Consider the following 72,089-nt stretch of genomic DNA (forward strand, 5'->3'; position numbering starts at 1 on the left):
ATCCGACAGGTACACTTCAGAATGGCATCACGTACCGCAATAAACGGTTAGGCACAACCGCGGGTGATAAACAGCATAAATCAAAGCTGACAAGCAGCAGAATAGCAGGATGACTGGATACAAGTGCTCTCACCACTCTCTTCAACACGGAGTTCAGACCGACGCCAGGCCACGCCCCTACGCGTTTCGTCACGAGGACTTCGTCAGAGGGCTGACGAAGTCCTCGTGACGAAACGCGTAGGGGCGTGGCCTGGCGTCGGTCTGAACTCCGTGTTGAAGAGAGTGGTGAGAGCACTTGTATCCAGTCATCCTGCTATTCTGCTGCTTGTCAGCTTTGATTTATGCTGTTTATCACCCGCGGTTGTGCCTAACCGTTTATTGCGGTACGTGATGCCATTCTGAAGTGTACCTGTCGGATATTTTATTGTGCTGAAAAATAATAAAAAAAAGATAGAGCACTATTTGGAGCGCTCCTCTTTTCTTCTCTTAGAAAATATATATATATATATATATATATATATATATATATATATATATATATATTATAACAGTTGCACGGCCCGGCACTCAGCTTACTTGCTTACTTGGTCAGTGTTGAATTGCTCATGGTGCCCTCATATGACAGATAGTCCAAGATACCAACAAATGGTATCTTGTCGGAATAAAGACATACTACTTGAAATTGAACAGCCTCGTGAGTGCCGCTTCCATTTGTTGGTATATATATATATATATATATATATATATTATATAAATATACACACACATGCATACATATATTTACAAAGCAGTGGCATAACTATTGGGTGGCAGATCCTGCGGCGGCTTGGGAGATCCAGCGCTGGTGGGGTCTGTGGCGGGTGCACAGTGCGCACTGAAAGGGCCCCCTACCAGTCACCATGAAAAGTTCCATGCTAGCAGCTGTGGCACTTCTTCCCACTGAGGCAGCTGTTGCAGCCACCGGTGTACAGTGAGTCTCACTGTGAGTTTGAAGCTGCAGGTGATGTGCAGGCTGCAGAATGAGACTGGGTCCTGGCCGTTAGAACGGGGCTTCACCTCCCTCATGTGCCCGCCCCACTGCCCGTTGGTGCCTGCCACTCACCGGCTATCTGTTGCCTGCTGAATCTCCCACCAGCTGCCTGCTGCTAGAGGTTAGAAAAGACTGAGACAGCACATTTTGATTGTATTTCTTATGATCTATATGTATTTTCTTATTTGAGTAAGATACAATGGTGCGTGGGGGGGGGCAGGGGGGGGGGTGAGGGCACCAAGAGGTGCAGGGGGGACATTGAATTGCAGGATGGACAGGGATGGGGAAGGAAAGGTGCAGAGGGGATAGGTGGATGGAGAGTTGTAAAGGGAATGAATATGTGCAGGCGGGATGGGGATGGAGAGATTCAGGGAAGGAGGAAGAGAGAGGTGCAGGGGGGATGGAGAGATGAAGTGAAGTGAGAGATGCGTGGTGACAGGGGGACGGAGAGGTGGAAATAAGGGGGAAGTGAGAGGTGCAGGGGTGACAGGGGATGGAAAGGTGGAGGCAGTGGTGTAACTATGGTGCTACAGACCCCATGGCGGTTTGGCAGAGCTAGCGCTGGCGTGGTCTGCAGCTGACGCACTGCAAATACAAAGGATGATGAGCTGCAACAGCAGGGAGAGACAGGCATCGTGTGACATGCCTAGCGGCAGCACTTAGCATAATATGGCGCTGCGCTGGCTCCCATTCGTAAAGCTATACACAGATTCTATTGGTTGCTGTGTATATTGTATTGGATGCAGCCACATAGACAACTTGCCTGTTTGCCTTCCTCAAAGAGATGGAATTCCCATAATGCAGATGGTGAATAAAGGCAGCATTTCAGGACTTGAGTTTTTTCATCCATACTCAAGTCCTGAAGTAGTGCCTTTATTTACTGTCTGTCTGTCTGTCTGTATGTATTATATATACATATATATATATATATATATATATATATATATATATATATATATAATATTTTCGGAAAAGTACGCACTCATATATTGCATCACAAGCAAGGGGGGGGTGCTCCTACAGATGACTGAACATCAAGGTATATCGGAGGTGAAAAAGGGCACTCACCATTTGTTAAAAGCAATTTTAGTATTTTATTTCATCACAATGAAAAAAGCTGACGTACCATCGACGTGACGTGACGTTTCGGTCTTGTGACAGACCATCATCAGGATTCCATGCAGCTTACAAACAGCAACTGTCAGACATGCAACCTGGCATCCATCCCTGGGGAGGATACGCACACACACACACATACACACATATATACACATACACACACGCATACATACATCTCGGTATATATATATATATATATATATATATATATATATAATCCACAGAGGTGTCGCACTCCAGCCCGTTTCAAAAAAGCTTCTTTATTGCAAACAACGATGACACAGCTGTGTCATCGTTGTTTGCAATAAAGAAGCTTTTTTGAAACGGGCTGGAGTGCGACACCTCTGTGGATTCTAATTAGCGTGCTTGCTGTGTGGGCACCCGCCGGAGCTGAACTTATAAGTGGTTGTGCCGGATCTTCTGTCGATTATATATGTATACGGATGCTTTTCACGGGTTTTCAGATTTATCGAGGTGATCACATCACCTGGATAAAGCTGAGAAACAGCAAAATGCGTCGGGCCTATACAAATGGATATATGCACACCTTCTTTTTATTATGTTTACTGTTATGACAATTTGTCTATTTTTATTATAATAAATAACCCTTTTCTAATTTAAACACTTCACACTGTTCATTTAGCGCAGCAATACCCATTCCATACTTGCCTACTTTTGAAAACTAGGTTCAGGGAGATTATAGTTGGTAGTAGAATTTTGCACAGCGCCCCATTGAGGGGGCGTGTCATGCTCCACACAAAGGGCAAGTCTAATTTTATATATGGAGAGATTGTGAAAAGAGATTGTGAATGTGGCACCTAGAAGCGTGGGTGTGCACTGCTACATCTGAGAGGAATATTTTAAAATGACTTATATCCAAATGTAGGTGATCCCCAAAGCAGTTAGTAAGAGATACTATACTTGATAAAGTGCTAGGAAATGGCGATGACGATTCATTGTAAATGTTTCTGTCTCTCATTCCTTTATTCTCCACAAAAATGTAACAGTGGCCCTTATTCTGGTCTGTGCTGCCGGAGCCGCATACGTTGCTCCGGCCGCACAAACCAATCCCCGCCTACAATACGGATCGCCACGGCCGTCCGTACGCGGACGGCTGGCGATCCGCATGAAAATGGTGGGGCGTACGCCTCCACCATGGTGGGAGCTGCCCCCTGCATTCGATGGTCGACGACCATCGAAGGCAGGGCCGCACGCTCCCCCCGCTCACGCAAGCTTAGAGCACACGGACAATCGTCCGTGTGAAAGCTTGTATGGGGGCTGAGAGCTGACATCCGGCGATGTCAGCTTTCCGCCCCCATCACTGGCATCATAGCCTCATTACCATGCATACGCCCCGCGTTTGCATGGGAACGCCCATGAAACGCTGGGCGTATACATAGGTAAATGAGGCTATCAAGCCCCTCACGCCCCTATACGCCCCCTTTGCGGCGTATAATTTTTGTGTGCGGCGATTTCGCCTGCACATGCGCAGAGTGACCTCTGCGCATGTGCAGAGTGAAAACATCGGCGGTACGGCCGCACGCGGGCCGTACCGCACAGATTAGAATAAGGGCCAGTGTAATGTGGGCTAGGTGAAATGAGGGAGATTGCTAGACTAATGAGGGAGAGGGAGTGTTACGATGCCCGCCTGGGCGCAGGGAGAAACTGCTGGAGACAGGAGTCTGGAGTTCAGGCGTGAGCCCGTAGCCGGGACCGCCGGTTAGGACGGCCACAGCGAACCCTACTCTGACTCTATTGAGTCCTCCGGGCAGATGGCAAACCCCTGCAGAGCTAGGCTTCACCTGTGGCAGCCACGTTCGAAGGAGCAAGTTATGCCTGCTCCAACCCCGATGCAGCTAGGTCTTAGGTATGGACAAGGGGTGAGCAATCGCCAAGGGGTAGCTCAAGAGGATAGTCTAACTAATGGGCCTAGCTGGGAAATAACCCCTGACTGCCGGCACCAGGCCAAAGACGGGATTGCGACACAGTCACAGACACAAGAGACGGATCTCCAAACAGTGGTACAACACAAGACAGTGACTCCCCAAAGCAGGGTCCAGAATGGAAGAGGGAATCCCTGCCTAGATGGAACTAGGGAGACAGGCTGAGGGGAGATCCGAAGGGAACTGGAGGGAAATAACACGAAAGGGAGGAACAACAGGCCCACGGAGGGGCGGAGCCCCAAAACCCCCCCTGAAACAGACTTACAGTAAAAAGCCCCAGAAAGCAAAGCCACGGCGGGCTACGGAGCAAAAGTAAGAATCACCGGGCTCCACTGGAGCACTTACGTGACCCACGGGGAAGATGGAGAGTGTGGATCAGCCGCAGGAACAGGCACGTGGAGGAAGGAAACACCAACAGAAGGCTGAGAGACCCCGGGACCAGACTGGAAGAAAGATCCAAGACACAGAACTTCTGAACTCTGGCACAGGGGACCAGGTATATTAGCAAGAAGCTATAACAGGCTATTTATTTAAAACTGGCGCCGCCTGCATGACGTCAGGCGCGCGTGTCTCTGGCTGCCGGGCGGAAGATCAGGGACATTGCCTAGCAACGCCCCGACGCCCGGCCTCAGAGCGAGGCTTGGGACGCTGCCTGGCTACGTCCCCAGCCCCACCGCTCTGCCTAACATCCGCCGTCTGTCCGGGTGCTGGGGATCCCAGATGGCGGCATGCAACAGGGAGATTTATGTTATTTCAGGGAGTCTCCTGCAGTATGCAGGAGGGTAGGCAACTATGACCCATTCTTGTAATGTTTTTGTATATGTGGGGACAGGGGGCAGATTTTTTAATCCAGAGTTTTAGCTATAAAAAAATATTAGAATAATACAGTACAAAGAAGATTTTTTATAAAATATTATTGGCATTTTTCATATCATTGTATAGTGAAATCTCTGGAGTAAAAAAATTTGTGACAGGTGAAGCACTGAAGTATATGCCCGATTCAGACCTGACTGCACAGCTGATTATTTTCGGGGGCCTTCGATCAGATATACACCACCCCACCAGAGTGAAATCCCACCCTGTGCAAGCCTGTGAATGGCTTAGCATGGCTTGGGAAAAGTAGCTGGGTCTGTGCTTCGTCTGCAAATTCATTCACGATTCAATGATTTTACCGGTGTGTGCAGTCTGTGCATAGCCCAGGACTTACTCAGCAGTTGCGACAGAATCAGGATCATCACATGCTTTCCCTTCAAATACCTGGACACACCTACATTTTTCCTGACACGACTACAAAATGTCCGATTCCAACATACAATCTCCTTGCAAAAAGCAGGCTTTCATCAGGCCATACGCATGTGCAGTCTATTGATAATCATGCGGCCCTATAACAGGAAAGAACCTGCCTCACCTGACCGCACATCACAGATGGCAGGTCTGCTTCGTTTGGTGCCAAGTTGTAGCAATATTTCCATTTTTCTCCCAGTAGACCAGGGGTAGCCAAACCGGTCCTCGAGATCTACCAACGGGCCACGTTTTCCAGGTGACCTAGCTGTTGCACAGCTGTAGTCATTACTAACTGTCACATTTTAAAACATGCTGCATTCATTCCTACTATAGAATCACAGGTTGCCTGGAAAACATGCACCGATGGTAGATCTTGAGGACAGGTTTGTCCACCCCCTGCAGTAGACAAATAAGCCCATTGGCAGTTATGGCAGCAGCTATAACATATATTGCATATATAGGTTTATGAAAACAAACATGCAACACAAAAAGTACAAAATGTGTTTTATTAGCAAGTGAAATGATGAATTTTACATATAAAATGTGCAGATATTTACAGATCAGTAAAAAACAAACATGCAAAAATACTTAAAGCAAACAATAAGAAAAAATACAGTTCAAAATTGTCTGTTAAAAGTACAGACAGTGGCAACACATACATAATGTCAGATACACCGGTAAGGCAGAAGCAATGTATTTAGTGGTACCTTTTTTTAAGACTATGCAGTACGTTGTTGAATCAACATCACTTTAAAAACTTGTTCCCCAAGATCAGAATTCTAACTAAAAAAGTATTGTAACTTTAATGAGATGTTCGCCATAAGCTGCATTTACTGCTAGGTAAGCAAATACTTTAAATAGGGGTCATTGAACAAACTGCTGAGAATACACATTGAGCACACATAGTTATGTCCCTTTGTCATGTATCCATACTGTCAGCGTTCTATGCGTCAGCACTGTTTCATATGGTTCAGTGAAATTACCGTGGCACAGGGAGAGCACCTCTTCTTACACTGTGACTCATACCTCACCCTCACATGACATGTGGCCCAGAATTACACATTGTGAATCCCTCAAATACTTAATGCAGAATTAAAAAGCTGTAAATACTGTAGGCGTATCCTATGGCCAAGGAGAGGGCAGCGGCAGTGCACCCTAAGCTGCAATAGGATTGTTCCTTTTGCAGAAATTTTGGGTGGAGAGGTACAGCGACGGTCAGCATCCCAAAACAGTGGGTGCCCCATTTCCTTGGCACGTAGCTGCATCTTGGGGTGATCCGATGCTGGTCTTCACAGCACTGGATCAGATAATCTGGCAGGAAGTGTCTATTTTCACAAGATGCCTTTTATGCTTCTGTGTCCATCTCTGTATCTGATCCATTGTTAGGAATGCACCTGATGGTGAAGGCAGAATATTCAATATTTTGCACCCCCACAGACGAAGGCACTGAATATGCGTTAGTATGTAGGTTGCACAACACCCTGTATTTTAGGGTGCATACACACTGTACAATTTTTTTGACCAATTTGGTTGAAAGACATTTCCATTGAACCCAGTGTCCTGGACTAAAGATGTTGACGAAAAATATTGACGACAGACGAAAGAAGAAAGATCTAGCTACAGTTTATAGGCTCTTTTTGCAAGATATTCAAATTGAGCTGCATGCACAGTTGATGAACAATCTTGATGAACAACTGGTGGGTATGCGCATCATCATTCATCGTTTGTTTGTTGACAATATCTTTTGTCAACATCTTTCGTCCAGGACACTGGGTTCAATGGAAATTCAACCAAATTGGTCAAAAAAATTGTACAGTGTGTATGCACCTTAACATAAGCTATTATGAATGTTCTATTTTAGTTGTGTCTAAGTATAAAGATACCAGCCAACCAGCCTGTAACATGGCAGTTAGGAGCTAACATTAAGTTGAAAGACATAATGTACCATCAACTCTCCAAGGTTTAGTAAATATACTCCACATAAGATATTATTACCATGAAAATAATACTGAATGATTGGATTTAGGGGTGATTCAGGTTGGTTTGCAATAGCAAACGACTTCTTTAATGGACAAAACCATGTGCACTGCAGGCGGGGCAGATGTAACATGTGCAGAGAGAGTGACATCAAGGTGTGTTGTGTTCAAAATGAAATCTAAATTGCAGTGTAAAAATAAAGCAGCCAGTATTTACTCTGCACAGAAACAAAAAAACTCACCCAAATGTAACTCTCTGCACATGTTACATCTGCCCCGCCTGCAGTGCACATGGTTTTGTCCATTAAAGAAGTTTACTCGGTACTTATGTAGTAACTGGGCTGCCGATTTTGAAATCGGGTCCATCGCATCGCATCGCACCCGACCAAATCGCATGCGATGCGATGCGATGCGATGCGATGGACCCGATTTTTCCATAGGATTCAATGTTAAAATGGACCGAGTCCATTTTAACATGGAATTCAATGGGAAAAAGGGGTCCTTTTCATACCCCTACTATCCAAGTGGGCATGGAGTTGGATATAAACCTGTGGCGAGCGTAGCGAGCCACCGAGCCCGAAGCGTGGCGAGCGTAGCGAGCCCCGCGAGGGGACACAGAATACCGTCCCCTCGCGGGGCTCGCTTCGCTCGCCTCGCTACGCTCGCCACAGGTTTATATCCAACTCCATGCCCACTTGGATAGTAGGGGTATGAAAAGGACCCCTTTTTCCCATTGAATTTCATGTTAAAATGGACTCAGTCCATTTTAACATTGAATCCTATGGAAAAATCGGGTCATCGCATCGCATCGCATCGCATCTGATTGTATGCCTTAACTTAAGGCATACAATCAAAAAATCGGCAGCCCAGATACTACATAAGTACCGTTTACTTTTGCAAACCAACCTGATATATCCCATACATGACGATGCGATAAACCTAACTATACAGGAACTCTTACAACAAATGTTTATGATTGGCAAAACATAAGATGCCAGCAAATTGTCAGTATTGCTTTAAGTCCACATGGAGGCAATGGACATTTAGGGTGAGGAATATGCAATTCTAGTGAGATATTAATATAGGCACTTTAAAAAGGATTTTTTGTAAACAGTTTTGCCTGTAAAACCATTTGGATTATTTTAAGCAGCCGGTGCTGTATGTAGTTTATCTGCCGATGGACGAAACACCAATTGACACAATGCCCACAACTAAATGCAGATGGTCAACATACTGACAGGTTCAGAACACAACAATCAAAATATGGACAACAAAATACTGACAATCAAAAAACCGACATGTACAAGACACAGAAGAACCACAAAACCAACAGCCAAAATATTGTCAAATAATACCGAATACAGTTTTTGATGATTTTTTCATACTTTACCATCCCAGTGGGCATAGCAGGAGAATATAATAGTGTGCCCGAAGCATGGGGAACGCTCTCAGTACACTAATACGGTGTGCATGTTGACATTACAACTGCATCAGCATTTTAACATGTCTGGGATTATGATTGTCAGAATATTGCGCGTTGGCATTTCAATTGTCGGCATTATGTACCCGTCAGGATATTGACTATAGGTATTTACACCCTGACGGTTCAACAGTGTCGGCCAAGTGATTGTCGGTATTTCAATTGTCGGTAAATCGTACTGAACCCAAGCAGCAGGATCACATTCAGATAAGCAGTGGGTGGGTTAGGAAGGCGAGTCACTAAGGACATTTATAGCCCTTTCACATCGCAAAAGTCAGATCAGTCCCGGGATTGGGTCTGGTGCTTTCACACTAAACATGGGTCGCCCATTATACAGAGGGTCGAATTGTCGGGTTGCTCTAACCAGGTTATATGGTTTGGTGCTTTCACACCGCACCTTAACCCAGGTCTTTAAGGCAGCATCCCAGGTCCGACCTGGGATATTTTGGCGATGTGAAAGGAGTATTGTTTTTGCACATCATTTCTAAATAAGTCCTAAACAACCAATTGTCTCTGTCCTCTTCAGTTTTTGGTCCCTTCTTTAGAACCCCTAAATTTCTGTTTCAGTCTCTGAAACGTTTAAGTGCACTAACAGTCAACTGCACCCCAAGCAGCAATAAAACCAACCCCTCCTGTCATCCTGCAAATGTAAGATATGAAAGTCCTCTGCTAAGATTTGTAAACAAAGTAAGGTCTCAGCATACAGTATGTATTACTGCATGGCACATGCAAGCATTGTGTACATTCAATATTAACATCAAAGGAACCTACGATCATAAAGCCTATCGTCCTCCATTAATTCTCCCTTTTAAGAGAAGTGTCATTTATAAGGACATTATGCTGAAACAAATACTTACTGAAAATAAAATAAATCAGATGCAATACTGAATGTAAGCAGGTTTTTTTTTTTTATAGCTCAAAGCTTCAGAAGTTCCAAGTGTAAAGGCTAAACTTGTACTACAGTCCTCAAAGCCTGAGTTTCTCGCTTCAACGCACATAAAGATGAGCCTCCCATATCCAAAACATTCCAAAATACTTCATTGTGGCAGAGATAGTGACACCTTTAGTTTCTGATGGCATAATGTACGACAACTGCTTCGTACACAAAATTATTATATAAAATTGTGCGTATACAGAGCATGTTAAGACTTGGGTCCTACCCCAAAGATATGTCATTATGGTAAGTAATATTTAAAAATATATGGAAAGTGTATGAAAATGTAAAATACAAAATACTTCTGTTCCAAAGATTTTCAGATATAGGAGATTCAACTCACACACTGCTATGTAGCCAACAATTAAAAGGTATTTTCATATTTAGAACCTCCCTTCCTCCAAATAGAATATTCAAAAAAATCCAAATGTTTTATCAAGAAACTAGAGCTCAAATTGATAGAAAATATACCAGTAAGGTCAGCGCCGATGGCTGTGGGCGGTGTGATTTTGCCTTACGATGTTGACTAGATAACCAAAATGACAAAATGTTATCCCAGCATGTGATACCGATGCATTGGCCCATGAGGTCGGTATCGCAAGTAGAGATAGACTATGTAGAAAAGTATTTTGACTGTATCTACAGTGTATTTGTCCATAAGCCAAATATCACAGTCAAGAGTGAAGATCGTCAGAATTGTAAGTGAAGATAGTCGAAAATGTCTAGACAAAATCGTCCATGAGCCAGAATCCCACCATGCATACACACCGTAACACTTGAATAGCTCTGTTGGGTGCCATCTACTGTGCGCTGTCACGCAAAGCACTTGAAATCCCCCCCAAAGAGGTAAGGAGCAGCGTTAGCCATCAAAGTGGTTAAATCATACAAGTACTTGCTGTAAAATATTTTATATGGTTAAATAGTCATGTAGATCTTTGATCTCTGTAATAGGATTTATGATGTACACTCAAAAAGTCCCAAGGGATTCTGACAGTACCATTTAAGCATAGGCCAGCACGATCAATTGAAATGTAGCGTTAGGTCAATGCACTTTTCTGTAAAAAAGACATTTCCAAAAGATATTTTAACAGTAACGTAACCAATAAGTATAAAAAAATAAATATTTGTAAACAAAAGATCTAGCGCTAGGATAACAATATACATAAGTTGTATAAAAACCAGCAAACTTTAATAACACAAAATGTGTGCGCTTAAAATGAAAAAGCAACACCTAGCACCCAAACCAATTCCTTTTCCTATGCAGAAGTAGCGTAATGGATAATAATGTCAAAATATGAGCTTCTCAATACTACTGGTATACAGTACAACACATTGTGGAGTGGCAAATGGAAGCAACCCTCACGCTGGGTATCAATGTATCACTACCATAGATTACACTACGTTCATTTCTAGTGTCTGATAAAAGATGGCACCTGTAACAAAAGCATGTTTTATTTCCCTTTGCAATGAATAAATGGAATCACTTTGTATTTACTGTATCTTCTTCTATCTTGGGAGTTGCTTCCAGCGGCAGCATGGTTATAGTACAAAAGCCACATCACATGGTCCCTTCGTCAATGCTTTGCAGTACAATCCTTTGTTTCTGGATCACGTGATTCCTGCTGCCGCGGCTAATACCAGAACCCCCTGGCATGGCTTGCACAGCAGAGGACATTACTTCTTCTCCAAACAAGCTGATTTTTGCATCTGTCTCAATTGCTTTGGCCAAGCTGAATGCGTAGGATTCCAAGGACGTGCTGCATGGCTTTTCAACAGCAGATGTTTTGTTAGAATCTGTAGGAAAAAGTATATTGATCTCAAGAAGCAAAGCTTTGCACAATCTTGTTTGGTAACAGAAGACAAAGGGTAGTCAGACTATTCTAGTGTTCTTTTCAGATGGGGGACTATTTATATTCTGTTTACAAGACATATACAATTAGCATTCCAGTAATTTAAAACAAAAGACATTGAATAGAACTCATCAGTTTCCATACACAATATATTTTGCTAAAATGAATGAGGCATGTCATGGCTTCATTTGCATTTGTGTTAGAACATACAGCAGGTCCATACAACAGAATTACATATTTAAAGAGGATTCTTAATATCCACCCAGCATAGCTCATTAGCGGCTTTCCACTCCCTTTTTTTAAAAGTACAAACCAAGCAGTGACTCATATATATATATATATATATATATATATATATCCATATCTATAAGTGCTAATTCGAACATTTATATAAACTGGACTGTTTATATAAGAATATCACTTTTTCTAAAAAAACGCCTTTCTGCTTTGACCGAATGATGTACACCATAACACTGCTAAAAAGGATGCTGTATTGACATACCACAACAAAATATGTGTATATTGTGCATGCATATTTGTGCTGTGAGGCAGTAATGCTAACCATTACACCTTCTGTACTGTCTGACAATCGAATAGCCCAAGGAGAACGGGGTCAATTAACTGTGGTAAATTAGCACAGCTAATTGAACATCCCCCATAGACCGTTTAAGGAGCGTATGGCCCATGCATCACTTGGCCATTCATGTAGCCCTTGAATGAAAATATATTGAATAATCTGTCCAGACTTAAAAAGATGATTATTGATCACCTTTCAAGGAAAGAGGCAGTATGAATTATTTGTCTAGATCACGGACGGTGTAATGGTTAGCATTACTTCCTTACAGCACTGAAGCCATAGGTTAAATTTCCTCCATGGCCCTAACTGTGTGGAGTTTGTATGTTCTCCCCATGCTTGCATGTTTTTCCTTCTTCAATCCCAAAATTTACTGACAGGTTAATTTTCTCCCAACAAAATGAACACCAGTATGAATGTCTGTACGTGTGGTGGGGATATAAATTGTAAGCTCCGCTGGGGCAGGGACGGATGAATATTCAGTCCCGCTATAAAGCGCTGCAGAATGTGTGAGCTATATAAATAACTGGTAATAACTCTTTGGGGACCCTGGTGTCTATTTATTAATAATTGTACACTCAATGCAATCTGGGCATAGTATTAGCCTAAAATCACATTATATGATTCTTTCACCCACATGTATCACTACACCCACAGGAACACAGAACCCTTCCCTGCGGTAGTAGTGTGACTCCTGTGCATGCTTGGTCTGCTGGCCATGAATGCACAGAGGCAAATGCTGGGGAGGGTTCTGGAGGAACTCGATGTCAGCTGATTTTGTGAACTGTACCCCGTATGCTACAAATGTCTAACCCCAAGCTTGGAAAATCCAACAGCATTGTATCCCTCACAGAGTAATATGGGACTGCAGCTGTTTGCCGCTAATATTTAATGTAAAATGGGACCCTCAATTAGAATTTTTTAATTTATGCTAGTACTATACCGGTTAATTATAATGGTAGGTGCATGACAAACTGTATAATCCACTGTTTATATTAATTATAAACTGTTTTTCAAGAAAGAAATACGTAAGAGTTGGTGCTCCTGTAAATGTATAGGGGGGTATTCAATCCCAGGTCACAACTGTTGGTACAACCAGACAGCCGTGACCCTGGCCCGTTTTCACTTTGCTCAACCGCAAATCGCCAGGCGGGATTCAATGTCCCACCTGCCGATCGCCAAAAAGGAGGCGTGTCTGCATAAATGGCCATGGATTGTCGAGATCCGGCCGTGATTGCAACAATTCACGGCCGTTCTCACCAAAACAGGCCTGACAGCTTTTAAAGTCGGGCCTGTTCTGTTGTTCTGCCTCTTGAATACTGTCGGTCAAGACTGCATTGAATAGGTGCCCGCTGCTATTTTCCCCGTCGGAAAAAGTGGCGGGGATTGAATATCCCCCATAGTCTTTTTACGTTACAAAAAAATGTGCAAATATGCATCACACATGACTATTATACGGAATAACCAATGTTATGTTGTGGGCAGATTTAACAGATTCTGGTAGTTTGGTCCAGAGAAGTCTTGTGTGCAAATCAAGGGAGGAGACCAGTGATGTCTGCTGTAGGATTTTGGAGTGTGGATACGTAGGATTTTGGAGTTTGGATACATATCTGAGTAATTACATAGTAGGTAAGGCTGAAAAAAGAGTTGCGTCCATCTAGTTCAACCTGGTATAGATATCCATTGCTGATTTGGTAGGTTCTGGTATTTTACAGACAAATTACATTTCTTATTTGTACCCATGGATGTTTTTCTCCAGTAAATGTTTGTCCAACTTTACTTGGACGCGATTACATGCGTTCCATAAGCCGGAAGTAGAGAAGTGGCGTGCGTTCCAGACGGCCGCTCGCTATGTAAAATGCCTCCTTACTTAAGATCATCACAGGTACCAACACTAACCCTTGCTTTTTATCCTTATTAGGTCTGCCTCCTATATATCTATATGCAAAATAACATACTATGCTGTATATGTATTATTTTAAATTTCATATGCGTTCTAAGGATCAAATGGATAATTGAATAATGGGTACTTCTGTAGTTTCACGGCGCCGGAAGTAACAGTAACTTGGCAGCCTGCCAGAGGCTCTCGTGCCGCTCTAGCTACAGTGTTATTAACAGAAACTTGGCAGCCTGCCAGAGGCTCGCGTGCCGCTCTAGCTACAGTGTTATAGTGTAACGTGATTAATGAAGTGTAAAAAGGAGACAAAATGGGGTAAACGGGGCTTATAAATCGCACACCCCGGCACACCGCTACCACAGGGGGTGTCCCCAATGTAGACGCTAACTTATTTTGGGCTTTTAGCGTGTCAATTCTCACTCCCGCTACTTCAGGCATGGACGCGCGCTACGCTGTTTACGTAGTCAGTCAGTCAGCTGTAGCCCTGTACGAGACGCTGAGGTGAATAATGGCAGTGGCAAGTCTGACATTATTTAACCTGCCACAGACGGAGGAGGAGGCTGTGGCTTTCTTGCAGGCCCGCCAGTTCCTGCCACAGACCATGACCTGCCCCAATGGCCACCCCATGAAGCTCAGCATAAAGGAGCGCATGTGGCGCTGCCACATTAGGAGCTGCAGAAAAAAAGTCAGCGTCAGGTCAGCTCAATGGTTCAGGGGATCTCACCTCACCTTCGTGACCCTGATCAGATTTGTATATTGCTGGGCAGAAGAGCTGACCAGCATGAAATTTTGTGACAAGCAGCTCAACATCTGCCAAAAAACTGCTGTCCTATACAGCAATCTAATGAGGGAGGCCTGCACGCTGGACCTGCTAGCACAGCCTCAGCGGCGAATCGGAGGCCCGGGGCAGATCGTCGAGGTCGACGAAAGCCTGTATGTAAAAAGAAAGAGCAACGTCGGACGGCTCCTGCCCCAGCAGTGGGTATTCGGGGGAATATCTAGGGAGTCCGGCCAGTGCTTTATCACTGCGGTGGAGCGGCGGGATACGGCCACCCTGATGGCTGCCATCGAGGCCCATGTGGAACCGGGCACTACTGTCTTCACAGACTGCTGGAGGGCGTACAATACCCAGCAACTCCAGCAGGCCGGTTATGTTCACGGAAAGGTGAACCACAAATACCACTTCGTCGACCCGGACACTGGGGTGCACACCCAGAATGTGGAGCGACTCTGGGGCAGCTGCAAGTGGCGTAATAAACGCCAGAGGGGTACCGCACGCCATTACCTGGATTCATACCTTCAGGAATTTATGTGGAGGCAGAGTTTAGGCGCCCAGGACCCCTTCCATCGTATTTGGCACGCTCTGACCCTGCTCCCCCTGGTCGAGAAAGAGAATGCTGGCAGTGATGTTGACACAGTAGGTCCTTCCGGCGATGATGTCGACACAGCAGGTCCGTCAACTGAAAATGCTGGCGGTGACGTAGACGCCGAAGTTCCTTCCTGCTCTACTGATTAAATCATGACTTTTAAATTATTGTTGGACTTTTTATTGTTTATGATTATTGAATCATTTATATTCTACAGTTATGTTGAATTTCAACAAAAAAAAGTTAAATTTCACTTGAATTTCAACTAAAAAAAAAGTGAACAGTTGCCGAAAATGTCGTCTTCACTGTCTCAGGTGTGTGAGTGTGCAGGTGTGAATGTGTTCCTGAATCATCCCCACTATCCACGCCCACCCGAAGCGTGGCGAGCGCAGCGAGCCCCGCGAGGGGCGGCGGTACGCGTCCTACGACCTTTTCATACCCCCACTATCCACGTCGGCGTGGAGTTGAGAATAGAATAGTGTGGCGAGCGCAGCGAGCCACCGAGCCCGAAGCGTGGCGAGGGGACGTGGATACCTTCACAGGTAAACGCATCCCCTCACGGGCTTCACAGGTGTCCGTGGCGACGCGGACACCTGTGAAGCCCGCGAGGGGATGCGTTTACCTGTGAAGGTATCCGCGGCCCCTCGCGGGGCTCGCTGCGCTCGCCACGCTTCGGGCTCGGTGGCTCGCTGCGCTCGCCACGCTTCGGGCTCGGTGGCTCGCTGCGCTCGCCACACTATTCTATTCTCAACTCCACGCCGACGTGGATAGTGGGGGTATGAAAAGGTCGTAGGACGCGTACCGCCGCCCCTCGCGGGGCTCGCTGCGCTCGCCACGCTTCGGGTGGGCGTGGATAGTGGGATTTACACAGTCGACAGCTGTTGCGTCGACTACTGCCACTGTGGACGGGCTTTAATAGTGTACCCCTAAACCCAGCTAAATTTAGATGCTTTTGCGTCTAAATTTAGATGTACCCCTCCACCCAACTAAATCCAGGCGCTTCAGCGTCTAAATTTAGATGCTAAACCACCTTTGCGGCTCCCAGGGAGCCTGGCTTTTGCGCCTAAATCCATGCGCCCCCCTCCTTCTTAGCGGCTCGCAAGGCGCCTGGATTCAGAGGGTATTGCGCCTAGATCCAGGCGCCCCCCTCCTTCTTAGCGGCTCGCAAGGCGCCTGGATTCAGAGGGTTTTGCGCCTAAATCCAGGCGCCCCCCTCCTTCTTAGCGGCTCGCAAGGCGCCTGGATTCAGAGGGTTTTGCGCCTAAATCCAGGCGCCCCCCTCCTTCTTAGCGGCTTGCAGGGAGTGTGAATCCAGGTGCATTAGCGCCTAGATCTAGGCTGCAAGCCATTGGATTTAGCGTGTAAATGGGGGATACAGCGCTGTGCCGGGGTGAGTACTTTACAAGCCCCGGCATGTCAGCGTTGTGCCCGGGGTGTGTCCACTTGCCCCCGCTGTTGTCAGCGCTGCCCAGGCGCTGCCTATTTCACTGTGGAACTACAAGTACCACAGTGACCTGCCAGCGCCTGGGCAGCGCGCTGCTGCTGCTGCCCGGCCGCCACGCTGTTTACGTAGCTGTCAGTACAGCTAGAGCGGCGCGAGCACACTCTGTCTGAGCTAGAGCGGCACGCGCACGGTTAATCAGAGCCTCTGGCAGTCTGCCAAGTTTCTGAGCCAGAGTGTGCGCGCGGCGGCGCCGTGAAACTACAGAAGTACCGAATAATGTGAATTGTACACTTCCTGTTTAAGGGTATTTAAACCCAACCCCTTTACCTAGTGCTATACCTTTGATAAAGTCGTGAGATCACAACGAAACATGTTAGGCAGCACTTGCTACTTTTAATTTGGACTGGGAAGCATCTCTGTCTATGCTGCCGCACTCCCTGCCAATATCCTAGAATTTATCCCTTTCATTGTCACCCTGTCCGGATTGCCTCCAATATCCCCCTCCATTGGGGAATAATTTCCATCAAACATCTGTGGTTATTCTATCCGCAACATCGTGAGGACCTTTCCACATCAAGGAATCCGATCATCCTCCAGCGTGAGATCCACCACAGTGATTACCAGCAATCAGCGCATTCTAGTGAGGAATCCCCCATTGGGAATAAGATCATCCTCCAGCGTTCATTTTTGCACAATCCAGGACGGCCCACTGCCTATACCATCATTATTGGGCATCTTCCAGGGAATCTAAAACCCTCCAATTCCAAGGATACTGACGGCAACAATTCAGAGACATAAGTATCACTTCCTTGTCCATTTTTATTGTCATTGTCTTATTATATTGTCATTTTGTATTTTTTATACATGTTATTCCAGTGGTTATTTTAATTATTCATTAAATTTGTAATATTCAATTGATCCATTTCTAGCGCTCCACCACCTTTTTTTCTTTATTATACTTATCTAGAGGGTTAACACCCCTCAAGCAGGAGCAGCTTAGCAACACACCCCACAGGGCGCCTATTCCTACTCTGAGTACCCCATCTCGAGTATACCCACTTTCCTTGCAGTTTGTCCAACTTTGCCTTGAACGCATTTAATGAGCTTAGCCGTTACCACCTCTCTGGGAAGAGAGTTCCAGAGTTTGACTGTTTTGACCGTAAAGAAATTCTTTCTACTAGCTGAATGATATCTTTTTTCTTCTAATCTATACTCATGCCCTCGTGTCCTAGATTCCTTTCTAGTAGAAAAGAGGGTGTGTGTCAGTTCCTTATATTGGCCCTTGATATACTTGTACATGTTGAGCATGTCCCCCCTTAAACGTCTCTTTTCTAATGTAAATAGTCCCAAATTGCTTAATCTCGCCCCGTAGCTTAAATTCTCCATTCCCCTAATAAGCTTTGTTGCTCGCCTTTGGACTTTTTCTAATTCTATGATGTCCTTTTTATAGTGTGGAGCCCAGAACTGTACTCCGTACTCGCGGTGAGGTCTCACCAATGCTTTATATAGTGGCATAATTACCCTCGAGTCCCTAGTTTCCATTCCCCTCTTAATACATGCCAGAATTTTGTTGGCCTTTTTTGTAGCTACATTACAATGGGCACTATATCCCAGTTTGCTGTCTATTTGGACTCCTAGATCCTTTTCAAGTATGGAATTACCCAGTTCCTCTCTGCTAAGGTTGTAACTGGTTGTGTCTCCCAAGGTGCATAACCTTACATTTATCTACATTGAACCTCATCTTCCATTTTTTTGCCCACTCATCTAGAATTGCAAGATCATTTTGAAGCATGGTGACATCTTCTGTTGATTTGATGACTTTGCTAAGTTTTGTATCGTCCGCAAAGATGGATACATTGCTGAGTAACCCTATCCCAATATCGTTAATAAAAATGTTAAACAAAATGGGCCCCAAAACCGAACCCTGGGGCACTCCACTTAGTACCGGTATCATATCTGATATGGCACCATTCACCATTGTTCTCTATTACATAGCCAATTCCCTACCCATCTGCAGATATTTTCACCCAATCCTAGGTTCTCCATTTTATTAATCAATCTCTTGTGTGGGACAGTATCAAATGCTTTAGCGAAATCTAGGAAAATCACATCTACAGCATTTCCATTATCAAGGTTTTTGCTAACCTCTTCATAGAACCCTAGTAGATTAGTTTGGCATGAACGATTTTTCACGAACCCATGTTGGTTAGTACTGAGTAGACGGTGATGATCTAAATATTCCTGGATACCATCCCTTAAAAATCCTTCAAATAGTTTACCCACAATTGATGTTAAACTAACGGGTCTGTAATTAGCGGGATCTTCCTTTTTTGAATATTGGCACTACCTCTGCTATTCTCCAATCTTTTGGTACTATACCTGACGATAGTGACTTGCTAAAGATATAATTTAGGGGGGTAGCTAGTTCATCCCTTAATTCCATTAAAACCTTCGGATTAATCCCATCTGGCCCTGGTGATTTATTCGTTTTGAGTTTGCTTAGCCTCAGTATTATTTCCTTCGGCGTGAAATCCACAATGAGATCTGGCTTATTTGTCCCGTTTGTGGTAAATGTTCGTTCCACAGTCTGCTCTCCCTTAGTAAATACTGATGAGGAGAACTCATTTAACAGTTTTGCTTTTCCCTTGTCCTCAATAACACTTTTTCCACTAGTATCAGTTAGTGGGCCTATGTTTTCCTTAATTAAACGTTTACTATTTATGTATTTAAAAAACTTCTTTGGGTTGGTTTTGCTTTCAGTGGCTATGCACTCTTCATATAATATTTTAGCTGCTTTGATTACCCCTTTACAAGTTTTGTAAAGTAATGGGTCTAGAAAGTGCATGAAGGTGTGACTGGTAAAACAAATTTTACCTGGTCTACAGGAGTATCTACCTGAACGACTATGACTTTATTTACATTACAAAACAAAATGACTGATTGTAAGCTACTTCGCCACAGTTGGCACTAACGAGCTTTTTGGCTAAAGAACAGGCGTAATTTTTGGCCTCCATACTGTATATCGCACATGTATTAAGACAATACCCTGATCCACCGATGGCCAAGTTGGTAAGTCGGGAATATTAAACATATTTAAAATCTAGATTTCCTGATCCCTACCGAAACCAGTCAAGATTGGCAAATCGTTTATTTTCTCTGATTCACCAACAGATCTCCGATCACCTCTGGGCGTCATTCAGAGAAATGGGGAGATGCATAAAAGCCATTAGAATACATTTTGATTATCATGGCACCTAAATGCAAATTAAAGTATACATTTGACTCAAGTCATATACCAGGATATTTACTTTTAGATACCAGTGGAACAAAAACAGGGATACCCAGATCCCCAGACATACAGGTGCTGATAGAGGACCAAATATTTGTTATCTTTTTCAGTGAAGAATTTGGTCTGAGCCCAGATCCAATTATACAAAATTTCTTCAATATTTCTAAAACTCACAGTAGATTAGGCGAGGGGTGCGTAGGCATGAGGGCATATAAGAGCCTGTGAAATATGTGATGGTCTCAATAAAGTTTTGTGGCTAGATAGATTACCCATAGAGGCTTAGGTGTGTGATTGATAGGTGGGGGGACGTTGGCCACTTCCTGGAAGTTTCCTCACCATGCCTTAGAAGGGGCGGTGAAATTGTCACAGCACGGTCTGTAATTTTAAATAAATGGGGGCAGTTCATCGTCCATGTTATAAGTTGGGGCGTTAATAGTCGCAGCCATTATTAAAACCTTTTGACTGGAGCTGGTCTCCAAGCGCTTTCCTAGCCATCCCTTTACAAATAGGGTCATACCATTTAATAAATATCCATGACCTTTTAGCTTATGCAGTTGTTGTCCGTGTCGTTCTTTTAGTGATAAGAGGTGTCCGTGTGATTTATTTCTAGGGGTAACAGTAAGTTAAGGTTAAATGTTAATCATTATAATTCGATAGGCGCCTTAATAATAATTGAAATAAAGTCAGAGCTGCCCCCTAATTACCAATCACAAGTTAAATACTGTGTAGCTGTTGGTTCTACCTGCTCCCAGATACGCCTCACTGACAGTTAGGTCATTTACTGCTGTTTATTAGTATGAAAATAAACTAAAATGTAAAATACCACTTTTTTGCTCCACTTCATCTTCAAATGTAACAGAACTTTTCCTTCTGGGGTAGAGAAGCCGATTATTCTGTGTGCTATCAGAGCTGCAGTCTTCAAGTAACATGACATCAGTACCTGCAGAACAGAGGAAATAAGCAATTATTAGCACATTAATTGTATTTGCTAAATGAAGATAAAAGGACATAGAGAATTGTCCTGCTGCAGACTGATGGATTTTCATTTATAAATAAGCTGCAACTAAAGTAATTCGTTTAAATCTTCATGTAAGACATCTAGTGAGCCATATATTATTATAATTTTCTTTCATTTATCTGGCTTCAAGTATCTGTATTGTCATACTGTACAGCAGTGTTTTTCAACCACTGTGCCATGGCACACTAGTGTGCCTTGAGCTGTTCTCAAGTGTGCCCCCAGATCTAGAGATGCCCAAACCAGTTTACAGCCACCACCAGTTACATAGTTACATAGTTACATAGTAGATAAGGCTGAATAAAGACTTGCGTCCATCTAGTTCAACCTACGTTTTAATAGCTTATCCCTTGTAAAAGACAGAATATGGTTCTTATTAGTACCCCTGGATATTTTTATCCAATAAATACTTGTCCAACCTTATTTTGAACGTATTTATTGTATCTGCCAACACCACCTCTCCAGGAAGAGAGTTCCAAAGTTTGACTGCTCTGACCGTAAAGAAATTAAGTAGAAATTAATAAAGTTCTACTGTTATTTACTGGTCTCTTCTTTTCATGTAGAGCCAATGTATTTTGTTTTGTTACCTGTGGGGACCAGTGTGATTTATTTTATATGGGGGCCAATAGGTTTGTGTTTTTTTCCTGTGGGGGCTAATGTATTTTGCCCTGTGGGGATCTCATGGTGTGCCTTGGCAATTTTAAAATCGTATTTAGTGTGCCTCAAGGTAAAAAGGTTGAAAATCACTGCTGTACAGAGAAATATACAAACAGATATACAAACAATACAATATGAAAAGATTTAAATAGACAGTACAAGGGGAGAAAGCAAAGGTAACTGAATAGCAATTATCAGTTGAAATCAACCCACTTCAATAGAAGGACTGGACAGAAAGCATCAGAGTTGCTGGCTGAGTGGGAATAGACTGGACACAAAGGGATGGAAACTAGAGGCTGGAGGGTCCTTCTATGGGACAGGGGGTATACTGAATTAAGAGGCTACAATGATGTATTGTATATTCTGATACATGTTGGGTATCCCTTACCCGGATATACCAAAACCGAAATATTCCGAAAACCATATGTTTTCAGAAAATTAAATTTTTTTTGTTTGTTTCCCCTCCCCGCATCTTTATTTACTCTCACTTCGTCCCCCGGTGTCCATGGTGGCCACTTGACTTCTCTTTAGTGGCATCCCCAGTCTGCACTGGCTTCACTGTCACCTGCCAGTCACAAAGGCAGTCCCATTGGAAATTGTTCCCTTCCTCCGGGATGCCATGTTGTGAGCTGCCGGTGCATTGCACTGGTCGTTTTTGCCCGGCAGCTCACAACATGGCATCCCGGAGGAAGGGAACAATTTCCAATGGGACTGCCTTTGTGACTGGCAGGTGACAGTGAAGCCAGTGCAGTCTCACAGACTGCATCTGGCTTCACTACAGTGGCAGATTTTAACTGGGGGGGCTGCAGCCCTGCAGCCCATAGGTAAAAACCGCTACTGTCCACATGGCTACCATATATACAAACTCTTGATCTTTCCGAATAAAAAAATTCTATCCGATCAGAAATATTAATAATTTCATGGTACAATTTAGAAGTCTCCACTTTCAGAAAACCTCTATTTTGACTATTACGCTTCTCCTAATTAATTAAAGTAAAATGTTCTCTGTGAAGTAATATTGGTTCATGTTTTTTTGGCTCATGGGTCTATGTGCGTGGCTCACAACCCAGAATCACTTATGATGATTTTTTTTTTTTCATTTGAAAATTTGACTTGTTATCTATACATATATATATTACTTTATCTACTGTGATACATGTTAATACAGGTACATCACCAATTTAATCTAGATCACTTATAAATTAAGCACACATCGCCCCGTGTGTACAGCCCATAGCCACGGCGATGCGCAATCCCATGCGTCACCATCTCCTGAATAGTTCTAGTCAGATTGCCAGTGTTCTCAGCAGAGAACACTGGTCAGCACACATCGCTGTGCATGACGTATTGAGACTAGATGTATGAGAACACATCTGTACGGTTTTTTTTGCAGCCCTAAAAAATAAGTAATACTTCAGAGACACTGAAGATTGTTACTTTATTTCCATTTGTATTTTCAGTATCAGTCGTAGCAATCAAGTAAATAATGAATCAGACATTTCACATGTTCTACAGTTACATCAATTTTGGTTAAACAAGGTGGTCTTTGGGGGCGGTAGCCGGCCATTTTTTGGGACTGTCAGTAAGTATCAATCTACTTGCGAACGGCTTGCGATTAAAAAAGACGCTGTATTTTATCATAGGACGGCCTTGTGCATGCGTTCTACGATCCATACGCATTTGTAGTCGATGGATAATCGGCTGGCGATCTGAATAACCCCCTATAGTTGGGCTTGTGTTTCCTTACAAAGTGCCTATTATACAGATGGAGCCGGCCTAGTCTTTGCAGGGGCTGGCGAAAGTAACGCCAGCCCCCGCCAGCGGCTGGCACGCGCGCCCCATGGCAACGGAGCTTTCCCCGGGTCCCATTCAACCCAGCCTCCCCTGCCATTGCCATTAGTCCCCCTCGCCGCCCGACCCCCCCCCCCCTCCGAACCTTGCCCGTCTCTCTGAAGCGGAGACGGGCAGGGAGACACTGCCCAGCTGCCGTGATATTGGGACGCGCGTGCACGTGAGACGCATGTGCGTCCCAGTCCCTATCGCCGGCACTCGCCAGAGGAGAGGAATTGACGGGCGCACGCCGGCTCCATCTGTACTCTGCTCAACCAATTACTCTCCTCACATTGTGAATATATAAGACTGGCAGTGTACACAAACAATATCAGATCTCTTAGCAACAGGACATCTGTGCAACGAGCATTGCTGAAAAAGTCTTTCTGCCATTAAGGACTGCGCTAACCTGCAAACTATTCCCATATGGCGATCTTTACTACAATATGCTATGCAACTACACAAGGAAATAAGTTACCTGAATCATTGGAATAGCTGACTCCGGTGTTTGTTGTAGTGCTTTGGTGATCCGAATCTTTTCCCCTTGCCATAAGAGCAGTTAAATGTGGAGATAATCCAAGATCTAATAAACAAAATTATAATATTAATAAATAAATTAAAAAATAATGTAAGTACACAATATAAAAGTAATAGGCATAGAAATGAATGTCCCTGACAGTTCAAATATTTCAACTATATATTACATGCATTATATATAACTTTGCAATGTGAGTATTGCTATTCCAGCCTATCCATTAAACTCACTGGAAGCTAATGAGCTCTATGCATACTACATAATCATCTGAACCCAGTGGCGCTGTAGATGGCTGCCTAGGCGCTGTGCAGCTCAGCGTGTGTGTTACCTGTGTGATAACTGTACTGTCTCTGCTTATATTGTTACCTACTTGGCTGTTGCGGCAACCAGTGGCGCCGCTGATGGCTGCCTAGGCGCTGTGCTTCTCAGCGAATATATGTTCCGGTGTCCCCACCGGAACATGTCCATCACCCTCTCCAGGGTACATGTAGTGTACACCTGTATGTGTCATGTATATCAGTACTGTCACTGTTGAACTGATACCTACCTGGCTGTTGCACAGCAATCCAAATCAAATTCCTAGTATACGCAATACCTGGCCAATAAAGCTGATTCTGATTGTATGTCATAGAGTGCATCATGGGAAGGGGTTAGAGGCGAAAAGGTGAGGAACATATTTAGTGAGACTTGAGAAGGGCACAGGGATGTTCCCAGAGGAGGGGCTAGCCCACAGTAACTATCCACACATGTAGGGACTGAAGCTGGATGCAGTAGGGAGTAGGGCCCCAGAACGGCTGTGGGATGGGAGGAGGTGAAGCAGCCAGAAAGGGTATTATCTCTGTCCCAATATTACCTGTAGATGGCAGACGCACTGTGCCCTGTGACCCAGTACTGGCTACTCTCAAATATTTTAGGGGCATCTCACACCCTTACCCTCCCAATCCAGGGCCTATATTTATATATATTCCAGGGATTTTTTTTTTCACCATCTGCAGTACCGTTTCTAAAATCTAACGGAATATAAATATCTGCTAAAATTGCCAGTGTTGCTCACATTTGTTATATAAATTGACATAAGATTCTATACCTATATATTCAACAGCAGTTCTTGATTTCCTAGGAAATGTGTGTGCTGCTGACCTTACCTGTTATCCTATTAGAAATGCTGAACATCCGTGAAGTCCTATGCTGCTGGTGGAATGGATCTCGGTACCTATTGCCAAAACACATGCCAAGAAGCTCCTTGCGCACAGTTTTGTTCCAAAGTCCATAAATCAGAGGGTGGCAAATTGCACTTGTGAATGAAAGCCAAGTAGCCAAAGTCTCTATCACGGGAGTAACACTGTGTTTCCCCCATAAGGCCTGAGTGCTTATAACAATCATGTAAGGTCCCCAGGTAAGCACGAAAGCTCCCATAACAACTAATATAGTTATCAAGGCTTTACATTGGTTAGCTGAATAAACAACACTGGAGAAGGTATTCTTTCTGCTTCCTGAAGACGATGTAGAAGTACTGGAGTTTTTTCTCCCATTCTTATGGGAAACATCTTGAACAATAATAACAGTTCCGCAATGGATCTTTCGAGCCTTGATTCGAGCCACACGAAATATGAAGCCATAGCAGACAAGCATTGTAATGAAAGGCAACAAAGCGCACCATATTTGCCAAAAGGCAGTGTAGCCTGCCTCCTTGTGCCACGCAGCCACACACATCCATTTGAAGTGATGAAACTCCAGTGACGACCATCCAAAAAGAGGTGGAAGACACCCTATGAGGGAATGCAGCCACACATATGCTATAGCCAGTACTGCCCGGTTGCCAGTGATTTTCATGGGATATACCATTGGATAAAGAACAGCATAGTACCTAAAATAAAAATAAAAACAAAATGATTGCATGAACATAGTAATCCTGATACCTAGATGTGTTTTTTTGCTATTTTTACATTCCTTCTTGCAACAAAATCATTGTGTCTCATTGGACAATTATTAATATACAGATACAAAAAAGGGAAGCGGTCATCTATTAGAATGAACTTAGGTCTACAGTCATTAGGTCGACCCCACTAGGTCGACTGGCAGGGAGGTCGACCTGACTTAGGTCGACATGGGCCAAGGTCGACATGACTTAAGGTCGAATTTGCATAAAGGTCGACATGAGGAAGGTCGACTGGTCATAAGGTCGACATGGGTTTTTCACTGTTTTTTGAGCCGACATGTGCCGACTAGGGCGTGGAGGAGGTTATTAAAGCTGTGGCGAGCGAAGCGAGCCACCGTGCCCGAAGCATTGCGAGCGAAGCGAGCAATGCGAGGGTCCGATTCTCATTGCCAACTGTGTCCATGTCGACTGTGTCGACATTCGGGTAAAAAAACCCAGTGAAAAACCCATGTCGACTTTATGACCAGTCGACCTTCCTCATGTCAACCTTTATGCAAATTCGACCTTAAGTCATGTCGACCTTGGCCCATGTCGACCTTAAGTCAGGTCGACCTTCCTGCCAGTCGACCTAGTGGGGTCGACCTAATGACTGTAGACCTAAGTGTGGTCTGACAGATGTACCGATTCTACAAAAAAGTATCAAAAGTTGTAGCCTTTGGAATAATACAAGAAATAAAAATTAACGAAACTAACAAACAAATAGACTTTTTGCTAAAGGCAAATTATAGTTTTCAATCCTTTGTCAGAATCAGCTTTTACAGTTTATAAGGCTACGAACTGGCCCAAAAATCCAGACAGTATTCTATCAGGATTGGTTTTCCTCTATTTAATCCATTAATCTTTCTATTACCTAGAGCAGGCATGTCTAAACTGTGGCCCTCCAGCTGTTGTGAAACTACACATCCCAGCATGCCTTGCCATAGTTTTAGCATTCCCTAACAGCAAAACTGTGGCAAGGCATGATGGGATTTGTAGTTTCACAACAGCTGGAGGGCCATAGTTTGGACATGCCTGACCTAGAGGCTGTGTATATTTATATACACATATTATATACACAAAAACATCAGAATGTTGTTTCAATGACCTATTCTAATAATGGGCCTGATTCAATACCGGCGCTGATTACCAAAAAAACCAATATTGAGCGAATTTGGTAATCTGCGCATATGCACACATGGCAGTGTGCATGCGTGACCCCTTAAACTGCAGTCACAATCAGGGAAAGAGCCAGTGCACCCTGACCATTAGTGGGGACTGGCTTCATATCTCGGCATCGCGGGGAGGGTCCATGGATGTGTGTGTGTGTGTGGGGGGGGGGGGGGGGGGACGACTTTCCCTGTACTGGGAGCAGTTGAAGTTTTTCGAATCTTTGCAAAACTACAACTGATACTAAATTAGGCCCAATCAGGGCCGGTGCAAGCCCCCCGCCCGCCCCAGGCAAAGCTCCCCCGCCCGCCCCCAGGCAAAGCCCCCCCGCACTGCCCGCCGCCCGCGATGCGGCACGGGGGTGGCGGGGTTGCTAAAATACTGTAATGGGGGGAGGGTGCGATGACACTGTGATGCGGCACGGGGGGGGGGGGGGGGGGGGGGAGGTGCGGGCAATACTGCCGCGCTGAAATCCCCCAAGCAGGGAGCGGGCAGCGTTGATTAACGGGCGGGATGGGGGTCGGGGAGGGGGAGGATGACAGTCTTACCTGCTCCCCGCTCCCTGCTTTCTGGTACCTCTCTATGGTACCTTGGCGGCTCAGTACTGCCCTCCAGTGGCCGGCGCCCTAGGCAAATGCCTAGTCCTGCCTAGTGGTGGCGCCGGCCCTGGGCCCAATATCTATAAGTCATCCTTTCAGCTGCTTAATAAAGCTGGCTGCACACTTAACTATATCTGTGGCTGCAGGAAAGCTATGTAGTGCATACACACTGATCAATATCATTCACCCGCCGCTTGTCTCCGTACATAGGGCCTTATTTTGGTTCATTCTTTCTGACAAAATCCTTCTTAGATGGACAAAACCATGTGCACTGCAGGGGGGCAGATGTAACATGTGCAGAGAGAATTAGATTTGGGTGAGTTAATCTGTTTCTGTGCAGGGTAAATACTGACTGCTTTATTTTTACACTGCAATATAGATCTCACTTTGAAGTAAAACCCCACCCAAATCTGATTCTCTCTGCACAAGTAACACCTGCCCCCCTGCAGTGCACATGGTTTTGCCCATCTAAGAAGGATTTTGTCAGAAAGAATGAACCAAAATAAGGCCCATACAGACGCTTACGATATTATTAGATTGAGCTGCAGCTACAGATGATGGGGGAAGGTAGTTAATGATGTACAAGAGCGTGCATCGTTAACTATATTGAGCATACACACTGGCCGGTGTACATTTAATATCGTTAACAAAATTGGTATTGTGCATATCTTTTCAATATATTGACTAGTGTGTACCCAGCTTAAGGAAAAAAAAAATCTACAATCTACGAGGTTAACATTACTGCATAATGATCTGACTGCATTCGGCATATTTTTACAAATCACAAATAGGTACTGTATATAGGATTTTTGGGCAATGGATTGTCTTTTTATTATAATTTGAACAATATGAAATTTCATTTTATCCATAGATTTTTTTGTGTAGCAAGCCAAAATGTCAGCAGATACATCTTACACAGAAACACGTGTAGCTTGTAACACTGTCCTGCTAAATTCCGGGCCATGAGCCATTTCTAAAGAATTTCAAATCAATAAACATGTCTGGTCTCCATTTCCCCAGGCCAAAAGCCTACAACAGCTGAACGCCTTCTAGTACCCTAAACAAATAAACTTCTAAAACTCACACCCACCCACACCAATATCAGTATGAAACAAATGCAGAGATGCAATTGCCGTTTACCCCTCCTGTACAAAACACAAGAGATCCGTCTTCTTTCTGTTGAAAAGCTACAGTAGGAAACAGCCTTTGTTCTTGTCAATATAATTCCATTTGAAATATGACTAGACCCTTTACTAGGAAACTACATTTGCTGTACATATCTGGGGTGTTGTACAGGGGTCCGACAGTCGGGATCCCGACAGTCATTAGCCCGACGTCAGGATCCCGACTGGCTGGACCCAGACAGCATGGTGAGCGCAACTAAGCCCCTTGCGGGATCGCTGCGCTCGCCATGCTGCGAGCACGGTGGCTCGCTACGTGAGCCACCTATTCTATTCTCCCTCTATGGGGGTCGTGGACCCCCACGAGGGAAAATAGCAGGTGCCCGTCGGGAACCCGGCTGTCGATGTTTTGACAGAAGGGATCCCGACATTGGGTAAATGCCTGTCGGGACCCCGTCCGGCACCCCATATCTGTGAGCAGTGCTCTGTGTTTGCACGAAAGATTTGCAGCAGACACCAGAACTAAGGTATGTTATTTCAGTGATGACAAGCTTCAGTATTTAAATTCTTTGTATGGCTAGCATCAGTTTGGATCTAGTATACTCTTGTCCTTCTCGCAGTAGTTTAGCTGCCCAAAACTTACTAATGTATGGGGGCCTTTACAAGCAGAGAGGGGCCCTTATTCTGGTCTGTTTGCAGCAGGGCTGTGTTCGCACAGGGACCGATGTTTCTGTACTGTGCATGCACATTTCTGTGCATGTGCATATGCAGGGTGCGTGCACCCGCAGCAAACAGACTGCATGCACCCAGGACAGCAAGTAGAGAGGGGCAAGGGGCGGCTCCATTAGCATATGGGAATGCCCAGCGTTTCAAGGGCGTTCCCATGAGAATGCTGGGTGTTCTGATGCTAATGAGGCCATGACACGGGTGCGGGCAGCTGACATCACCAGATGTCAGCTGCCCGCCCATTTCTTTCCCAGCGTGCACTCATATGTAAGTGACTTGAGAGTCACTTTTATATGTGTGCACCTTCCTCATCTTTCGATGGTCTGCGACCATCGAAAGACTCATCTTTCGATGGTCTGTGATCATTGAAAGACTCATCTTTCGATGGTCTGCGACCATCGAAAGATGTGTGATGGTCCACCTGCCCTGTGAATGGATGTTACGGTGTCCCGCGAGCGAGTTGCCCTTGCGAATGGGTAGCCCCAGCCAACCATTCCCAAGGCGGGGTTTGGTGGACTCGCCAGGCTGCGAATTCCCAGCCTTGCGAATCCACCAGGATAACCCCCTTTCTAATTATTTAGGCAAGCGTGATTGCAGTAATATAAAATCACGTCCTGTTCATGTACAGTATGCTTTCAGGAAATGTCCACACTACAGAGTGACTGTCTAATGATTGCTGACTGCTAAATAAGTGCATCTTGTACAAACGCATTGCAGGCATCACATGCCACTATATTATAGTTATCCAGTTCTTTTTAATAATACGCTGTTCCTATTTTTTTCATTCCTTCTTTGTATTTTTATGGAAAATGTATGGAATGGGATAATTGATAGACAGTAACTAGGTCGACATGCATGAAGATCATAGGTCGACATGGGAATGGTCGACTGTCAAAAGGTCACTTTTTTTTTTGTCCCGAATTTTGACAAAGTCGACATGGACTCAATAGGCTTGGTACACTATTTTATTTTACCACCACGCCCTAGTGGATGGTAGGGCATGAAATGACATGTCGACCTTCATGCATGTCGGCACAAAAAAAAAAAAGAAGTGAAAAACCCATGTTGACCTTTTGACTGTCAACCGTTCCCAAGTCGACCGAATGACCTGTCGACCTTCATGCATGTTGACATTCCGTCATGTCGACCTAGTGACCGTATCCCAAATTGACATCCTCCCACTGAACAATTGCTTCACCTGACAGCATTGAAGTGGTCAAACTAAAGCCGGCTGAAATGATGGGTGAAGGGACCCTTCATCAACCTTGCAAGATATAGGGGAAGACGTCACGATCTAACATGCTTTCAGCAGCATGGCATCTCTAGTGATATCTTCTAGGTAACCCTGCAGCAGGACAAACCAGGCGATGTCGCCTGCCACCGCAAGAGCGCATATTGGGCATATGCACTAAAGCCGGGTACAAATTGGAACGACAGACATTCATCTCAATGGTCAAGTCGAATTAACTTAGGCCTAGACCACGCGCAATTGGCTGTAATCGCTACACAACATAATGAACAATGGAACTATACCTCATTCTATCCTTTGTTAACCACCATACACACTTGCAGATGCCTGCTGAGGTGAGCGATGGCAGTGGGCGGCAGGGGGAGCGATGACCACCCTCGTCTAATCATGTCCAGATGAGGGAGGTCATTATCGACGCACGCAGTTAGCGATATTGTCCACAATATCGCTCAGAAAGCCCTTTCTGAGCAATACAGTAAACAATATTGCCTAGTGTGTATGGTGCTTTACACTGCACTGCCCCGCAGATGATATTACCGGAGTGACTGTGCAAGCCGTCTGACCATACACTGTTGCTTTGCGACCTGTGGGAGTTCCCAATCATGTGTACACATGACTAGACTATTTGACATTAGAAAATGGCAAGCCATCCTGATATCACTCCAGTGTGTGTCTGGCATTAATAATATGCCCGGTTCTCATCATAGCGACAGTATTGAATTAAGCTGTGACCACCACATTAACCCTTTGAGTACCAAGGTTGCTGTGAGAGATCTTCAAAATATCTGATAAAAATGCCAGCATCGCTCACAGCGGGATGCAGTTTAAATACCGGAGGTCGGGATCCCGGCGTTCAAAATCTCGACGCCGGAATCCCGAACGCCGAAATCCCGACACTTTCCCCCACGTGGGTGTCCACGACACCCTCGGAGGGAGAATAAATTAGTGTGCCAAGCGTAGCGAGGCACCGGGCCCACTGCGTGGCGAGCCCGCAAGGATTTCGGCGTTCGGGATTCCGGCGTCGGGATTTTGAACGCCGGGATCCCGACCGCCGGCTTTTCATGCCGAATCCCTCACAGCGACTGTTCTTTTTTTGGGTGCAATATTTAACTAAACTTCAATTAATTGACTTGGCTGTATTTGTATTTCTTTATACTAAAAGAACAGTCGGATCTCTCACAGCAATATTGGCACTCAAAGGGTTAAAATACCTGGCTGGGAAACCTACAGTAAGTATTGCTAACCTCATGCAGTCATTGGCAAATTAAATCTTCGCAAGTTCTCTAAAAGTTCTGATCAATATATCGCGTCCACATCTGCGCAGTATGTATATAAAAATAATAGTTACCTGTCAATTGCTATGATCCCCAATGTGAGCATACTGGCAGAGCTGATCAGCATGTACAGGAGGGCAGAAAAATTGCACCACACAACTCCAAATATCCATTCTCTCAGTATGGAGCTTACAACAACAAATGGAAGGACAAAGAGAGACAGGAAGAGATTAGAGAGAGTCAGACTAAACACAAACTTATTGCTGAGGGAGAGTAAGTAGGACTTCTTGTACAGTGTGACCACAATGACCAGATTGCCAAGGCATATAAGAATGTCAATGATAATTATTGCAATAGACTCTGCTACAATGGTAGCTCCATTTTCTGAGCTAGTGTTAATTCCCACAGCATTTCCTCCAGAGGTGTTGATGCTCATTGTAAGTCACAAAGAAATCCGTCTTCTTGTATAGCGTCAGCACATTGACCGGATTTCCAAGGCATAAAAGAATGACATTGATAATTATGGCAATAGACTGAGACAGAATGGTAGCCCCATTTTCCGTGCAATTGTCAATTCCCACAGCATTTCCTCCAGACGTGTTGATGCTCATGGGGGCAAAGTATGCCAAAATGGCACTGGTGCCTGTCACGGGGGAGGGCAGCGAGGTGGCCTGCGGGCCAGCTTCACAGGAACAGGGGGGACAAGCAAGGCAGCTCGTCACTCTTTAAAATGCTGAGCCAGTAAGGCCAGTAAGGCGGCTCTGGGAGAGAATGGGGCAGGAGGCCTGGTATAAGGAGCAGCAGAAGGAGGGGGGTTAGCACTTAAGTGCAGAGGAAAGTGTATCAGGCTGCACGTTCTGTTCTTCTTCCCGGTTAACTTTAGAGGGGTCCACTTGAGACGGAGAAGCCTGATAATTCCTTCACGGTGCACCAAGACAGGGTCCTTCCAAGATAAGTATAATGTATTTTCAAACTGCTTGCCTTCCTTCTGCTTTCGGTTGCTCTTTCCCTGTTTGTCTTTGGCCTCTCTCTACTTCTTTTCATCCTGTATAGCAATTTTCCTCCTAAGCCCACCTCGCACATCCCAATCCCTCCTCCCACTCCCTCCTCCCCTTCCCTCCTCCTCCTCCACAGTCATAGTTTTTCTATATGCTTAGCAAAGTGCAGGGAATGACAAGTTTAGCACTGTCCACTGGTATAGTCAGTGTACATGAACTTCACTGTACTCTCTCCTATAGATAAGGATCACATACTTCTAGATATGCTATACTGTAATTAAGATATTTAACAGTTGAATCTAATCATCACTTCATCTGTAAGCGTGGCATTAAGGATTTACTGTTCAATGCAGTCAGACACAATGGAAAAGTCCAAACAACTTACATGATTCACTTTTTTTTTTTTTACAGGAGCTCAGTATTAAAACAAATGGGAAGCAGCTCAAATAACACAGGACAGGGCATTCCAGCTGCTGCATGAGGACTAGCTCTCCATCTATACAGTCCCCCTCCCCCTGTCGCCCACCCTCATGAAATCCTTGCTTCCACGGCTATAGCACAATGCCTTCCCCCTCCTTAATTACTGCTGACATGTTCAGCATACCACTTGGCTTTTGGTTTTATCTCCCCTCCCCCATTAGTTTGATGGCTCCTTTACTTTCATTATCCTCCTCCTACCCACCTTGTACTTTACCATAGGCAATGATTTGTGTGTTGGGGTGTTATAAGGTATAAGATACTATGTAACACAGATTAGTGGTTACATTGCTGTGCATTTATTAAAGCATAATAGTGACATACATTAGAGCAGTGGTTCCCAAACTGTGCGCCTAGGCTCCCTGGGGTGCCTCGGAGCACTTGCAGTGGTGCCTCGGTTTAGTGGTCCAGAACCAAATCAAATTATATATGGGCAATGTAATAGGTAAAATCAGTGCTTGTGGCTTCCAGTTTTAAAATATGTAGATAAACAGAAGTGAATTCTGTCCCTCAACACATAACTGGACCCCTTAAGCCCCCCATACACGGTCCGTTTTACCGGTCCGTTTTGCACTTTTAAAGTACCCCTCGTATCGGATCGCATGCCTTGTGCATGCTTTGTGCATGCACTGCGATCCGATATGATGTGTACCTAGTACAAAAATTATGTGCAGCACATACTTTTTGTACCGTACTATGTGATGCGCGGGAGCGCGCATCACATAGTACAGAACAGAGCCGGCAAAAACGTAGCGTCTATGAGATCCTTAACACTTGTCCAACAAGTTGTACCTGATTGACTCGAGATTTATGCTATGTGCAGGAGGATCAATCTCTTGGTTATACCCAATGGCATGGGATTGTACATTGGGTCCTACACATCAGATTTTGTCAGATAAATTGACCCAATCCACCTGAATTGGGTCAAATCTGATAAAATCTCACAAGTGTAATTAGTGTAATTATAAGCACAATTTATTTAATTTAATATTGTTTTCTGAAATTCTCAGTATCAAACATTGCACCTTGGGGTGCCTTGACAAATATTCTTATAATCTAGTATGCCATGATGCAAAAAAGTTTGGGAACCACTGCATTAGAGAGTATTATACAAATCAGTCACTACATTGCTGAGTCACTTTATATATTTATTTAATTTATTAACAGTTATTTATACAGCGCACACATATTCTGCAGCGCTTTACAGAGAATATTTGAACATTCACATCAGTCCCTGCCCCAGTGGTGCTTACAATCGATATTCCCTACCACATGTAGACACACACACACACACACACACACACACACACACACTTACTCTAGGGTTAAATTTGTTGGGAGCCAATTAGCCTACCAGTATATTTTTGGCTTGTGGGAGGAAACCGGAGTACCCTGAGGAAACCCACGCAAGCACGTGGAGAATATACAAACTCCACACAGTTTGGGCCATGGTGGGAATCAAACCCGTGACCTCAGTGCTGTGAGGCAGTAATGCTAACCATTACACCGTCCATGCTGATATATATATATATATATATATATATATATATGGAAAGCTGAATACATACAGTGCGCAATAAGTGAGGGTATTAGTATTGGGGATTAAATAGTCCCAGAATCTCTGAAAAAGAGTCCAACTCCTGTGCCTCTTTAATTGCACTCAGATCCTTAATCCGGCAGCTCTGTTCTCCTGTGTCCAAACAGGTAAGTAGATCTAAAATCAGAATAAGAACAGGCGCTCCATAGTGCAGGTAAAAGATGTATTTATTGAAGACAGGGTAACATGTATAGGGATAGGGTCACGTACTGAGACAGGCGGTATAGGGTACCGCAGACACAAACAGCTTGCATATGGTGCCCAGCACCGTTAAATCCTTGGCGCAGCCCTCTGACGAAGTCGATGACGAACCACGAACTGTGGAGTCCGTGGTGGAAGCTGTGCCAAGGATTTAACGGTGCTGGGCACCATATGCAAGCTGTTTGTGTCTGCGGTACCCTATACCGCCTGTCTCAGTACGTGACCCTATCCCTATACATGTTACCCTGTCTTCAATAAATACATCTTTTACCTGCACTATGGAGCGCCTGTTCTTATTCTGATTTTATATATATATATATATATATATATATATATATACCAGGACAGTGGGATTGATAGGCGGCACTCCACAGACTTTGAAAAATTCAGCTTGTATTTAGTGCATCAAAAACATAAGTTATTGCATCAGAGAACGTTTCAAGACCTATTATGGTCTTTTCATCAGGTCCAATATGTTGTGATTACATATGTGCAAGATCAACAAAGGCAGTTTCTTACCTCCTCCAGAAACTTATATGTGCAACCAAAACCAGCGTGCAGCCAGGGCCATCTTAACAGCATTATGGGCCCCCGGGCAAAGCAGTCCAGCGGGGCCCCTCCCTACACAACCTTGTGGGTGCCACTGTACTGTATGTATGTGTGTATATATATGTATATGTTCATACAGGGGCGGATCCAGGAGAAAATGACAGGGGGGCACCATCAGGGCCGTCTTAACAGCAGTGTGGGCCCCTGGGTAAAGCAATGCACTGGGGCCCTTACCCATTCTCCCCTCCTAGGGGTGGGGGGTGCTATTAGCAGCAGCTTTGATGTCCCACGGGTGGCAGGGGGTGCTCTAGCTTCCATTCAACATGTAGGACCTGGAGCAGTAACTTCTGCTAGTTACTCCTTTACTGCACAGGTGGTGGGAGGGAGAACACTAACATGTGGAAGGGGCACTGAGCTGAATGACGGGTCCCTTGTAAATGACTTCCAGGGAGGTAGTGATAGGGTATAGTTTTATACACAGGGGAGGGTTGGATAATGGAGTGGGCTTAATATTCGCCATTTTCTGGTGGATGGGCAGCTTGTTTGATTGCAGATATCGGCAATTATCTGTAAATAGATTTCTTAGCCTTCAATAGTATAAAAACCTAGAGTCCCTTTGTTCAGGAGGTGCTGGGAACTTGGGTATCAGAGATCAGGAGCCAGAGCAATCCATTGACAAAAATATAAAACTGTACACCAGACGTTTGGAGCTGGAGCAGGGACCGGCTGCTGTAAGCCTAATATCTCTGGTTCTGAAAAAGATAGAGACAAGCTGCTAGTGTTGACAGAAAGGGGAGAGTCCCAGCTTTTGGACTCTACTCTCAGAAAAACCAAGTCAGAGAGAACCTGAGAAATACAGTATGACTGGGAAGTAAATGAGTAATTAGCAGAAGTTAATGTGGACTGCTGCTTTGAAGTTGGATATCTCCAGTTCCCCAAGGCCGATTTTCAAAATTCTGGTATCCCTGGAAAAAGGGGATCCTCAGCTATCAGAAAAGGGCCCTTATACACCTGGGGCCCCTGGGCAAGTGCCCATTAAGCCCATACGAAAAGACGGCCCTGCGTGCAGCCTCGCCTGGCACCGGACCCGCCGCCCTTCCGGGTTGTCCGTGCTTGTGGCACCCCCACAGGGGGAGTGGTGATGTACGTCACTGGGTACGTATGCCAGGTCTGGGGACCGCTGTAACAAAGGCATTAACAAAACATAGTGATACAAACAATAGTAACAATAACACAAAGTGATGAAAATGTGCAAAGCAGTGTAACTGTGCAGAGGTCGCTCGTGTGTAGATTGATTATGATGAAACAGGAACATGTATGTGAATAAAATTGACACATTGCTTGAAGACTTATATGAATGAACTAGTGCTATTATATAGAGACATACTATACATGTGTGTACTGTATAGGGGTGGGATGTTCTAACATCCGCTGTCCTGTATCGCCGGGCACCGCATTATTAATAACCACATATGCTCTATCTTATGCGGTCATTAACGCAAAGGACAGCTCTTGCGATAAGAGCTGTCCCTTGCCATGCGGTGCCGGCATTGGACTTCCGGGTCTATGACCCGGGAGTCCATCTGCGCATGTGCAGAGCATGGCGCCGGCCGCAGAGCGTGCTGGGAGGGATCCGTGACGGATCCCTCACACAGCGCTGCGGTAAGAAGCCCATAGGCTTCTGCAGGGAATCGCCAGCTTTTGCTGGCGATTCCCTACGCAGCGGTGACACTGCAGAGGGGGGGACAAAACATACAGAAATGCAGTAAAAACCCTGGTAACTGGGTTTTACCGCATTTTTGTTAGAGAATCGCCCCCTAAGGGAGAATGGTTTATATAATGACTACTATAAATGTGTATGTGAGTGTATATAGTAGTGAAGGGTGAATAATAAATGCAAGTTTAAAAACGGGACCGTAAATATTAGTGAAAAAACTTATGGACAATTATGTCAGTTAAAATTAATATTATTATATTATGTTCAATGTGATGTTAAATATCATATACACATTGTGGCATATTACTTGTGCTGAAAACGAAATACTGAATGTAGTATACGTCCCGATGTGTCAAATTTATCATACTTCCTTGATAATAATTTTATGCATGTTAGATTACCGGTAATTACAGTTCAAGACAACACTTGGTCGTATGGATATGTGCCCAAATATTCATTAAATGCATCCGATGACCCAATCTATCAATAGCACCACATGATACCTCAATAATAGTCATGCTTATTGGTAACAGATTAATAATTCACTGTATGTATACTTATGAGTTGTTGTTACAGAAAAAGGCAAATGGATCACCCTTGGGCGCAGCTGCTAGTAGGTCTCAAACACTCAATGAGGAGACACCACTCCTCCGACAATACACAAACCACACAAATTCTTATGTGGAAACCTTCCAGCGCTTATAACACAAAATACAATACTTCCCTTTTGTTCATGGGATGATTCTATTGGACAGGTGGATGGAACAAAGATAATTGTAGTAAATTTTCATTGGTATTAGTCCATGTAAAAAACAGAGACAAAAATAGCATATAGTGAAGTATGTCCACACTGTAAAATCGGTTTTACACCCGTGCAGGTAAGTAGGGGCTGTGCAGCTGGTTCTTCCACCTGATGGTATCTACAAATGACTTGCATACCCAAACTCACATCAAAGATGTGACTCACAAAGCACATCAAGGTATCTTTGACTTTTGATGCGTACCCCAACTCACAATGTGTGGATGTTATATTAGATGAATCATAAAAACTTTTAATGACTTCCACATCCAGAAGTACAAAACATACAAGATAAAAAAGTTTTTATGATCCATCTACTGAGTGGTCTGAAAGATACCTTGATGCGAACATCACAGCACTGATACTAGTGAGCTGGGGTACGCATTCCCTTGGCAATATCTTCTCCCCTTTTGGATATATTGAAAGATACCTTGATGTGAGAATATAACATCCACACATTGTGAGTTGGGGTACGCATCAAAAGGATCTTTGTTCCATCCACCTGTCCAATAGAATCATCCCATGAACAAAAGGGAAGTATTGTATTTTGTGTTATGTGTTGTTGTACCTACAATACTGGTTTTGTACATATGAAACGACTGACGATACATGTGTAGATATGAATGAAAAACTGGAAACAGCAAAGAGAGAAAAAGGAAAAAAGGGGAAAACAAGAAGAGCACAGGGAAAAAGGAAAAGGAAGGGTACTCTTTACCTAGAAGGGCGCCCGCGATTGAAATCGCGGGCGTCGGGGGTAAAAAATCGCAGGCATCGTGGGTAAATCGCGGGTACATTAAAAACGGGTGCCCACGATGAACGCGATTTTCCCATAGGGATCAATGTTAAAAACGGTGATTGACCGCGATTTTAATGTTAAATGCCTCAATGCCCGCGATTTGGCCATAGGAATCAATGTTAAATGGGCCACAGAGCCCTAATAGTCACCGTGAACTCTGAAATGGCCCCCACAATTGTTAACGCCACCCCACGATCAACGTCAACCCGAAGCGTGGCGAGGGGCGGCGGTACGCGTCCTCCGACCTTTTCATGCCCTACTATCCACGTCGGCGTGGAGTTGAGAATAGAATAGTGTGGCGAGCGCAGCAAACCACCGAGGCCCGAAGCGTGGCGAGCGCAGCGAGCCCCGCAAGGGGACGCGGATACCTTCACAGGTAAACGCGTCCCCTCGCGGGCTTCACAGGTGTCCGCTTTTCGCCACGGACACCTGTGAAGCCCGCAAAGGGGACGCGTATAACTGTGAAGGTATCCGCGTCCCCTTGCCACGCTTCGGGCCTCGGTGGCTCGCTGCGCTCGCCACACTATTCTATTCTCAACTCCACGCCGACGTGGATAGTAGGGCATGAAAAGGTCGGAGGACGCGTACCGCTGTGCTCGCCACGCTTCGGGTTGACTTTGATCGTGGGGTGGCGTTAACAATTGTGGGGGCCATTTCAGAGTTCACGGTGACTATTAGGGTTCTGTGGCCCATTTAACATTGTTTCCTATGTAAAAATCGCGGGCATTGAGGCATTGAACACTAAAATCGGGTCCAATCTCATTTTTAACATTGGTCCCTATGGGAAATCGCGGCCATCGCGTCGCACCCGATTTTTAGTGCATCCGATGGTCGCGATGGGCGCCCTTCTAGGTAAAGAGTACCAAAGGAAGAAAGAATTAAGGGGGACAAGGGGGGGGGGGGGTTTACAGGAAAATATTCCCATCATGCCCAGGCGCCCATCACACTTAACAATCTATAGTGACATACCATCCTATATAAAGCCCAAATTAAAAACAGTTACATTTTTCTGTTAAATTTCTTTTTTCCCACTTATTTTTCAAAAAAATCACAACCAGGCGCTATTCATACACTTAAATATCACTATCCACGGAACACCCATTACCATGGAAACCATGGAATCGGAATGTACATATAGATAAGAATCAAATCTTTAAAGGAACACACTCAGTGAATTATACTCGAATTATACGGGTTTTTGGGAAAAAAAAAGTAGAAAATTAACAAAAAAAGTGTGACGGGCGCCTGGTATTCCTGGAGGGAAAGCACTATACTTTAGGCATAGTCCGTGAGGAAGGAGTTTAGAGTGCATAAATGCTATTGTGGATATTATTTTAAAACTTCGCACCCTTTAGGGTAATATGGCATTATGAGGCAAATTAGTTTGAGGTGATAGCTGGCAGATTGAGAGCGTTTATGGTAAACTGGTATGTCCAGTATTTGATACGCATAACAGTCAGACATGACATGCAAGCCGGTGTGTATGCCTGAGTAGTACTTCCGGCAGCTGATACGCATAGTGGCTGGAGATGAGACGCAAGCCGGCGGGTCTCCCTATATACAGAGCGTCACAGCATTTCCGGTAATTGGTACGCAGCTGGACTGTGGCACACAAGCCAGCGGGACTTCCGGTTTGTGCATTAAACGCTGATGGCGGAGCGCAGACTGGATTACTGTGGCTGAATGATTTATAGGTAAGATATCATCACCAGTGAGTCTCCTTGTGGTTGTGATGCATATTAAGTATACCTTTGTATGTACGGTGCACCCTGGTTTAATTGTAGGTATGTGATATTAGACTTCCTGAGTATGGAAGTGGGAGGTGCGTCTCTGGGCATATAAGGCACCCATTACAATATGGTAGTTGCACACTGAGGAGGGCAGGAGAGGAGATCTTGATAAAGATCTCGCAGGTAGACCGAAACGTTGACCATAACCCACTGTCATGTAAACTGAAAATATATTCTTGTGGTATGCATTAAATACTCTTTACAAGCAAGATTGAGAAAACCGGTGAGTGCATCTTATTGTTCACAAGGACTATATATATGTATATATATATATATATATATATATATATATATATATATATGGGGTACCCTTTCAATGCGCTACAATGAATGAAATGAGTGGGCAGCAACTAAGTAGGTCCCCCCTGTTAGTGGGGGAGAAGGGGGAGAAATGGCAGACAATCAACAAAGTGCGCCCTAATCAGATGTATCCACCACCAATAGAACAAATAGTGACAATGTGGTCACGATACAACAGATTTAATATAAAACAGGTAAAAATGACAATAAAACACTTTTTTCATCTGTGTGGAGTCATAAATTCAATAACGGTCAATATACAAGGACACCCAACGCGTTTCGTCGTTGCAACGACTTCCTCAGGGGTAACCGTCCGCAGGCAACTTAACTTATGGACAAAGATGTTTCTGTCTCAGTGTAATACAGCTTTCAATTAGACTCAGTAGACAAATGTAAGGGAGTGGATCCTTAGTAGATCTCAATCCTGATGCATGACTGCATCTAAAAAGTAATCAATTTCCATACAGAACGAGGGAAAAAATTGGGGGAATATCCCGAAGAAATTCAGATTGATCCTTAGTGTAGTACCAAAAACCTCAATATGCAGTGCTAGGTGGTCATATGTGGGACTGGTGTCTGGACAAGTTGGCCTTATGTATGGGGGCCTTAAGACTTCTAAGATGAAAATCTGCTCTAATAAGCTTAGAGTGTATGGCCTTTTATCCAGCCAACTACCATATAAAGTTGATGTGTATCATTTGAATCCCAAAACTGAAGTGAGTCACTTCAGTTTTGGGATTCAAATTATACACATCACCTATATACGGTAGTTGGCTGGGTAAAAGACCATACACTCTAAGCTTATTAGAGCAGATTTTCATTTTAGAAGATTTCTCACCAACAGCTGATTATCCCGGATGTATATGGGATACTGGATTTTGTGTTAGATTTACACCCTATTCAATCGTTAAGTATATTGTTTTTTTCTTGCCCCTGAGGAAGTCTTACTGACGAAGCGCTTTGGGCTTCACACCTAATCGACTAACTTCTACTAACAAGTAGCCAAAGAACATTACTAACACCGGCTAACGATTTATGAAAGGAGATATTAAGTGCCAAGTATTTTGAAGTGTATCTATACAGCCAAAACTGTACGGGTGACATTTAATAGAGTCCAATTTTTTTTTTTTTTGCGATAATTAGGAAACAAAATGGCGTTAGCGCATTTTTTCCTCAAATGGTCCATTTAATTGGGTGTGCAGAGTCTCATTTTTCGCATTTTTTTCCGAAAACGCACACTTTCTCAATGTGCGGGAAAAATTAGCAATTTTATCGCATCCAGATGTTTTCGCACAGAAAAGTATACGCATATTTAATGGGATGCGCAAACGGAAATCGCACTTTTGAGGTGTCTATAAATCGCACTTTTTTCAGACCAGGTTCTGATGTGCGAATAGGTCAGAGACATGCACAGATCATTGTGATCTGTGCATGTTTCTGGTGTAAAAATAGAGTTAAATAAAAAAATTGAAGAAAAAAAAAAGGGCGTGGGGCCCCCCCTGCTGAGCATAAACAGCCCCGGGCTCAAAGAGCCGGTCCTGGTTTCATAAAATCATGGGGCAAAGCAAATAGGGGTCCCCTGGATTTTATAAAACCAGCACCAGGCTCAAGGGCCGGTCCTGGTTCCCAAAATACGGGGGACAAAATGAGTAGGGGTCCCCCCTGTATTTCAAGAACCAGCACCGGGCCCAACCAGCCAGCAGGGTAATGCCACAGCCGGGGGGAGACTTTTTATACAAGTCCCCCCGGCCAAAGCATTCATCCTCCTGACCGGTCAGCATGGGCAGGGGTCCTGGGGGAGTGGGGACCCCCCTAAAGAAGGGGTCCCCCCTCCAGAACTTACCTGCCCATTCTGAAGCCTGGGGTTGTCCTTGATGTCCCTGGGCTGTGGGCATCGAGCTGATTTTGTGTAAAAAATTTATGAAAAACGATTATTTTATACCGTGGAACTATGAGTCCCAGCAAGCCTCCCCCACATGCTGGGACTTGGAGAACCACAAGTCCCAGAATGCGGGGCATTAAAGGACCCGCTGACACTTGTAATTCCACAGTAAAAGAATTAGTTAAATAAACACACTGACTCCCATTAAAAATAAAACTTTAATACATCCAAAGCCCACACATACTGATACTTACCTATCTTGAGCCCATAGGTTGGTCCCTGGGTCCGGTGCTCCGGGGTCCGGGACTTAAGGGCTGAAGAGTCCGGGCTCCAGGATCCGAAGAAATCCATAGGGGGACCTGTGGAAGAAAATCCTACTCACCAAGGTCCTCAGGCGAAGCTCTGTCCTCTTGATCCGACGTAGTCCAGGTCTTCTGCCCCGCGTCAGGTCTTCTGCATCTACTCCCGCTGGTACCCGTCTAATGAACTAGCCGGAAAGAGGCTGATGCTCCATCTTCAGGGTCTCTCCTCCGAATGATTCTATTGGCCACCAAACTCGGCTCCTGATTGGCCGCTAGGCGAGTAGGATTTCCATCCACAGGTAGCCCTTTGGATTACTTTGGATCCTGGAGCCCCGGAACCAAGGCCCCGGACTCTGCAGCCCAGGAACCAAGGCACCGGACCATGGAGCCCCGGACCCAGGAGCACCGGACCCAGGGACCTACCGACGGGATCAAGATAGGCAAGTATCAGTATGTGTGGGCTTTGGATGTATTAAAGTTTTATTTTTCTTGTGTCAGTTTTATTTTTCTTGTATAGTTCCACAGTATAAGACAATTGTTGATTATTCTATTTTTTACACTGCAATCATCTCGATGCCCACAGCCCAGGGGCATCGAGGACAGCACCAGGCTTCAGCCTGGTCAGTAAAGTCCTGGAGGGGGGAGGGGCTTTATTGGGGGATCCCCACTCCCCCAGGTCCCCTGGCCAGGCTGACTGGTCGGTAGGGTTAATGGTTTGGCCGCAGGACCTTATATAATAAGTGTCACCCGGCTGTGGCATTACCCTGCTGGCTGGTTTGGCCTGGAGCTGGTTCTTAAAATACAGGGGACCCCTAGTAACTTTGTCCCCCATATTTTGGGAACCTGCCCTGGACCAGGAGCCTGGGGCTGGTTTTAAAAAATCGGGGAACTCCTATTTGCCGGGTTTCCTGAATTTTTATTACCAGCCCCGGCTCTTTCAGCCTGGTGCTGCTTACGGATCTGTTTTTTTTTTTTTCATTTATTTTACCATATTTTTTTTTTACACATTGCAGCCTGCACGGATCTGACTGATCTGTGCAGACTGCCTGTACAAATTTGTATTAGCGGCCGTATATATGCCCGCTAATACGAATCATTACACCATCGGAGCGTTACAAAGCAGTCGTATTTGACTGCTTTGTAAATCTCCCCCGGAACACGACTTTGCATACGGCTTAAACAGCCGTATGCAGTCGTAGTCATTCATATTAAGAATACGAAATTTTGTATTCGTATTCTTAGTAAATTTCCCCCCATGTATATTTCACATTGGCACATTAAACATTATTCTTTGTATCCTCAAACACTGGGAATACGTTAAAACCTTCTTTAACATGGCCAGGTGTTGGCTTTGTAAGATAGTATTTTGGTTAGTGGTTTATGATATATTTTGGTACTGAAAGCTTAACTGTTAAATCTAATTGCAACACCCAGGAAATGTTTTCTCATGGTCAAAAGGTCGACATGCACTCAGTTGACAGTGACTAAAAGGTTGACATGAGTTTTTCAGATGTTTTTGTGTAAATGTCAACATCTGAGCATGTGTACCCCAATTACTGTCGTGTGTAGCCTAGCATGGCTTGCAATGCTTCAGGCCATGTGCCTTGCTCCACTACTGCTGCACTTGGTGCACTTTACTGTTCCCATTCGGAGTCCATGTGGATGGTAAAGTGTGAAATAGTCCCAAAAAATGAAGCGAGAAATTGTGAAAAACTCATGAGCACCTTTTCACATACTGACTTTTGAAAAAAATCCCGGTGTGCGCGATGAAACGCATTGAGGACTCCCTCTAATATTTGGCCTGCAAGCCTACCGGACACTCGGACACTGATTCCCCATGTCCGCTCCACTGTTATTCCACCAACCGACTCCAGATACTTGTTGGATGTGCCCCCTGCCACTCGCCTGGCTACTATTGTAGCTGTATACAAGTCACCTTTATGAAGTACTACAGCTGTAAGTAATTCAATACGTACATAAAAGTTTATTTACCACCAACTATGATTATTTTACACAGAAAGAATCTCTGCAGTTTTATTGGATTGTCCAAAATTGGGATGTCCATAGATTGTTGGTATACAGCGTCCTGTGAAGCACACAGCACTGCTGACTCCAAGGTACGGCAGCCAGCGTGTAAATTACATGCAATATTGCATGCATGTTTCCCCCTTTTCAATGTGTGGTGCAACTGTACACATAATAAAATGTCATTATTATTATTATATTCATATGGTAAACATGCAAATAGAAACCTTATATATGTAGCATTTTCAGGTGTAAATGTCAACCCGGTATATGTAGCATGTACAGGTGTAAAAATCAGCCTGGTGTAGGTAGCATGTACAGATGTATACATCAGACTGGTGTATGTAGAATGTATGAGTGTAAACATCAGACCGGTATATGTAACATGTACAGGTGCAAATGTCAACCTGGTATATATAGCATGGACAGGTGTAAACATCACCCCAGTATATGTATCATGTAATTGTAATAATGCCCATATAAGTTATCAGGAGTCTAGACTTACCCCACGGTCCCATTCCCTAACTGGGGACTGCACACACAGACACAGACACTGGGATGTATGGGATCAGCAGGCATAAGTGACCATTGCCATGGTAACTGCCCAAACCCTGCACTTCCATCTCACCTCTCAGACCGTGACCGGTGGTCTCTGTGGAACACATGTAAGGTAGAGCGGGATAGTTGGCCAATAGTACACCTGCCTCTCCGGAGACACTGCAGCTGCCATAAGTCCGCTACTCTCTCAGCCCAGAGCCAGTGTAGCCAACTATGAAATAAAATTTAAAGAACTAAGCAACTAATGAGTGAAAAAGTGTGTATCCAGATGACAGTAAACACCATTACGGATGGCCATTGACCATCGATAAGTCATGATCATTGATGGTTATAGTTGATGTAGAATAGTTTTGCCATTGATAGGGGTGGAACCATATGTTTCTCCTCCATTAATGGCACATCATATCTGAATAGTTCCCCTCTACAAAATGTGCCGTGACACGGTGACCCATGAAGCCCTAACCTCATGTTCTGATTGGCCCACAGGTAAGTCAGTCAAATAAAATGGATGACCATTGATAGTTAAAACCACTAAAGGCCATCCATTACATATTATGCTGCCATTGGTGACCATTTGTACTATCGTCAACGACAGTAACCATTGATAGTAATAACAACGATGGCCATCCCTAAACATAACTGCGTATCATGCATTGAAAGTCCTGGAGTGCCACCTGTTTTCTCTGATTACATGTGGGATGTGTTTTGCAATCAAGAGAATGGGACCCCTGGATAGACATAAATAAACTTCTTCAGAACATCATTAAACTTCATTGCCCTCATGGGCTCCCTTATGGTTACAGAGCGGCGGTGTCTACATGGCATATGGTCGTATTGTCGACAGCATTTAGGTCGACACCGTTGGGTCGACAGGTGGGAAGGTCGACAGGGTTCTAGGTCGACATGGGTCAATGTCGACATGGGTTTAGGTCGACAGGTCGTTAGGTCAACATGGTTTTTTTCACTGTTTTTCTGAGCCAACATGTGCCGACGGGCGGTATTTCCTGCCCTACCATCCACTAGGGTGTGGTGGGAGAATAAAATAGTGTGCCCACAGCATTACCAGCAAAGTGAGCGTTGCGAGGGGCTGCGGTTGACTTCCAACTGTGGCCATGTCGACTGTGTCGACATTCGGGTAAAAATAAAAACCAGTGAAAAAACCTATGTCGACCTAACCCATATCTCGACGTAAACCCATGTCGACCTAGACACCTGTCAATTGACCCATGTCGACCTAGAACCCTGTCGACCCAACGGTGTTGACCTAAGGACTGTCGGCCTAACTATGGTTGATAAAACGATCCACACCCCTTTACATGGAGGGAGAGAGAGACAGGGGACAAATCGGCAGCTCACAGAGCATTGGAAATATAGGGCTGGTTCCCGCCATCAAATGGTAAACATTGGACGGTTTTGCAAGTGTGCCCTCGCATTCAGTGCCAAGATTGTGTGCATGTTCACAGGTCTTTTCTCCCAGTAGCATTAAGCAACTACCCCATTTACACAAGGGTTGCCTACCTGACCCTCTCCATCAGGGAGAAATTGCTCTGTTCCTGGACTTCCCTGGTAATGTATGATTTCCATCACCTGTGGTGAAACGCCTTATCAATTAACTAGCTCACGTTACTTTACCAAGGAAGTCCAGGAACAGAGCATTTTCTCCCTGAATGAGCGGGCCAGGTAGGCAACCCTGATTTACACCCCATCCTCTTCATGTCACGCTTTGCCTGTGTTAAATCTTATTTCTTGCTCTGCCTAAAACAAAGAAAATTAAAATAAAAAATAAAATACATCCAACTAGCAAAAAGAAAAAAAAAAGCACCTTGAAAAAAAAAAAAAAAATCCGGCTTCATTCTGCTGGTTCGTCACCATGGAAACTGAGCCACGTGATGTCCCCTCAAGACTCGCGACTCGCGAGACAGAGAAACTAAGGGGCGGAAATAGTGTTCGGGTAACTGAAAAAGACAGGCGCAGCTTGTGATGCGACCGAACGTCGCGCAGCGGTGACAAGTTATCAGCGCCGCGTTACTATTGAACGCGTCACAGGACGGGTGGTGTCAGACAGGAGGGATGATGGGTCGATAGAAGCTCCCTCCCCTCGTATAAAAGGAAGTGGGCGTTTGCAATCGTGCGCATTATATCGGGGACAATGCTGCAGGCAGGGTGTGCTGTGCACACTTTCATAGCTTAGCGGCCACGTGTTTGTGTTACGGCCTGTGACCAGTTTCCATTTTATATCAAGTGCGTGAGGAGACAAGATGTGTGTGGTGATGTGCTAAGCCCTAGGAGACGTAGAGCTGCTTGCTCAAGTGTCCCCGATGGCTAGTACGAGCGTGTACCAGTATTTGCACCTGTACAGAAATTGTTAGCTGCAGAGCTCTGCATGTGTCATCCTACACGGTTTTTTTCTATGACTGGGCAACTACAGAGGCGCTCTGCTGGAATTCCCAGTAGCTGTGATATAGAAACATGTACCCACTGCGTGTAGATCAGGGTTACCACCACTGTGTCACACCTGATGTAACTGAATAATGTGAATAACCTGGTAATAGCTAATAAAATAAAAATTGTATATCGATCAAAAAATACTGGTTGATGTGTTAATGATGTATGTAGTTAAAAACTTTTTTGTGATTATTTAATGTTATAGAAATTAAATGACAGTAATTGAACATACTGTATAAGAAGTATTCTAAAATATAGGCCCTAAAATAACTACACAAAAAGCAGTAAAGAGAAATACATTCAATACCTGACTTCCAATAATATAGTGCTTCATATTGGGATGGGAGTGAAAGGATAATGAAAAATCTTTTTAATTTTTTCCAGCAGCAAACTGGTTAGGGTTGCAGATGAGAGGTGGATGACTCAAGTGGAAATCATTTATTTTTTCTAAGCATAATGATGACCTCTGAATGGTGTGGGCATACTGTGCTCAGGCTAGAGATGGCAACGTGTCTGCTGCAGTAAGCAAATTTAAAGCTGGCACTTGGGCATATTGATTGACTTTGCTTGGTTTGTCCTTGCATTGTGCGGACAGATTTTGCAGTGCAGAATGTGTTGCTTTGTAAAAGCTATCCTGCCCTTCTATATTATATGTAATTATTTTGGGCAGCCCAAGCAGCATCAGGAGCAAGATCATTCTAATAACATTAATTTAAATTTGTCAGCTGCGCCCTATGGATGGATCGGCGGCCGTGGGGACTGGGCGGGCACCAAAGGTTTGTTTTATTAATGTTGTCTATAGTATTTTGTCCTCTGTTTTGGACAAAATTTTGTGTTGCTATACACACACCTCTCTAGATGAGACACAGATTATTACATTTTATTGATATAAAGAACCTTGCACTATATATGTATAAACTAATCTATTGTAGCCTGCACAATCTATCTCGTGCAAGACAAACTTCTAGTCTGGATATGTGTATATTGTTCTCGTGATTAGAACCGTTATATAAAGTTAGAAAAAGTTATTTGAAGCTCTTCACTACCCTAGATTACTACAAGACATACGTATACAATTTATTGTTTGATCACTTTTATGCTTTGTATATACGTGTACTTCCACTGCATACTGTTCCATCTCTTAAGCTTCAATAAAATACATTTGGAAAAAAAAAAAAAAAAATTTGTCAGCTGCGAGTATTCTATTTACTGCCTACACATGATTTCAGCGGAGCAATTCTGTTTTTCCTAAAATAAGTGTATTGAGAGATCAGGGCAGGTGCATATGGTGGTTATTATTATTTTGTAGGGAAGAGGAGCAGGCTGGTTTCCCCCAATATTGCTATGATGCCACAGGCTTTATTTAAATAAAGGGATTATGTGATCGGAAAATACTGAGACATTATTCACAGGTGAGAATGTGAAGCCAGATATGAGTCTTTGAAAGAAACAGGTTTATTATGTGAAATAAAGCTACCATGGACCAGAATGAAAATGCCCCTACCATTACAAGGAATCTCGTATTAATGCTGCTCCTTACTATTCAACTTACTATAACTTGTTTATATAACACCCCAGAGAATATAGTAACCATTGCATAGCACGTATTCACGTTGTCAGTGTAAAATTCCGTACACATTAGTTGATTATCGTTAATATACACAATATCGTCAACAATATTTTTGTACATATCAGCTAATGTGTACGCACTTTACTATTATTAACAGTTTCTTATATAGCGCATACATATTCCGCAGCGCTTTACAGAGAATATATGAACATTCACATCAGTCCCTGCCCCAGTGGAGCTCACAATCTATATTCCCTACCACATGCAAATGCACACACATTCTAGGGTTAATTTTGTTAGAAGCCAATTAACCTACCAGTATATTTTTGGATTGTGGAAGGAATTAGTAAGTAATTAATAAGAGAGCTTCCTTTGACACTGCCACCAATGTTTTTAGAGATGATTGGGATAGAATTATTAACGATTGCTTTTTCAAATTGACTGACCTTATAATCATTGAAACGAGGAGGAAACTAAAATCCCTAGATGAAGAAATAACTAAGTATAAAGATCTATTGGAACTAGGGATGGGACATCGGAAGAAAACATCGGTCAAATGATGTTTTTCAACATTGGTTGCAAAACATCATTTAGACCTAAACATTGGTACTGTGAACCCGATGTTAACCGATGTTTCGATATTTTTTTAAATAAAGCATACCAAAGCATATAATGCACTAATAAGCTTCTGAAATGATAAATAATCCCTCTATTAAGTTTATAACTTATGTTGATCATAGAAAATAACAAAAAAACTGTACACACAGTGCAACATACTGTAGAACATACTACATAGAACAATCACATAGTACATTGAAAAAAACTCTTTGTAGCAAAATAGGAATTTACGAATGAGGTACATTAATTATGGGCCTCACAATACAGGTGGATAAAACAAAATAAAAACTGGGAGGAGAATAACAGAAATTGGGGAAGGGGAGACTCCAGTCCAGCATACTTTCAAACTGGCCCCCAAATTTTCTTTTCCACATTGTGCAGAAATAGTAATTTTGACAGTAGTTTCCCATCTAGCCTATTCCTGGTTTTACCTTTAATTTCACCAGCTTTAGAGAACAGGCGTTCTGAAGGTACTGAAGTGGCCACAGTTGTTGAAAATCGTCTAGCTATTTTGGCAAGATTTGGGTACTGTATGTTGGTTCCATCAGTTTCCAGAATCTTAGTGGGTTCTCTATGATACTCTCCGTAACAAGTTATAAAAAAACATGACTATGCTGGCATTTGTAATAGCAAGCTATTGCTAATTCATAAAAAAAATACTTTAATTTAAATACATTTATCACGATTGTTTTAATATGGAAAAACTTTGGGCCTAATTCAGAGGTGGATGCAGTTGCACTCTCAAATCCACCACTTAAGGATAAAAGATGCAACATTGCCAACATCAAACATCTGAGCAACCCTATTGTTGCTTAGAATAACCATCAGAACAAAGACGCTGGAGCCAGTGCAACTGCAAATGAATGTTTGAAACACGTCTGCATTTGACAAACCAGCCCCCATCCCCTCCCTCAAATTTAAACTACTGTAGCTGTCACTCAGTATCTGCAGCCGCTGTTACTAATAAATCACTGCACAGAAATAAACTGTGCAAATGTCTGCATCCACAACTGAATCAGGCCCTTTGTAAGGTGCTGTGATATGCTTGCTGCATAATAATAAATCAATTGATAGATTGTAAGCTTGCGAGCAGGGCCCTCATACCTATGACTGACTGTAAATACCCAGTTTGTTGTATCACTGTCTCCTATTGTAAAGAGCAAGTGAATATGCTGCGCTATATAAGAAACTATTAATAAATAAAATAAATATGAAGGGAGTTCACCACTATGTCACTACTAGTGACTATCGTATTATACTGTTCATTCTAGCATCCGCTATCTCTGAAAACCCATGCAGTTCCTCTTCCCTGCCTGGAGTGTCGCTGTCTGCTGTAGTGCTTCTAGCACAGTGTGGTCTGTATATCAGCACTGATATGCAAACCAGACCTGTGCAACAGTGACTCACTAACAGCACCAGTTGCAGTGAGGCAGGAATGGGGCTGTCCTGTGTGCTACTGCTGAATGGCTGGCCAGACTTACTGCTGAATGGCTGGCCAGACTTACTGCTGAATGGCTGGCCAGACTGTCTTTCACTGTCAGCTACTGTACCACCCATAGCAGCAGCACACAGCCACACACACATATGAAAGCCCAGCCAGCAGTGATGCTGTCATGTTTGTTAATGGTTTTTTTATCAGTCTCTAAGTTTTTAATGAATATAAATCAAGGAGAGAGTGAGCTGGCTGCAAAGCATTGAAAGCAGCACACATTGACACACAAAAGAAAAAACAAAGATTGAGAAAAACATCGGGGAGAAATCTAGCGATGTAGATAAAACATTGGATCCTTAACATTGCAGGGTTAAACATCGAACATTGGAACCATAAATCCGATGTTAACGATGAAACATCATATGATTACCCATCCCTAATTGGAACCCCTGTCTGCCCTTACTGAGTATATTGATTTGGAAAAATGGATCAGCCTGAATATATATATATATATATATATATATATATATAGCAAAATATTTTTATTTGGTTTTTCCATATAAACATACAGTAGACATTCCATACAGATTTCACATTTGTATGTACATATTTTCAGGTATCCCAGGTCCATACTGTATGATATAGTAATAACATCAATAACAATGTAATAGGCCTGGATGAGCTTGGTGAACAAACCATGAACCTAGTATATGATGTCTGCATGGGGAGAGATAGGGGTTATAGAACTGAAATATAAAGGGGGGAGGGTGTGGATAAATTAGGAAGTGGAGAGGGAGGGGTTTATTCAAACAAGGTCCAGGGATCAGATCGGGTATAACAGGCCAATAGTGACATTTTTATTCTTGGCAGAGGCATGTAAGCCCAATTGGGCTTGAGGAAAAGCTTTTGGGTCAGGTCAATAACATGGTCAGCAGTAAAAGTCTCTTCCTCTGAGACAATATATTTCTCACTCATCGATCATATTGACATCAAAATCTTTAAGAATTTGATTACGTATATCCCTTGATTTAGATTATATGAATGGTTCCCATTTGCGCATAAAGGATGACATTGAGAAATGTGCAGAGGACATAGCGTTATACCTTTCAAAATACAGATATTTCATAAGTAGTGCATCCATTTCTACCAAGAATGGAGTGTGTTTGGTTATCCACGAGTTCAGGATCACCTTCTTGGCCACCGTAAGTAAAATAGTTAGGAAAGTGATAATTGCAAATATTGGGTTTGCAATTCCAGGCTGTAACAGAGGTTTTCCGCATATTGGAATCCATTCTGATTTCTCTGGATCTGCACCTAGAGATTTATTAATGTACCATCAGGCTTCATATGTGTCTTTGAAGAGAAAGTTTTGATGAATAAGCTTTATGGGGGTATGGAGGAGGGCCCCAGGTGTGTATGGGAAGAAAGTTGAGCAATCCAACTCATAGTTGGAGAAGGCATTGTCCTCGAGTAACCAACCTAGGGCAAATCTTGAAAGAAGAGTTCGGGAATATTGCATTTTCGGGGAATCCCAGTCCTCCCTTGGGTTTGGGCAATTTAAATTTTGTCAGTGCTATTCTGGGTTTCCTGGCTTTCCATAGAAATGTCGAGCAAGCTTTTATCTATAGAAGAGATATCACTACGTGTCAGTTTAAAAGGGAGCATTTGAAGGACATAGGTTAATCTCGGGAGTAGTACTGATCTTATTACCTCAATCTTGACTAGCAAAGAGAGGGGAAGGTCTTTCCAATTTTCCAGGGATTTGATCAGTTTTTGTATTGCTGGTGAGAAGTTACATTTATATAAGTTATTAGGATTTTTGATATCTGTATTCCTAAGTATTTTATTTGTTGGTTTTGAATTTTTATTGAGTTAAGGTTTTCTTCTGCTAGTTGTTGTGGGGGGGGGGGGGGGTCGCCTTTAAGCATCATTAGTTCTGATTTATTTATATTAATTTTATCGCCTGAGAAGCTGCTAAAATGTTGAATGATGTCTAAGGCTACTGGGATAGAATGTTGGGGATTGGATAGGAATAACAGCATATCGTCCGCAAATAGCGATAAACGTATTTCTGTCTGCCTAATCAATATGCCTTGATAAAAGGGGGATTCTCTAAGTGTTAAAGCGAGTGGTTATAGTGCCAGTACAAATAGGAGGGGTGACAAGGGGCATCCCTGTCTAGTACCTCTAAGGATAGGGAAAGGTTCAGAGAAAAGCCCATTGCATATTATGCGAGATGCTGAATTACTGTAAATTGTTTTTAGGAGTGTAATGAATTTTTCGGGGAATGCGAATTGGCGTAGAGTGTTATAGAGGTGGTCCCAGTGCACCATGTCAAAAGCCTTCTCTGCATCCAATGATAAAATACCTTGGGGCATGTTGGACATGGCGCACCGGGACGCACTCACCACTGCCAGCACTCCTCTTATATTAGTCACTGGATTTTGGCCCTGGACAAAACCAGTCTGGTTTCCATGGATCAAACATGGTAATAACAACTTCAATCTTTGCGCAATGATTTTTGTGAGGAGTTTGTAATCGATATTGAGGAGCGATATCGGGCGGTATGACTCGGGATCTGACCAGTCCTTGCCCGGTTTAGGCAAAAGTTTCAAAGACGATTGAAATATGGGGGCAGCTTGCCTGTCGTGCATATATCATTTAATACTTTTGTTAGGATTGGGGTTATTTTAGGATCAAGCAGCTTGTAATAATCCATAGAGAAGCCATCTGGGCCTGGCGCCTTACCAGATTTCAGATTGGAGATAGCCCTGGAGACTTCCTCCTGTGTGATGGGGGATATCAGGGTTTGGGACTGTATTTCTGACAATTTCAGAGTATGGAGATTACTCCAAAATGTTATTTCATTTGATGCACTTGGGATAGGTTGAGAGTAAAGTGTCGTGTAGAAGTTATGTAAGACTTCTGCCGTTTGGGAGTTTGAGGACGTTAAAGTAAGGTCCGTTTTTTTTGAGGGGGTGGATGATGGAGGGAGTGTGTTGGCCCTGTAGGAATGAAGACAATAACCTACTCGACTTATTACCGTATCTGTGGAATCGCGATTGGCCTGCAAAAGTATAGGACTCGGATTTTTCTATAATACTCTCTAGGTGTGCTTTGGCTTCTAGATATGTACTTTTAGTTAACGGAGATGGGTTTGACTTAAAGACCTGGTAAGAGGTGGTAAGGGACACCTGAGCTGCCACATAGTCTTGTGTTGTTTTTCTTTTTATGGAGGCTGTGAGTGAGATAATTTCTCCCCTTATAGTTGCCTTAGAGGCTTGCCAAAACAGCTGTATGTCTGTGTCCGAGTATTGTTTATTATTGGCCTCAAAATCATCCCAAGCTTTTAGGGTAATGTTACGAAGTGGTGCAGACGAAGCCATGTATGACGGGCATTTCCAGGAAATATAATTGGATTTTTCGGGGGTGAAGTGCAATTTAATCCAAACTATAGCTGATATTACAATAGAGGATATCTCTGCTTTTTCAACTTTTGGCAACCAAGAGTGGGAGGACATAATATAGTCTATTCGGGAGAGGTATCCTGTGGACGCAGATATACAGGAATATTCTTGTTCAGTGGGGTGTAAGACGCGCCAGGTATCAATCAGTTGTAACTGGTTCATAAATTCTGGTATTCTGAACTTCGGGAGCTTACGTGGTCTGGAAGATCGGGGTTGACGGTCTAGCACTGTGGAGGACATCAAGTTGAAATCCCCACAAATCAATTTTGGCATATGAAGATATTTAGACAACAATCTTATCAGAGATAGTAAAAAAGGTTTTTATTGGTTCGGGGCATATACATTTAAAAATATAAAACATTGTCATGAGATGAATCTACCCTCGGTGTCCGCTGTGATGTCTGACACCTCTATGTTTAAGTGTTTTTTTATTAGTATAGCTACCCCTCTAGCCTTGGAGTTGAAAGACGCCGAGGCCACCACCTTCCATTTTAACATGCTCAATTTCAATGTTTCAGTAGTGGTAAGGTGGGTTTCTTGCAAAAATACCAGTTTTTGCTTATTTAAGAATATTAACATCCTTTTTCTCTTTGCGGGAGAGTTAATACCCCCGACATTCCAGCTGCCTATAGACAGTGACATTTGAATACATTTTAATGTTTATGTTCAGTTGTGAACCATTTTGACCTGATAACTAGTTTTGGTACTTATGTATTATCTGGACTCCCATGTTAAATGCACCCCATTTGTTCATACCCCTACTATCCAACTACGCATGGAGTTGATTTTATATAGTGTGGCGAGCGCAGCGAGCCACCGTGCCCGAAGCGTGGTGAGCGCAGCGAGCCCCGCGAGGGGACGCGGTCTCATAAGAAAAACGGGAGTCCAGATATTACATAAGTACCCTAGTTTTACATATCTCACTGCTCCCGTTACAGTAATGTGCCTAAACCCCTGACGACATGAGACCTGCGCAAAGGTGTGGGACGATAGGGTGGTAAAGAGTTAGGAAATGGAGGGGTAAGCCATAAAACGTACCATTAATAGAACGTAATTATTCATAGCTTCCATATGTATGTTGGCCCGTGGGTGTCGAGTGTCTCAACTAAAACTGCGAGTGGGTGTACACTCCTAAAAACACCAGCCCACCTACAATGAAAATATAACATTAGATTCACCAACTTGAACTTATTTGTAACCTTATAGCAATGGAGAATTTCTGATCAATTATTTCTTAAGCAAACGTTATTAGCAACTAATGACCGCAGAAAGGGTCAACTACACATTTAGAGAAACACGATAACAGCATAGAAAATTCTTACATCCCTGAATACCGTTTTGAGAGCCTCTAAGGACTGGAACTGAGGGGGGGGACAGTTGGTGTATAAGGAGTCTGGTCCTGCCCTCCTCCAGATATAGTGTCCATACCCTGACCGGGTGGCCCCTTGGGAACATTGAATTCTAGAAATGTTATATAGAGGCCTTTTTATAGGAAACTATGCCGCTGTAGTGACATTTCAAATGAAAGAAGACAATCAGTCGCAGTCCGACATTTGGCTCTGTCCGTCATCTGCCTGGGTTCCTTCATCAAGAGTTCCCGTCGTAGATTTGCAGTCTTGCGGGGTACAGCAAAGCGAATTTCTTCTCTAACTTAATTAGTCTGGAGCAGACAGGGGAGAATTCCTTATGTTGTTTTGAGAGTTCTGCAGAATAGTCTTGGAATAACAGCAGGCGGTGGCCCTCCCATGTGATACTTTTCTGTTTTCTAGATGCGGACCAGAATAACTCCTTGTGAAGGAAATACCCCTTTTAGACATACTACCCAGGATATTGGCCAGGTTTACCCGGGATTTTCAACCCAGGTCACTCCCGGGATTTTAACACCCCCTTTCACACTACACCTCAAATCCGGGAAAAACCCGGGTATACTCCTTTCACACAAGCCAGGCTTTTCAAGCATTTCAGTGTTTCATCATTAAAATGGGACACAACCCGGCAGCAAAAAAAAAAAAAGCATTATCACATGTTTAAAACAGAAAAACTCGGGTAAACCCATTCAGACATAAGCCGGGTATTATACCCGGGAGTTAAATACCCGGAAAAACCCTGGTCAATTGCAGGTGCTCAGTATCCGGGAGTGAAATCCCAGGTATACCCTTTCAGACATATGCTAGTCCCGGGTTTGGGCGCGTTCATGTGAAAAAAAACAGGATTTTCGCGTATGTCTGAAAGGGGTATTAGAGTCTTGAAGATAATTGCCCTCTGCCTTGTTCCTTCATGAGTACGTTGTGGGCCAAGTCTGTGTGCCCTATCTATAACCAAGTCAGAGCACTCAGCTTGGATTTGCAATATCCCAGGCAAAGTGTGGTGTATAAAGTGGGCCATCTCTGGTCCCCTTATGGATTCTGGGAGGCAGATTAACCTTAAATTGTTCAGTCTGGAACGATTTTCCAGGTCCTGTATCTTGTTTTGGAGTTGTAGGATGACTTTGGATTGTTCCTTAACTGTGGGTTTAATTTCTGCGATGTCAGCAAAGCATTCCCCCAGTATGTGCTCTGTTGTCAAGACTCTATTCTGTAGCTGCTTATTTATATCCCTTGTCTGTGCCTTTAGCAAAGGACCCACTGCTGCCTGAATAGCAAGGGTTAAGTCTCTGTGAGTGATAGGGGAGTCTGGGCCAGGGGAAATTTGTGCAGACATGGTGGGTGATGCCGGCATTGGGATCCCCTCGGAGTCAGAACCATCAGCCAACATTTCAGAGTACTGTGGTTGGTATAGGGGGGAGGCAGGAGAGATTAACCCCAGGTTTTGAGTAAATTGTACCTGTGAGGCTGATGGCTCTAGGGTGTCATCTGTGCCTGCGGCTTGCTTCTCCCTCTGAGCTGCAGAACTGTTTGCTGTCTCCCGCTGGGGTGGGGGTGTATAGAGGACAGGAGGCAGTTTCTCCTGAGGCTGCTGCTGCTGGGTTTGCAGAGTATTCGGGGACACGGAGCCTCCGTCGGACCTGGGTCCAGGTGCCATCTTGGGGGTGCCGGGGGCGCGACGCGTCCTCCTGCTGTTTTCTTCTGTTGTGCCTGGGCACCGCCATTAAGAACTTCTCCATAAGACACCCGCGGTGTCTGGCTGCAGCGGGGGGGGGGGGGGGGGGTGAGTCGGTGCATGAATTAGAGGATTAAAAGCCTTGCAAAGATGATGTGGGGCTGGCGTGCAGCGGAGCTCCGATTAAAGCAGCCGCATAGCCAGCAGCTGGAACCGGAAGCCCAAATCTGAAAGAATTATAGTAGACAAGAATGTACGCAAATTCATGAGGGATTAAAGAGAAGCCAACTCAGAATTTGGTGATGGTGAAGAGGTAGAAATTACAGTTCCACCAAGCCCTAAGTGTTTAATTAATTCTCGAGAGGATAAAAGGCACTACAATAAACAAGACCATAATTCACCCTTTAGGACTAAGGGCCTTTTTCTGGTTCGGTCAGTGAAACGTACGTACGGTCCATTTCACCATACGTTTCCCGTACGCGGACGGTGAGCATAAGTCCGCCCACAAAACAGCTGCACACGGACGGTCACAAACACTAACAAAGGGGAGTGGTCCGCCCACAAAACAGCTGCACATGGACGGTCACAAACACTACCAAAGGGGAGTGGCGTACACTTAAGCGTACGCCACCGTACACGGATGGATCTCCTCTTAGCCACCAATAACTGGCGTACAACAGAGCGTACGCCACAGTATATGGACGGGTATCGTCCGTTTCCCCACCAACATCTTGCATGTATCTGAGAGTACGCCACAGTGCACGGAACGGTTCTCGCCTTTTTCAACTATAATTAAGACAATTAATTAATTATTCTAACTGTTATTCAATAATTGTTTTCTATTAACTCAATTGTCTACCATAATAAACACCCTAATAAAACAACATTTTAACCCTCATTACATGTATATTTGTTATGTTCTAATGTGGCATTTTAATCACTATCTATGTGTCCCCACATTGGTTTAACTTTTAAATAAAATTATGTTGGTGTTTGTGTGTCTATGTAATCTGCGAGGGGACGCGGATTACTTCACAGGTATTCCGCGTCCCCTCGCGTGGCTCGCTACGCTTCAGGCTCGGTGGCTCACTGTGCTCGCCACACTATATAAAATCAACTCCACGCCGACGTGGCTAGTGGGGGTAGGAAAAGGTCGGAGGACGCGTACCGCCGCCCTTCGCCACACGTCGGAATGGTGTTGACACTGGCGGTGACACAACATGAGTCAGTCAGTCTGCACCACCAGTATACTTATAAAAACAACACAACAATCTTCATCATCAACATGACAACAAAGTGTACTCCAACAGTGCAGAAAAAAATTGGAGTAGAAAAATATGTTCGGATGAGTCGAGCTCTCGCTGTGTCTCGTTCATTCATACCGGTGTACAAATCTGTAGAAAGGTCCCCATGCCGGAAAACCTCGGCATCTACAGTCACCGGCAAACGGTTTGCGACGCAAATGTTGTGCAACACACAACATGCATTAATAATGCCGCAAACCTTTGCTGGTGAGTATAAAAGGGTTCCACCGGTCTTGTCTAAACATCTGAACCGGCTTTTAAGGACACCAAAGGTACGTTCAATTATTGCCCTTGATGACGTGTGAGCCCTTTGGTATCTTTCTGCAGCTTCGCCCACCGGATCAGACAATGGGGTCAGGAGCCAGTCCTTGTTCGGATAACCGCCATCACCTGTTTAAAATAAAATGCAATTCTAAAGTATTGGCTTGCAGTGAAAAAACAATGGGAAAAGCGACTTACCTAACAGCCAGCCATCCGGCATGCGACCGTGCTCGAAATCGGCATATAAGGCAGACTGGCTTAAAATGAACGAGTCGTGGGCCGACCCAGGAAAACCCACAAGTAAATCGGTTATTTTCATTTGGTGGTCGCAGACCACCTGAACGTTCAACGAGTGAAAGTGTTTTCGATTGCGAAAACATTCTTCAGTTTCACGCGGTGGTCTGAACGCCACATGGGTGCAGTCAATCGCGCCCAGTACATTTGGGAACTTCCATTTTGAATAAAAACCAAATCGGATCTCATTCCAACCGCTCTCATGATCAGGGAATTTTATAAACTGGGTCGTTAATTTGCGGAATGCCTTGATGACCTGGCCTATACAGCGCGAAAGGGTCGGCTGTGAGTAACCGCATGTTTGGCTCAAAGTGGGCTGGAAGGTGCCCGACGCAAAAAATGCAACGCACCCAACAGTTTCTGGAAACCTGAGTGCATGATTGCCCCGTTTCCGTGCGACCAGGTCTGGCTCCATGAGATCATAGAGCATGTGGATTGCCGCGGGCGAAAGGCGATAATTAGATATCACCTCCGCCTCCGTGAGATCACCCAGTTCACGCCTAATACGAAACTGGTGTAGACGTGGGACTGAAACCCGCACTGACTCACCTAATGGAGCAATCGACGGAACACTAGTGGCATCATCCAAATCTGAATCCTCCTCCACGCAGGCATTCATCATAAAAGTGACAATAGTGTCCCTAAAAAGCTCCATGAACAGCCCCGCACGCAGACTTATCTTCTGCCGGCAGGCTCTGACGTGGCAGCGCCACATCCCCTCCTTCTGGCTCAGCTTCATGGCATGGCCATTGCCACAAGTAGCTTCCTTGGGCAAAAGCTTATGCTCCTGGAGGAATGATATAGCCTCCGCCTCCGTCTGGGGCATGGTCACTCCAGATGCCATCACAGGAACCAGCACAGGATCCAGGAACACAGGACAGGAACAAGGAGAGGGGAATCAGGAACAATCAGCAGCAGGGACTCAGGAATAATCAGCAGCAGGGACTCAGGAACCAGGAACACACAACACCACAGGAATAAGGAGAGGGGAATCAGGAATAATCAGCTCACCAACTCTCCAAAAATCAATTAATACGCAAAAATCTCTCTCAAACCACAGCTCTTATCTCCAACAAAACTACCCACAAAATGAAACTCTGACAAGCTGTCACAGGGGGTCGGTCTCAGACAGGGGGATGTACCAGGTTGTGTTATGAAAACTGTCCTGTAAACATCAGTTACTATGCAGAATCAGAGTTGATATGAGCCATTGCAGATGTTACTATGCAGACTAAGGGTCATTCCACCTATTGCAGATGTTACTATGCAGAATTAGGGTCATTCCAACCTATTACAGATGTGAGTGTGAGCGGGAAAACGCGAAATCGCGGGCATCTTGTACCGCAAATAACACCCGCGATGCCTCAATCACCGCGATTTTCAATGGGGGCGATGAAAAAGTTGAGGAATCGCGGCCATCTTGTACCGCTAATAACACCCGCGATGCCTCAATCACCGCGATTTTCCATGGGGCCGATGAAAAAGTTGAGGAATCGCGGGCATCTTGTACCGCAAATAACACCCACGATGCCTGCGATTTTTGCCCCGACGACCGCGATGAACATCGCGGTTGCCGTTCTAGGTAAAGAGTACCAAATAAAGTTTCATCTTCCTTGTGGCCACGGAATGCCGGATTCTGCTTGGCAAGAAATAACGTGATATCAAGCAATCTATGCAAGATATCCCTCCACTTTTTCTTTTCCATTTCCATTAAAGAATGATTTTGTGCAGCTTAAATTCTGCTGCCAAGGTTTTCCAATTTTCCAGGCAACATAGGTGCTCTTCAGAAGTCTCATGATTCTTTACTTTTGGGTTCAATTTCCACCACATCTGAAACTCGGTCACAAATCTAGTTGTCAAACTTGTAGCACTAACAGCAAACAGTCTGCTGCAAAAACAGTATAATTTGTTACTGGAAACTGAGTAAACCATCCATGACCGTAGAATTTCCTCGCCATTTGGCATCACTTTATAAAACCAGTCTTGAAAGTTGGCGTACATAACCTTTTGCTTTTGCAGCTGAATCTTTCCTTGTCACTGCACGAAAAGGCAGTGTTGTTGTTTGATGATTTGAACCTGAAAATGATCTGGTATTGGTATTTCTCAGAAAAAAAACCCCATCTTGTAAAATGTGCAAATTTATCTCCATAATGTTACTGTAACTTCACTCATCTCCTTTACAAAATCAAGGCTTGAGTCACTTTTTAGAGCTTTCACTTAGGCAATTAGGCAACCTCATTAAAAAGGGATTGTTATCTATTTGAATCAATTAAATCCTAATCTATACTGAACCACATTCCTAGTACATTCATTACACACATTAACCCTTACAGCATGTGACCCTAACATACATCTATATACACTATTTACATTTTGCTTATTTAAAAGATTTTAAACAAGTTACACATATACTTTCCCATTTTAAATAAACACACAGACAACTTCGAACTGTAATTAACAATTTATTTACATACATTTTTTTCTTTTGAACTGCAAAAAAATAACACTTTACAAATCCCCCTCAACTAGCTGGTCGATTTCATTAAGCACCTGCCGCAAGTAAAGAAAAGTAATTTATTGTGGTACAATATATCTCTACAATGAGTGGGGGTAAAAATACAATGAAAATACAATGTACTATAAATGGGGCGTGGGTGCCTTGGGCACAAATGTTCACTCTATATTAGAATGGGTGGTGATAAGTCAATAGCAATGACAATGAGCCCGGGTTGGGAATGAGGGTGTCAACAGACCCCCTTTTACCATAAGCCTCCTGCAGTTTATGTCTCAGAGTTAAATGTTTCACTGGGAAGGGGAATGAGGGAATCAGTGGATCCCTTTATAACCATAAACCTCCTGGGTTTATGTCCCATGCACTGAGGATAGCGTGGTGCAGGCCTCCGTGAGTTTGAGGTGCAGCAAGAGTTAATGTTAGTTGGTGAGGGGGTGTGATGGCAGTGAGCGGCGTCCCACTCACTTACCACTTACCCAGTCAGCCGGCGTTAGATGTGCGTGATGGAGCTGTAAGTGCTGCTCCGTGTGGAAAGTCCCTCGTTCGTATGTGTTCCAGCCCGGTGGGTGCTGGAACAGCAGATGGTGCGGCTGCGGATGGACGTGCTATCCGCCGCTGTCAGCCGCTGTCCGTCTGCCCGGCTTCACGGACTGTGCGGCTGGCTTGTCACTTCCGGGTGGCGGTGATTGGCTGTGCGCCGCTGATGTCGGAATGACGTGGCCAGGTGTCCGTGCGCTCAACTCGGAGGGGAGGAGACTTTGCCGTTGTTGTGTGGATCTGGATGTTGCTATGCCAACGCGTTTCGGCCTCTAGGGCCTTTGTCAAGGATGCATTGTATTGTTCAGGCGGTCTATTTATGTGCACTGGGCGGGTCTTAGTGCCATCTGACATGTATAGCCGTCCAGTGATAGGTCCATACTGGTGTGCCTCTGATGTTGCTCATCTGTTAGCAATGAGTGTGATATCTGATGCTTTAATCTCTGTGTGCACAAATTGCAATGTGCAGATGATAGAGTCATTTTTGGGATAGTTGGATGAGACAAATGATGGGGGCAAATTCATAATAAGACTGAGATTATTGGTGTGATGGGCTATTAATGAGAATTGAAGTACATAAAAAAATAAAAAATATATAAAATATAAAAAATATATATGGGATCAAAAAAATGAAAGTGGACAAAACTATAATAAAGGTGGATGAATGTTATTATTAAAAATAAATAAGTAAATAAAAAATGAACATAAGAAGAGAAATCATGGAGGAAAAGAAATTAAATGAAAAAGCAATGGAAGTAATGAAAAAAATAATAAAAAAAAAATATAAATGAATAATGATAAAATAAAAAATATAAAATATATTAATAGTAGAAATAAAAGTAAAAATAGAAATATAAGTAAAGATGTCCAAAATTTAGATTGGATAGGAGTATGAGAGAATAGGTGGAAGTGGAACAAAGGAATGAGATGAAGATAGAGGATGTGTGGTGCTACTGTTGGAGATGTGTAAAATAGAATGAAGTAGGATAGGATTGTGCAGGATGAGAATGCCTTGTGATGAATTATATATGTTAATACGCGTGCTTATTGTAACTAAGAGACAGTATCTGTTTGTGTTATCTGCAGTTATCCTAGATGACTATTATGAAAGTCAATGTTTAAGCCCCTAGGTGCCATTGTTTTGAGAGTGAAAATCCAGAAGAGCTCTCTCCTGTTGAGGGTTTGTGTGTGGTCCCCCCCTCTCCAGTTTCTTTTTGGTGTCTCAATGGCCATGAAAAATAGATCTTGGGGATTACTGTTGTGTTTTTGTTTGTAGTGTAGTGACACACTATGGTTTTCGTACCCTATCCGTATGTTTCTTACGTGTTCATATAACCTCTTCTTTAACGGTCGTGTTGTCCTCCCTACATACTCAAGACCGCAGGGGCATCTCAAGATGTATATAAGGCCTGCGTGTTCACATGATGTGAAGTGTTTTAAGTTAAAGGTTTGTCCCGTAGTGGTTGATGTCCAGGTTTGGATGCTTTTGGTGGTTTTTGTCGTCATATTGGTACAGCCCGTGCATCTCCCACCGTAGTGAAAGCCTGTGCTAGAGTTTAGTGTAGTTTGAACTAGGGTTTTGGGCTTGATGTGATTGTGTACCAATTTCTGTCGGATGTCAGGTGCTTTGCGGTAGACAATTCTTGGTTTGTCTGTAAGGATGTTTTTGAGATCTTGGTCCTGTTGAAGGATATGCCAGTGTCTATGTAATATTTTGTTGAATTCTCTGGCTGATCTGTTGTATGTGGTGATGAATGTGGTTTCCTTGTTTTCGGTGTTGATGGGTATGTTTGGTTTGAAGTATTGTGGTTCTGTCTAGTGTTATTGTGTCTTCAAATGCTGATTTGACTATGTGGTTGTCATATTGTTCTGGAATTGTTGTATGAGTTCTGTACCTTGTATCTTGAAATCCTCCAATTTGGAGCAGTCCTGTCTGATGCGGTGGAACTGTCCCTTTGGTAGGTTTGTGATGTGCGCTTGTGTATAGTATATAACTGTTGACGTCTACGTTTTTTCTGAAAGTTTTGGTGTAGATTGTGTTATTGTCGATGTAGATTTCAAGATCTAGGAACTGTACTGAGGTTTGGCTGGTGTTGGTTGTGAAGGTCAGGTTCATGTTGTTGTCATTAAGGTAGTGTGTGAATGTATTGAGAGATTCCAGTGGGCCTTTTTGGACAAAAACACAGAACTTCCACCTGAACAAGCGGAATTCATTCTACACACCATAGACTATATATTGTCCTTACAGACAAACCAAGAATTGTCTACCGCAAAGCACCTGACATCCGACAAATTGGTACACAATCACATCAAGCCCAAAACCCTAGTTCAAACTACACTAAACTCTAGCACAGGCTTTTACTACGGTGGGAGATGCACGGGCTGTACCAATATGACGACAAAAACCACCAAAAGCATCCAAACCTGGACATCAACCACTACGGGACAAACCTTTAACTTAAAACACTTCACATCATGTGAACACGCAGGCCTTATATACGTCTTGAGATGCCCCTGCGGTCTTGAGTATGTAGGGAGGACAACACGACCGTTAAAGAAGAGGTTATATGAACACGTAAGAAACATACGGATAGGGTACAAAAACCATAGTGTGTCACTACACTACAAACGAAAACACAACAGTAATCCCCAAGATCTATTTTTCATGGCCATTGAGACACCAAAAAGAAACTGGAGAGGGGAGGACCACACACAAACCCTCAACAGGAGAGAGCTCTTCTGGATTGTCACTCTCAAAACAATGGCACCTAGGGGCTTAAACATTGACTTTCATAATAGTCATCTAGGATAACTGCAGATAACACAAACAGATACTGTCTCTTAGTTACAATAAGCACGCGTATTAACATATATAATTCATCACAAGGCATTCTCATCCTGCACAATCCTATCCTACTTCATTCCATTTTACACATCTCCAACAGTAGCACCACACATCCTCTATCTTCATCTCATTCCTTTGTTCCACTTCCACCTATTCTCTCATACTCCTATCCAATCTAAATTTTGGACATCTTTACTTCTATTTCCATTTTTACTTTTATTTCTACTATTAATATATTTTATATTTTTTATTTTATCATTATTCATTTATATATATATTTTTTTTTATTATTTTTTTTTCATTACTTCCATTGCTTTTTTTCATTTAATTTCTTTTCCTCCATGATTTCTCTTCTTATGTTCATTTTTTATTTACTTATTTATTTTTAATAATAACATTCATCCACCTTTATTATAGTTTTGTCCACTTCCATTTTTTTGATCCCATATATATTTTTTATATTTTATATATTTTTTATGTACTTCAATTCTCATTAATAGCCCATCACACCAATAATCTCAGTCTTATTATGAACTTGCCCCCATCATTTGTCTCATCCAACTATCCCAAAAATGACTCTATCATCTGCACATTGCAATTTGTGCACACAGAGATTAAAGCATCAAATATCACACTCATTGCTAACAGATGAGCAACATCAGAGGTACACCAGTATGGACCTATCACTGGACGGCTATACATGTCAGATGGCACTAAGACCCGCCCAGTGCACATAAATAGACCGCCTGAACAATACAATGCATCCTTGACAAAGGCCCTAGAGGCCGAAACGCGTTGGCATAGCAACATCCAGATCCACACAACAACGGCAAATTCTCCTCCCCTCCGAGTTGAGCGCACAGACACCTGGCCATGTCATTCCGGCATCAGCGGCGCACAGCCAATCACCGCCACCCGGAAGTGACGAGCCAGCCGCACAGTCCGTGAAGCCGGGCAGACGGACAGCGGCGGACAGCACGTCCATCCGCAGCCGCACCATCTGCTGTTCCAGCACCCACCGGGCTGGAACACATACGAACGAGGGACTTTCTACACGGAGCAGCACTTACAGCTCCGTCACGCACATCTAACGCCGGCTGACTGGGTAAGTGGTAAGTGAGTGGGACGCCGCTCACTGCCCTCACACCCCCTCACCAACTAACATTAACTCTTGCTGCACCTCAAACTCACAGAGGCCTGCACCACGCTATCCTCAGTGCATGGGACATAAACCCAGGAGGTTTATGGTTATAAAGGGATCCACTGATTCCCTCATTCCCCAAGGGGCCCATCACACCTTCCCAGTACAACATTTAACTCTGAGACATAAACTGCAGGAGGTTTATGGTAAAAGGAGGTCTGTTGACACCCTCATTCCCAACCCGGGCTCATTGTCATTGCTATTGACTTATCACCACCCATTCTAATATAGAGTGAACATTTGTGCCCAAGGCACCCACGCCCCATTTATAGTACATTGTATTTTCATTGTATTTTTACCCCCACTCATTGTAGAGATATATTGTACCACAATAAATTACTTTTCTTTACTTCCCGACTCTGCATCTCCTATATACTACCACCAATATACAATAGGTGAGCGCTTTACTATCTTTCTTCTGTATTGCACTTGTACGAGCCTAGACCACTCGAGTTAAGCAGCTCCCGCACACATAGTGATTCTAGCGCCATACCCCAAACCCCCCTTTCAATACCTGCCGCAAGTAGCCTCTTATCCGTAAGAGGGCCCCACGGAGACCCTCTTGTGCTTGTGCTGGCTCACCTGTGGACCAAATCAAAATTGAAAAATTATTAATGATATTCAGGCATACATTTCACATAGTCATACCTACATTTTAAACATGCACCGTGACAGGTGTGTGTGTATATATATATATATATATATATATATATATGTATATAGACACATATATAACTATATATATGACACATACAGCTATACATACATGCATACATACTACATGGAAAGTCGTTTTTTTCCCCTCTACCCTTTACTCTGTAGAACACCTCACAGTCATAGTGCTCCTTCTCAATCCAAACCCACCCATGACTAAGCTCTGAGAAGCATGTCACACGCTGCACCAATCCCAAATCTGCCAAAAATGTTCAGTGTCTGTTATATGATGGAGCGTGGCAGGGGAGTTAGTCAACTCTCAGGAATGCTCAGTACATTTGTGCAATCAAGCATGGCTTGCCTGCTGATGGTCTGCTCCAGAAATCATTGTCATAATGCCAGTTAGGGGAAGCTGCAGCACTAACCCACTCCCATGCTCAAAATCATTATTAAGACAAAAGCAACACACAATTATGTTGCCAAACATACATGCAGGGGGTGGTTAGTTACAGGAGGGCCCAGGGGCACTGACCACTTGTTACTCCAGTCTAAGCCACGCCTGTCCATACTCCATTTATGCCATACTTAATCTAGTTTAGAAAGATCAATCACCAGTAAACTCTACTCACCTATATGAGGCTACAGATTGTATGCTTGCAGCAGGGACATGTAACCCTTACATGAGCAAGTCATCCCTTTCTTCCAGGACGACCTCCTCCTCTGGTGGCAGCACCTCCACAGCCCACCCCTCCTCCACTTCTTCGGGCACCTCCTCCGGCCTCCCTTCCTGAGGAAACTCCTCCTGGCCTACCTCTGCCTCCTCCTCCACTTCTTCGGGCACCTCCTCCGGCCTCCCTTCCTGAGGAAGCTCCTCCTGGCCCACCTCTGCCTCCTCCCGGGCCTGTCTTGCTCGATCACGTGCTGTGTTTGGGAAAATTCAAAAAAGTGCCAATTAGTGGTCATCACTATTAAGCCTTATCAAGCTATAAATGCAAAGGTTATAAGTACAGATAATTGTACAGGCAAACAGCTCCTTAGTGGCCTTTACAAAACACAGCCTGTAACATGGCAGGTATGCTGTGACATTTGGCCCATTGTAAGCATCACAAGCATTAATCCTCCCCAATAACATATTGTATGACCATTACAGGGTGTCAAACAGGAAGTAGCACACATATAGTGTATGCCATGTTTAACTCATGATCAGGCTGGTGACCTTAGTGGCTTAAATAATGTCAGTTAAGCAATCAGGTACAAATGGACATTTAATGTAGAAGCACTCACATCTAGCAATACTGCCCCTGATTTGCTGGAGCAAATCCGGCTGCCGACGCCTCAGGTCAGACCACCGCCGCTCCAGCTGAGCGATGGTCCGCCGCACCTGTGTGCGGGCGAATATGCGCCGGCGGGCCACCGCATACGCATTCAGCTTCTGGCCGTTGGTTATGAATGGGCCCGCCCGCGCCTGGTCTCCATAACGGAGACCAGGGTCCTGAGCTCCGCAGTGGAAAAGGGTGCTGCTCTTCCATATGCCGCCATCTTAGCAATGGCACAAATCAAGCAAACATGTGCTGTCATTGGTTGATCAGAGTGATATTTGGTATTAACTTTATTGTTCATTTTTACACTAACAGCGTGTATGCGCTAGGGATGGACATCGGAAGCCAACCATCAAATGATGGCAGTGCTTCCACCATTGAAACTTTCGATGCGATGGTAACTAACCATCGAATCAAAAGTATTCGATGGTGAAAACTAGTTATATGACTAGTGCATGCGCAAAAGCCTGTATTGCCATTTGTAAGGTAGTAATTGAGTTTGGTGGCAGGGCCCAGGCTCTGAGCAACATATTACTTTATCATTGGACATTGTGTGTATAATATACATATATAATATTCACACAATGCCCAATGATGAAGTAGTATAATAATTTTGTACACATTATTAACACTTTAACAGCAAGTAATCAAAATGTAATAAAATTAGATAAATTGTAAACTAACTCATTTTAGGTTTCACTATTTTTCCAGATAGGAAAATGTCTATTTATTAAGGCAAGTGTAACTACACACACACAAATAAGGGAGATGACGGTATAGTGGTCATCACATCATTTTTATGGTGAGATAAATATTGCAATGAGCAGGGCTGGCTCTACCATTAGGCAGCTGCCTAGGGTGCCAGGATCTGTGGGGGCACCACTATAATGCTACACACTAGGCGATTCTAGCTTCCATCGTCAGCTATATGGTCGCTCAGTGACCATATTGCCGGTGATACCTAGCGACCTTCGCCGTGTGTGCGCTCCCACCGCACACGACGGTCGCTGGTCGCAGGAACTTGCTAGAATCACTGGTCCCCAGTAAAATACTGATAACCAGCAATTCGGTCACTGAGCGACCAATCGCTAGCGACAAGGTCACGTAATATAACAAATAGTTCACTATATATAAAAACAGTTAAGGTGAGGCGATTTGGTCCGATTGTGGCCAATTGCGACCAATCGACCCCTTAAATCGGACCAAATCGCCTCTCCCTGACATGCTGTTGGGTCCCGTGCGCATCGGTCCCGACCAGGTGCTCAGACCGGCAGGCAGCCACCCGTTCCTCCTGGCGGTGAGGCGGGTGGGAAGCAGGGATGCATGCAATCTATCACAACGGATCGCATGCGTTCCTGCCGCCGGGAAGGTCCCTGCAGCCTGCAGGCTGTCCTGTGTCCGTACACTGCTGCGAGACGTCACAGCAGTGTATGGGCACCTTTATCTTGGTTCATTCCACTGGTACCCCAGGCCTGTGTATATTGTTCCTCACTATATTGACAGAAACAGACAATCTCTGACCAACACTTCACTGATGATCATATAGTGGTTGCTGCCTGGTAATACTAATGCAGCTTATTAATGAGTGTTGTATGTGACTGACATTCACAGATATCTGTAGCTAGTTGTATTGTGTACCTATTATTATTATTGTAGCTTGCCTGAGCTGGTATAACATTCAGTGACGTCACTGTCTCCTCCTCTCTGAATCCTCCAGAGCTCAGTGTGTCTGTGAAATGTGCTGCTGTTTGAGTGACTGGTGCTGCAGGGTGAGGTTTGTGCTCTGATTGGCTCTCTGAGTCAGGGAGAGCCAATCAGAACTAGCAGTGGGCCCTGTTGCCTAGCAGCTACAGCAACCATAGAGAGGGAGAGGGAGGGAAGCAGAGAGAAAGTCAGACAGCCTCCAACGAACCTAGGAAGTTTCCCTGACACAGACACAGCAGCCAGGGGAGGCATAGCTTTTGGGAATTACAAAAAATAAGCCACCATCGGTACACCATCGAATGATTAGCATTCGATGGTGACAAACATCGGAAGGTCACCATTAAATGGTAAAAACACTAACATCGAAAGAAAAACATCGATGTTTCCGAAACATCGACCATCGATGTCCATCCCTAGTATGCGCCCGAACAGACGGCTAACCCATTGCATCGCACACCCACACTTGTTGTACCTTTGCATAGTTTAGCACACCATCCTAAACAGACAGTGTAAAATAAGATGAGAACCCATTATATATAATCTATAACAGTGGTCGCCAACCTTATTTGGGGTGTGAGCTACTCGAGAAAAAAAAATCGCTTGAAGAGCTACTAAAAA

At 44.0% G+C, this 72,089-nt stretch overlaps 1 protein-coding gene across 2 annotated transcripts; it reads right to left on the bottom strand.

The window, feature by feature from the left end:
• Positions 1 to 10,933: 10,933 nt before the first annotated feature.
• Positions 10,934 to 46,584, bottom strand: GPR161 (G protein-coupled receptor 161). 2 transcript variants are annotated; one of them, XM_083172692.1, is made up of 5 exons: positions 46,340 to 46,584; positions 25,370 to 26,091; positions 24,168 to 24,272; positions 21,011 to 21,127; positions 10,934 to 11,560 (listed from the first exon to the last, which is right to left on the bottom strand). In XM_083172692.1, the coding sequence occupies exons 2-5, from the start codon at positions 26,067 to 26,069 to the stop codon at positions 11,325 to 11,327; spliced, it is 1,158 nt and encodes a 385-aa protein (XP_083028818.1). In that variant the 5' UTR covers positions 26,070 to 26,091; positions 46,340 to 46,584; the 3' UTR covers positions 10,934 to 11,324. The 2 variants fall into 2 exon arrangements, with proteins under 2 accessions (XP_083028818.1, XP_083028817.1); XM_083172691.1 differs by lacking the exon at positions 46,340 to 46,584 and adding an exon at positions 32,353 to 33,366.
• Positions 46,585 to 72,089: the final 25,505 nt, after the last annotated feature.

Source organism: Crinia signifera, chromosome 2, assembly GCF_055691185.1.
Source record: "Crinia signifera chromosome 2, ASM5569118v1, whole genome shotgun sequence".
NCBI classification, from domain to species: domain Eukaryota; kingdom Metazoa; phylum Chordata; class Amphibia; order Anura; family Myobatrachidae; genus Crinia; species Crinia signifera.

Bases quoted from the DNA above. Each gene is read 5' to 3' on its own strand.
- GPR161 (XM_083172691.1), bottom strand. From the start codon at position 32,714: ATGAGCATCAACACCTCTGGAGGAAATGCTGTGGGAATTAACACTAGC. The intron at 24,273-25,369 runs GTAAGGTCAGCA...TTTGTTTATTAG, and splicing joins CATTTCTAATAGGATAACAG to ATCTTGGATTATCTCCACAT. The intron at 11,561-21,010 runs GTATTTTACATT...TTTTTCCTACAG, and splicing joins TGAAGTGGAGCAAAAAAGTG to ATTCTAACAAAACATCTGCT.